The sequence below is a fragment of the Vulpes vulpes genome, chromosome 14, assembly GCF_048418805.1.
Source record: "Vulpes vulpes isolate BD-2025 chromosome 14, VulVul3, whole genome shotgun sequence".
In the NCBI taxonomy this organism is placed as follows: Eukaryota; Metazoa; Chordata; class Mammalia; order Carnivora; family Canidae; genus Vulpes; species Vulpes vulpes.
Window position 1 is genome coordinate 105,830,878 of NC_132793.1, and position 71,482 is coordinate 105,902,359.

At 49.7% G+C, this 71,482-nt stretch overlaps 2 protein-coding genes across 2 annotated transcripts; both read right to left on the reverse strand.

Moving 5' to 3' along the window:
• Positions 1–34,540: 34,540 nt before the first annotated feature.
• On the reverse strand, positions 34,541–44,325 carry TMED3 (transmembrane p24 trafficking protein 3). Its single transcript, XM_072737503.1, has 3 exons — positions 44,039–44,325; positions 42,818–43,066; positions 34,541–38,068 (listed from the first exon to the last, which is right to left on the reverse strand). The coding sequence occupies exons 1-3, from the start codon at positions 44,243–44,245 to the stop codon at positions 37,832–37,834; spliced, it is 693 nt and encodes a 230-aa protein (XP_072593604.1). The 5' UTR covers positions 44,246–44,325; the 3' UTR covers positions 34,541–37,831.
• A 6,562-nt stretch (positions 44,326–50,887) lies between these two features.
• Positions 50,888–66,330, reverse strand: ANKRD34C (ankyrin repeat domain 34C). Its single transcript, XM_026000040.2, has 3 exons — positions 65,499–66,330; positions 56,174–56,428; positions 50,888–55,849 (listed from the first exon to the last, which is right to left on the reverse strand). Exon 3 carries the CDS (start codon positions 55,805–55,807, stop codon positions 54,203–54,205), a length of 1,605 nt encoding a protein of 534 aa, XP_025855825.1. The 5' UTR covers positions 55,808–55,849; positions 56,174–56,428; positions 65,499–66,330; the 3' UTR covers positions 50,888–54,202.
• Positions 66,331–71,482: the final 5,152 nt, after the last annotated feature.

The following is a 71,482-nucleotide window of genomic DNA, read 5'->3' on the forward strand; positions in this document are numbered from 1 at the left end:
ATGGAATGAGGAGGCTCTTCAAGCTTGTGCTGGAAAAGATGACATTCCCCAAAGGAAGGTGGGCCCCTTGCCCCTGGTTCCTGGGAGTGGGCCCTGGGGCCACACCGGGCAGTCTACAATAACCATGCCACCCAGCATCTGCTTGATCTCGGGAGAGGATAGAGACAAAGGCCAGCCATGTGGGGGGGCAGCTGTGAGGACGCCACTGACCCCCCTCCCCCTGGGAAAACTCTGGACATCACGATACGGGCACATGTGCTTGCTAGCAGTACTCCAGCATCTCGGCACCCATTACTGCTGGCGGAAGTTCATGCCATCTGCGGGACTTCTCACACTGGAGTTCTGACACCCTTCTGGGAGCCTCTTCCCATTGCTGGGGTTAATTCCCATCTTCTGCTATAATAATCTGTAACGACGGTTGAAAGAGATTCGTCCTCCTGCTCGTGAGTCACTGAACCCAAGGCTGGCCTGCAGACCTCCTCACTGTGCAGATCTCCACCCAATATTCCTTTTTCTCCACCTAAGGGCACCATGGATCATAGAACTGTCATCTTTGAGAGCCTGAAAATACCTTCCAAAGCCAGGAACCAGGCACCCCGCCAGCCCCTGGACAAGTGTCCACACTGATAACTAGCCAACGATGACCCTGTGTGGGTGGGCAGGGAAGTCAGGAAAGGACACCATGGCATAACACTGTCACTGCCTGAAGATCTGAGTCCTAGAGGCCCTGCCTGGGGAAGCACATCCAAGAGGTCAACAGGCAGTCAGAACAGGGAAACCCCCAGTGGTGATTGCACCAGGGCCCCCGTGGTGGTCTCGGCACTGGTGAGGCCTGAGGGCCCTTGGAGGGGAAATGGAGCATCTGGATCCCTCCGTGACTGACTCCCATCCATAGGAAGAAAGGACATCCTCTCTGGTAGGAATGAGAGTAGGAGGCACCTGTGAAAGACCATCTAGAGGAAGTTCCCTGCTGCTGTGTCTGAAAACACTACTCCGTAAGCTGATGATTCGACCACATTCCAGGAGCAGGGGTGGCAGGCAGGGTGGGAGGCAGCAAAGCCATTATCCATGCTGGTGGAAGCTCAGAGTGAAGTGCAGGACATCAAGAAGGGAGGATAAGGACTTCCAGCTAGGAGGGGAGGGGAGTGGTGTGGAGAGCCATCTCCTCAGCCAAAGTAGCTGAGCACCAAGAAGAGCTGTGCAAAGCACATGACAGGTACAGTAGCCTCTGGAAGCTTGGGGATGGCCCAAAAACCCCCATGGGGATGGCCCGCAGACCCCCATAGTGGAGATGGCCCACAGACTCCCGTGGGGACGACCCACAGACTCCTGTTGGAGGGAGGGCCTGCAGACCACCATGCGGATGGCCCGAAGACTCCCATGGGGTTAGCCCGTAGACCCCCACGGGGATGGCCTTCAGCCCCTTGTGGTGGGGATGGCCCGCAGACCCCCATGGTGGGGCGGGACACAGACCCCCGTGGTGGGGGGGCCACCAGCGCAGACCACAGGTCCACTGGCCAGCTGATGCCCTTGCAACAGCAGTGGAGCTGTGTAATGAGGCACGGTGCTCTCCTGGGGGGATCAGAGATAACAGCTCCATGCACGTCTGTCAGCACGGGAAGCTGGGACTACTCACAGCTATTATATTTTTCCAGTAAGACCCATCATGGAGGCTAGAAGGCCTGCCTTCCTAGAAAGAAGTTCCCTCCAGGAGCTGTGCCCACAGAGCTGCTCATTGCATCCTGGCTTTTGGGTAGAGTAAGAACCCAGCAGTGCCACAACCCCCTAGCTGCAGGCCAGCCTCTCCCTGGAAATGTCCTCGTATCACTGAGGACAGTCAAACATCACCAGCTGTAGGACACAAAACCGGGGAAGGAGGAAACGCCTTCTGGTAAAGTCCAGAGAAATCCAAGTCCTAGTCCTAGGGGATGTGCTGAGGATAAGCTCTTCTTGGATACAGTACAGATAATTTTCCATTGGGGAAACTGAGGCAGGGCGTGTGCTCTGTGCATACAGTGTTCTATCTCCAGTGCCGCCGTTCCTGGTGAGGTGAGCCAGGCGAGTTCCGGGAGCAAGGGCACCATAGGTCAGAGCATCTGGGGTGACTTTGCACAGAGAGCAGTTTCAAGCAGCCAAAGAATCCGGCAACAAAAGTGTTTGTCACCCCAAGGGATAGCAAGCAGCCACAACAAGGCGGGGACCCAGCCGGAGTGGCTGGCTGTTTTCCTCTCCCAACGCTCTGATGACAAAAGACTGACTCTGGCCTCCCAGCCTGGGCATCCGGGGCTGCAGAACAGACCTCGGTGACACACAGCAGTCGTCCTGAGCCAAGTGGGTCGGTGAGTTGCTAGCGGTGCAGAGCTTGCCCACAGGGAGGAATGAAGACTGTCGGATGCCAGGAAAGGCCGCTTTCCTGGGGAGGAGCAGATCGCCTGCTACCTCCCCATTGTTCCGGAGAACCTTAACTTGACCTTCATCCCATTCTGCTACGTGTGCACCTCCCAAGCCGTCTGTGCTGAGCTGAGCGGAAAGTGAGACCCAGACGCGTTCACCTCGGCTCCTGTCTGTGCTGGGGCTCTCGTCCCGGTTCGTGGGGCCTGAGTGCACTTTGCCTTGGCTCCGGCCCATGCATTCCAGGCTGCGGCCCTTACAGACCAGTTTCTCTTCCTGCTTAAAACTCACCAACAACCAGAGAATGCCACCCCCGGTGGTAGGAGCTGCCTCAGGCGGGAATCAGCCCATGAGTATCAAATTGTGATAAAAGAAGACTTTGAAAAAATATATATATAAAACTTTCAGAGCAAGAGTGAACAAAACAGCGAGTCAGCAAAGTCGGGCAGATGCGGCCAAAGCACATTCGTGTGATGCTTGTTTGGCCAAGAAAACCAAAAGCTTAGCACACGTTCCAGATTCATCCTCTTCCTTTGGTTGGGTCGTTAGCTCCTTGCCCTGTTTAAAAAAGGAATTGTAAGGTCATATTCTTGAAGATCTGAAAATTCAAATATCCTTTGTCAAGCGAAATAGATCTTCTTTTAATTGATGCATCTATCTCTGTGATACTGGAATTTAGAAGTGCTGTTTTATAGAAAGTGTTTTTAAAAGTTTCAACTTGCTTGTTAAGCTTAATGAATTCAACTTGATACATGTGCAAACGATGTTCAAATCACTCAGAACAGGTTTCTGAGACTTGCCTCCAGGAGGGGCAGGGGGTCCCCCTTGCACAGAGTTTAAGGTGTGGTCGCTGTTGTGTGAACTGGCCCAAGGACGGGTCAGAAGGCTCACACAGCTCCTTCTCCCTGTCCCCGAACACAGTGGCCTTTCCTGGCATACGACAAAGGCACTCGCACGCCTCCTGAGTCCTACAGTGGCAGGTGGCTCCGAGCAGGTGTGGAGCAAAGAGACAACTATAGTCCTGCCTGTGGAGGCAGCTCCTCTGCAGATGGACGGAGGCGCCAGGGGGCTGCTCAGGCCTGGGGCTGCCGGCGTGCACAGGGCCTGGAGGCACCGGTGGAGGGTGAAGTGCCGTGCTGGCACCTGCTTGTCACTGGGCGGGGGGTGCAGCACCTGGGGGTATTGCAGGGCCAGGCAGCAAGAAGGCTTTCATCCTTTCATTCCCAAATGTCGTCCAATCAAACATGAGGGACAGTCTCCCAGAACAGAGCATACTTCCCCTCTCCATGTTTCCAGGTGAGCCAATCTTTTCTGAGACGTTTGTGACCCAAGGGCCTCCATGGCCTGGTGGCTCTGGCTCCTCTCAGCGTGGCCATGACGCCCTCCCAGTGCCCAGGGTCTTCAACAGACACAGGTAAAAGCCTTCTGTGATCTTCCAGTTCGGCACGCCTCATTCAGCAAGGGAGTTAGAGCCTGTTTTAATACATCGTCTCATGAAACATTTATTCCCATTAGAGTCTGACATCCTCTTATTTCATTATAGAAAATGTTTAATTCTCTTCTGTCTCCTTTTAACAACAACAAAAAATACCCACAACTATGAACTCATCAGACTGATTCATTTTCACACTTTAAGTACATAGGAAAGTTTGATTGTGGTATCTAATGTGACTGATCACTTCTGATCCTTATACGTGATTCGTACTTAATTATGTCAAGAAGCTAGATGCCAATGTTGGATATACAAGTACGTATGTGTTTCCCAAAGACCATGCTTCCTATGCTAGCTTCATAAATCTCTGTCTGCAAACTACACTTCACACTGTACGTTACTAGACAAAATATTAGATATTATGTCCCTTTGCTATTGACGGCTTTTAGTAATATATCCTACAAGATGTGCTCTGAGGTATTTCTCACTGGTTCTTTTCAAAATAATATTCTTTAAACACACGGAAAATGAAGCTGGTTCTTTCTAATTTTATTAAAGCAAGCCAGCCTGACGTGATGTGCTGGTTCACAGCGAGGATGGCTCTGCAGAGTGTGTCACGTGGCATATTTCTCCATGAGCTTGATAAGCTCTCTGTGCAGTTCCAAGGTTTCACCCAAAATAAAATAGTTATTAAGCGGGCAAAGCAGTGAAAACATTTTATAAAATAATATTGCATTGAAAATTTATATTGAAACAGAAATTGAAATCCTGCCTCCCATTCCTGACTCGACAAGGTGCCCGTGAGTGAAGACATGGCACAGATCATGCACTGTCACTTCCTACATATTGTAAAGGTTTTTTTGGTTATACTTTCAGAGGCTTGAATAAGGAAGAACATTAATGAATGGGTGACATCCTCTTGGAGAAAAAGGTGGTTCAACAGCAGTGCAGGTGGGCCTAGGGAGGTCACCAGCCGGCCGTGAACTGAACAGGAAATGTTGGTAGATAAGGACACCATTTTTTATTGTGACTCAGAGGGAGTTCCAAGGATCGAGTGGCAGCTCAATGACACGATTTCCATCCCCACCCGCATATTTCTGAGAACAAGATTTCTCAGCATTTGCATCTGTAGAAATGGAAACCAGGAACAGAACAGGTGCTGAATCACGTCACATTCCAGCAACAAGTGAAACTCATCGGTGGAATATGATACAATCTTTAAAAAGCCATCCATCACATCAAGAGATGTATTTTCAACAAACTTTGCTTTGCGTTTTGTAGTTTGTATGTGCGTTTGTCCGCCTGCCAAAATGTGTGCCCCGCGTGCCCCGTCCTACAGCAACGAGCTGTCCCTGAGAAACATAGTGCACCAGGGACCTGTGCACAGGGTGGTCACCGATGGACCGAAAGCGAGCTGTCATGAGGCCAGTCACTTCCAGGCCAAGGCTTCAGAGATGGGGGTGTGTGTTCCCTTCTTGTTCCTGTCCCTTCCCCCAGCTGGCTCTGCTCAGATGATATAGCCACTCGAGGACAGAGGAGCCACAGAATGGAGTGAAGGCAGATTCTCCGAATCATTGAATGGAATGCTGCACAAAGACCAGAACATCCACTTGAGCCTGGCAAGTGAGCACAAGACAAACTTCTGTTGTGCTGGGCCCTTGGAATCCGGGGATTTGGTTAAGCAGCCATCATCACCTTAAATAATACAATATTTAATCATTATTTATCATATTCATAATACATCTGTGTTGCTTTTTTTAAAATGTGTGTTAATAATGAATTATATTGATAACTCAGCCCAGAAGAGACTTTTAGCACTTAGAGCCTTATAGTCATGGGAAATCATTTAAAAATTCAATTTCCATTTATATTCATAATCTTAATATAGAGAATTTGGCTGGAGTGACCAATAAATAAAAAATGTATTCTATTAGGCTAAAATTGTGCAATGAAAGGGAACTGGCAAAATGAATTCGAGGAGACAAAAGGATAATATAAAATATCCAAATGTTAAAAAAGAGTTTGTTCATCCACAATTTTTAAAGGATGGCGGCTTGCCTTGAGTTACTACCAGACTCTTCTACAGCTTCCTTAAAACTGTTCAATACTTTAAAAATCTATGTACTGTAGTAAGGACACAAAATTTTGTGAAAGTGTGAATTATTAAGTGATGTGTCTACATCTGGAGCTGCGATATCTTTACAATGATTGGCTACATGTGCATTTATTGATGACTCTCTACATGCATGAATCTGTGTGAGATGTTCGTAAAGGCACAAAGGTAATGCACAACACTGACGCTCAGAAATACTCCGCCCGTTCTCTCTCCTCCTCTCTCACACACAAGTTTAGAGTTTGCTATTTTGTTTTATCTTCTTACATTGTTCCCCAGATTTATCAAGATATGATTGACACCTACAAATTGTAACATGATTTTTGACATGTAGGACATGATGATTTGATGTATGTTTGTATTGTGAAATAATCACAACCATCAAGCTAATTAATACATTCATCACCTCATGTAGTTACCATCTGTGTGTGCAGTGAGAATATTCAAGATCTACTCTCTCAGCAAATTTCACGTATACAAAACAGTATCATTAACTGTAACCACCACGCTGTACCTCACATCCCTACAACTTACTCATCTTCTACCTGAAAATTTGTGCCCTTTGGCTAACAGCTCCCCACATTCCCCACCCGCAGGCCCTGGCAACCACCATGTTACTCCCTGGTTCTATGAGTTTGACTTTTTTAGATTCCACATAAATAAGATCATACAGTATTTGTCTTTTCCTGTCTGGCTTATTTACATTAACATAATGTCCTTCATAATGTTGTTGCAAATGTTCCTTCTCCTTTATGGTTGAATCATGTTCTTATATCGCACACATCTTTATCCATCCATCCACCCATCAGTGAACACTTAGGCTGTTTCCATGTCTTGGCTGTTGTGAATAACACTGCAATGGACACAGGGATGCAGATATCTCTTTCAGATCATGATTTCACATCCCTCAGAAAAGTACCCAAAAGTGGGATTGCTGGATCATAGGGTAATTCTTTTTTTATATTTTTGAGGAACCTCCACACTGTTTTCCAGATTGGCTGCACCAGTTTGCATTCCCACCAACAGTGCAAGAGATGGTATCACATTGTGGTTTTGATTTGCATTGCCCTGACACCGAGTAATGTGGAGCATCTTTTCATGTAACTATTGCCCATTTGTATATCTTCCTTGGAAGATCTTTGCCCATTTTTAAGGTTATTTATTTATTTGCTATTGAGCTATAAGAGTTCCTTATATTTTGGAGATATTAACTCCTTATTGTATATGTGATTTGAAACTATATCATCTCACTCAGTAGGTTGCCTTTTCATTGTCTTAAAGGTTCCATTGCCATGAGGAGCTATTTAACGTGATATGATCCCACTAGTTTACTTTTGCTTGGATTACCTATGCATTTGGTGTCATATCAAAAAAAAAAATTATCACCAAGACCAAAGTCAGAGAGCTTTTTCCCTGTTTTGTTCATGATTTTAGGTCTTTCATTCATTTGGAGTTCACCATTTTGAATAAGCAAGATGGTATGTCCACTCCTTCCTAGAAAACAGTCCTGGGGAAACAAGCAATGGCCCAATTCAAAATTGTTAAGAAAGGATCTGCCTTGTTCATCTGGGGGAAATTCTGTACTTTGTCCTAATGTCTGTGACCCTGAGTTCCCCATATCTCTCCAGTTCTCCCCCAAGTAGCTCCTCAGCCTCATAAAGGCCTGTAGTGGCTGTAGTCACAGCTTCCTCCTCAACTCCCACTACTCAGAGGAACCACTGAAAATGATTTACACGTGGCCCTTGGCCAGGTGGCCTGAGGCTCTTCTGGACAGGGGGCTTGGGGTTCTGCAGAACTATACAACAGATCTGATCTTGGCCAGCTCAGTGAGGCCAGAAAGGGGGAAAGAAGTCTGAGCCCCCACTAAAAAATAGGAAAACAAACAAACAATAACAGAAAGTGCCTAACAGAAGGTATTTTGAAATTGTGGCTGGTGTTTAACTCAGCATGCCAGTACTCGGTGAGCCAGTGGAAAGACCAATGCTATTTTGGAGACCATAAGGAAAGTCTTGATTCCAAAACAGAGGAGGGGCCACTGTGGATCGGTCTGTGCTGGTCAGATTACCTCTGTTCTGGGCATCATGCTCTGACTGCAGTCCTGACAGTTTCCCTTATGACCCCACTCCAACGTGTGGATAGTTACAGGGCCTGTGGTTTCCTTGGGGAGCAAAAGAGGTTCAGATATCCCTCTGAAAGAGGGACTGGGCATGTTACTGCCACACTGGAGTGTTACAGAATCTTCTGACATTGTTAACTCCCCTGAAATACAATGTGCAACAAGACCAGACAACCTATCTCTAAAAGGCCTCTGTCTCTGCTATTCTGGTTTGTTACCCAAGTGATCACCAAAAGTGATCTCATAGAGGGTCCCGATCTTCATAGCATGATCTGCAGAAATTATAGGCTGCTGTATTTTCATTTAACACAAGACAACGTATTTTGTTTAAGGATATAATGTTTTATGTTAGTTGAGCCCTAAGTTGGAAGAGATAAGCAGAGGATTTATGACAGGAGGGCACCTGGTTGGGTCAGATATCCCCAACTCTAACCCTTCTTTATCAAGGCCTGACAGATTTCTACTTTTTACCTTGGATGTAGGGTGGGGAGGGGAGTGGGCTTGAAGCCAGGCACCACCTTCCTTCTCAGGATAGCTTCTGACACCACATAAAGTGTGTCCCATAAATTCTAATGGCAGTGGCTTTGGTCCTACCCACTACCCTCCTCACCCAAACAGCTGAAAGAGAGCTGGGATCTTCCAGCTCTCTTCTGGGATCAACCAAGAAGGGAGATATGAAGGCACAAGGAATGTTTGCTGTCATCTACGTGGGAAGAAACAGAATAGAGGGACATGTGCTACTTGGTGGCCCAGGGAAAGTGGGACCAGAGTTGCCTCCCACAGGATAAGGATTCAAAGGCCAGAGGGATGTCAGCCTACCTAGCATCTACTGAGCTCCTCATAGGGGCCCTTTGATGCTTTGGAGACGAGGAAGTTTTGCATGAATTGTGCAAAACTTGGAATTGTGAAGGTCACAATCAGCTCTGGGTGGGTCCTGCATCATGAGGCACCAGGCTGGCCAGTTAGGGCTGGCTCTCTGAGACAGCTCACAGACAGGAGATCTTTGTACGCCTGCCTGGTTGCCCTGCTCAGGACCCAGGGCAGAAAGAAGGGCAGGGCATGGAGAAGATGCTTTCTCCAGGATCAGAAGGTACTGGTCTCTCTGGAGGTTCCCATAGATCCTGTTTCTCTTGGCTCAGGATCAGCAACCTGATACGGAGGCAGGGTCCACAGTAGGGTTGGTCTGATCCACCTATTCACCCGGATTCATTTGCAAATCAGCCTTAACAGGAAGGTCCTCAAAATTTGCTATACATGTTCCAAAAATATCCCTGAGCCCCCAGACCCTTGTTATCAGGCAGGTAATTGGACAGGCACGTGGCAGAGAGATTGGGGTGGCAAAGAATTCATTTGCATCTATCTCCTCAGTCTCCACCTTGCTCCAACTCAAGTGTCCATACAGAGATTTTTAACTGAATTCTCCTAATCTTCAAGCATTTTCCAGCCACCCAACATATTCTTGCTTTAGGCAGGGAAGGCCTCAAACCAACCCACGAACCCAAAGAGAGCCCATTGAACCCAAAGGGAGCATGGCTGAGAGGCTACCTGCCCTGGCCCTGGGAGCCGACTTTGTCCTCATGTTAGCACTTAATCTTGTGTAGTTTGCAGCAGTGAAAGGCACGGATGATTAAGTACCGTGGGGAGGCATGGGAAACCCACTGGAAGATGGGCTTGCCTGCATTAAACTGTATTTATAACCTTTGCAGTTGAGGACAACTGAACAGCCAAAGAAAATAGCCCAAGAGGGAAACCAAAGAGATTTAGGATGCCTCAATGGAAGGTTCTTGACAAAGCTCCAAGACTGGTAATGCAACCCATTCCCCAATTTACTGGAAGAATCTATGGATAAAAGAGGAAACAGCCCAGGATTGGTCTTACCTGTATGATCAGTGGTGTTTACAAACACATGTTTGTTGTGTAGCCAGAGAATGTCTGGTACAAACATGATGTGAGCAACACAAGAGCTCCATTCTCTGTGCTGGTCCATGGCTGCCTTGAGTGGGGTCCCAAAGAATCCCATCTGAAGAAATCAAGAAAGACTGGATGTGTCCTTTAAAATGGATCAAACCAGGAGAAAGCTTCTTGTTCAGACATAGCCTGTAACTTCACTCGAAAAGGCTTGCACACCTCCTGGGCACAGCCAGGGCACTGATGAAAACAGGGGATTCAGAAGGACTCTACTCAACTCTAATCACTCAGCTGGAAGTGCAGATAAAATCCCAGAGCCAGGGTCGGGGAGGGAAGGGACAGGAGCACCAGGAGTGTGGACAGTCGTGGAAGCTCTGGAGGGACGGGAGAGCACTGCATTCAACTCAACGTGTCTGTCCTCCAGCCCCATACTGAATGGCCCCTGGATCAGACCCTCCACATGCCTGCTGTGCCCTTTCCTCAGGGCCAGTAAGGGCATTCACTGTGACCCCTCCCCGCCTGGGGCCCTGATGCCCCACCTCCTCCACATCCCCAGGTCACCCAGAAAGCCACCTATCCCCGGCCATCACCAACAGAGGACACTTCATGTGGATCTCCAGAACACATGGCAGTCTCTTAAGATTTGGATGCAGAATTCATTTTCATATGTCGATCCATCATCTGACCTACTCAGGAGCTCAGTGGTAAAACGCAGCCTAATGCCTTTAAGAACACACATTTTTGGAGTGTTTGGTTTTCTGAAAGTAAGGCCTACTGGACAAGTTAAAAGATACAGTGTCCACTGTGTTAGTGGATGAAAGGCAGCTTTGAGAGAGTCCTCTGAATATTGCTTCAGTTCGACCACCACCTAACCGTTAACAGTCCATCTACCTCTCCATGGGGATTGGCTGCCAAAGCGCTGCCCTCTGATGCCTCTCCCATCCCGGTGACCCAGCTCTGATCAGAGCGGGGGTATGTGCACATTCTGGGGGTGGATGAGACGCCCAAAGGAGCAGAGCCGCCACGTGTCCATGCCCAGCCGAGTGCACAAGCCGATGCTTATGAGAATGGCTGTCCCATGTGCCAAGCCACATGAGCCATGGGGCTGCACCAACTCCGGAGGGTGCCTATGGGTTCCTCCAGGTCCACAGCCCCAATCCAGAACATACTGCACTGATTATTACATTCTGACACGAAGGAGGTCAGAAAGGCAGAGGCATGCACTTGGCATCGAAGAGCAGGCCTGATTATAAACGAAACTGTCAGCCTGTGTCCAGTTAGGAAACTTACTCCAGGTATTTCGGGGTCTGAGAAGGGTGCGGAGGCAAAGAGAGGTAAGGTTGAATCCACGTGAGTGGGAACCAGGAATGCAGCGGGGCCTCCTCCCCACCACAGCAGGAGCCCCGACTGTCTGCACAGTGTAGGGAGCTAGAGCCCAGGATCCTGCCCAGGAGCCCAGGCGCCCAGGAGCCCAGGCGCCCAGAAGCCGGGTGCCACGCTTCCTGGGGCACAGCCCAGCTGTGTTGTCCACAAGGGGCTGTTGCTGCCTGCTGGACGTGGCTTCAGATGCAGGGGGAGGAAGGGGTGGAGGTGCGGGCATCTCCCTTCCTTTTGAGAAGGAGAAACGTAGTCCCTGATGCTGGAAGCAGGCACGGCACATACAGTGTTCCTGCGAAGGTGAACCACGCACAGAACACCCACAGCAGACACTCGCCTGCACCAGGTGAGAGCAGGCCAAAAGCAAGGCCACTCCCCCATCAGGTGTGAACGCGGACCAACCATAAGAACTGTTCAAGCCACGGAGTGACCGACCGTCCCCCGTGCTGGCTGACACTCGTGGCTCACGGCACTCTCCTCCCAGATCAGACTCGGAAGCAAACCCAATCATGGAAATGCTCCTGCTTCCTGGCAGCATCGACCCCTCCTCCTCGGACTCTCCCCAGAACCACCTACCACAAGCCCAAACTCTGTAATGGGTTCTTTCCAACACCGTCTCGCTGGGACACCTGTGTGGCCATGGTGCACAATCCCCACCACGGGACACATACTAACTGAGCTGGCCAACTCCAGGAGAGCGCCTTGTGGTCTCCAGCTGGAGGGATTGGCACTCGCAGCCTGCTGCCAGCAAGGGGCACAGTCACCACCTACGGACCAGTCCAGGCAACCCAGCAAGTCCCAGATGGGAACCAGGGTGACTAACTTGTCTGCATTCTTACCACGTGGCTGTAACTCGCCAGGATGGTCCTCCGCCTCACCCAGCTTCCCTGTGTCACCTCTGTCCTCATCATCTGAGTGCTGAAATAATTTCCACTTCACTAATGCAGTTGTCTGTCCCTCCCGGACAATGGGCGCCTAGCCCCATAGTGGTTACCTGTGTCGTACTGGACCCAGCCAGGTGGAGACCCACCTGATGAAAGAGATCTCCACCCATGTCCTCCCCCCGGGGGGGAAGGATGGCAAGCTCTGGGACACAGACACCTGCCACCAGCTCTACTGGACCCGTGTGTGTCCTCTTGAGCCCTCTTCATGGCAGCCCGTTGTTGGCCGGCCAACCCTGGTGCCCAGCTGGGTGTTCCCACAATCATGCCACTGCCACCATTCATGCTCAGGCAGACCCTCTCATGCCACGTTTCTGCTTGTCATTGTTACCAATACCAGGGCTGACCCAGGTCTGTCACAGTCACTGGCAGATTCCAAAAGCTGCAGATAACACCCCTGCCCCAAGACTGCAAAACAGATGAAAGTCAGGTCTGGCTCTCTATATATTTGTATATTTTATTTTTGAATGTTTGGTTTTTGGACATGTAATTCAGAACAAGGCAAAGAACTCTAGAACCCCAGCATAACCCCAGAAAGTTGAGGACCAATGAGGGATCTTTTCCCCTAGACATACTGCAGTATTAAAATCCCCTCTCAGCTGCCTGGACCAAATTATTTGTCTAGGAACTTGACAATGGGAAGGTTTTATTTTCGTCCTCTTTGTGACAAACACATAAATGAAAGCAATAATGTTATGTGATCATTACTATCATTAATATTCACGAAGTCATTCCCTATTTCCTTCTCTGGGACCAGGAACTGCTCAGGGCTTTGCACAAGCACCACCCTTGCGAACCAGAAGATGGTAACCACTCAAGCCCTGAGTCCACTCTGCACGTCCAGGGTGACATAGCTACTCTGGAATGAGTGCAATCCGCAGGAAGAGGGCCCACTCACAGGAGAAGCTGTCCCCGGGAACGAGCGTAGGGACGGGTTTTACTGGGGAAACACACAACCCGGTGTGATGTGGCACACAGTCCCCTGCGCTGTCCTCATCCGGGGAGGAACACAGGGGCTGGGGCGCGTGTGGACGGGGAAGCCATCCCTCTGTCACCCCTCCTATCCAGGCCAGTATGAGAGCACGCAGAGTGAGAACAGCTGGTGCTCAGGTGCCACAGGTCTGAGTTTAGACACCAGGTGCTAGAAAGTGGTGACGTTCGAGGAAGCGGCATTCTGGCTGAGGGCACAGGAGCCTCTGGTTCATGGGAACCATGTGCCCAGCCTCTCTCCCTGAGTGGCAGGTGATGCTTGCCCCAGGTGGATGTGCAGGCACCCTGGGAAGGGCCCCTTGGGTCACCCCCAAACAATTCTGGGGGTCTCTCCACAACGTGCAATGAGCACATTCATCTCCAACCTTTCCTTAGCAGAATATTAAAGAATAGGTTCCTCTGAGGGAGCATCTGACTCTGAATCGAGACTGCAAATCCGAGCTTTCTGCAAACAGTAATCCAGGCATCATTTTCTGCAGCCAGTGATGGAAGTTACCATCCTATGAGTGCAAACACACTTACTTGGAGTGAAAGGAAAAAATGCACCAAAACACAAATGCAGCCCATTCAACACAGAAAGGAATGCTGGACGGCCACGTGCCAGGGGTCCTGCAGCTCCTTCCTCACAGTCACGCAGCTGACATGATAGTGACCGTCACCTGGGAGCCTAGGTGTTGGAAGCCAGCTGCAGGCACTGCTGGCAGTCTCGGGGCTGCCACTGGGTGCTCAGCCCTGGGATCTCAGTGACCCGGCTTCTCAAAGACATGGAGGCTGGAGGGGAACTTGGTGGACAAAATGGCCAAATGTGCCTTTTTTTTACACCAAAACCAGAGAAAGGGGAGAAATGTGCTTCCTGAAGCATCATTTCTGCTGCCTGGCTGCAAACCATCTCACTCACTGTTTTAGTACGACACTATATATTGTTAGAGAGGGGGAATCATTGTCGGGTATTCTTGGCCAGCTGTATTCTGTGAATGATTTATTTCTGCCTTTTGTTGTCATTTTTCACTTGGAGTTTTAAGAAGCTAATCGTAAACATCTCTTACATGTTAAAGTTACTGGCCATTTCCCTGTGATGCGGTTGGCAGGCAGTTTTTCCCGGCTTGCTGCTTGTCATTCTTACTATTTGACTTACAAACATCGTAAAAGTAATCAGTTGGATCTATCGATCTTTTGCTCTTATAATTTCTGCCTTTTGTGATTAGAAAGTCTTTTCTAAGATAAAAGTTATGTAGGTAATATCTGTGCTTCCTTCTAGTGATTTTAAGGGTTTGTTGGGGCTTTCTTTTTTTAACATTTAAACCTGCCCAGACTTTATACTGCTATTTGGTAGGTATAAGCTACATATTCCAGGTATTTTTTCAGTGATCTGATTAAATCGTTTCTCCCAGACATAATGTGTTGCTTTTCCTATGGAATGAGCCCTCGGATGCACCTGCACCTGAATCTGAGCTATTCCACCCTGGTCACACAATTTTCATCTTGTAACTTTGAAACATTACATTGTTTGGCAGGACACATTCTCCCTCTTTTTTAAATGTCCACAACCATCCATATGCATAAATAAATCTTCTGTATTAACTTTAAACAGTTTGGTAAAGTTCTCCCCCCAAAACCTACCATGGGAATTATATGTGTTAACTGATTCTGGCAAGTTGACTGCTTTGCCATATCCCCTTTGCTATCTGGGAACTATAAATCATGTAAATAATATAAATATATAGAAAACATAAATATACGTAGAAATAATGTAAACTAAGCCAGAGTTCATGACTTCAGCAAACTTTTGTTTTCCTTCTCATTGACCCCAAACATTTTTGTTAATTCCTATGGCATCTTATCTTTGGATAATGGATCTCTTATTCATTACATTATCCAAGTGGTTAATGTTCGTGATTAAGTTTGCCATATTTATTTTATAATCAGACACATTCTGAGATCTCATGTTTGTTCTAAGGCTTTCACTTAAGATAACGTGGGACAATCAGCTTAACATGGGGCAAAGTACGTGTCAATCATAATACTGAATATTTAACTAATTTTAGAATTTAAAACTAAATGCTTTCACCTGAATGACCTCATTTAATTCTCATGAAATTATACGAGATAAAATTCAGTATCCTCTGTTACAGATGAAGCAGCTCAGGCTGTGCAAACGTGAGTCTCCCCCAGTCCCCACCCCCACCCCACCCCCAGCCAGTGGCAGAACTGGAGCTTGAATGAGGGGATTGGATAAAAATATCAACTACATGGACGATGTGTAACACGACACACCTATTTCATGTGGCTCTACAGCACTGTCTTGGCGCTTTTTTGCAGCTTATACCTGACAGCAAGAAGAGATGACAAAGAGGAAGAGCTGACACCATGTGGCACATGGGTCAGGCACACAAGCAGCCGGAGGCACCTGTCACCACCCAATACCTGTAACCCACCTGTAACCCCATTGCCGGGACATTCCAACTTAATGATGTGGAAAGAGCCCCCTGGTGCAGTGTTGGCGGCGGCACACAGTCGTGAGGAGTACATGTGCAAGGGCCCAGAAGCCGTTGTTATAGTACCTGGAGTATCATTGACCCTCAGAAGTGGGTTATCTTTCCCCTTTTCTTCTTCCCTTAGGTCAACACAGAGCTGGTCTCCTTCTTGTGCTTCAGGAACCCGTTGTGATGGTGAAAGACAATAGCTATGTGGCCCCAGGGGTTCCATTCACCCACCTAACAGCCTGCATCCTCTAACGATTGAGGGCCCCCCACATAAACCTGAGGCTTGGCCCTAACATCCAGATACGATGGCTCAAGTCCATCCCAGGCTCTGTGTGGAGCCCCCCCACCTCCGCCCCAGCCCCAGCCCAACAGTCCCGTGAGCTTCCGAGTGGATTGGATGCTCCAAATACCCCGGGGAGGGGGTCGGTTCTGCAGCTGCTGTACCTGTGTCAGCTGCACCTGACTGCCCTCCCTCTACCTGCCTCCACCCTGCACTGGGACCTACCTGGCCCCAGGTCCTAATCCATCTGCATAGTCTCACTTCTAAGTATGCAAGTGCACATGGAGCCTACTGTTGTTCTGAATTACATTGTTCACTGCTTCCTTCTGGCTACACAGGCTTCCTCACCTACCTTGTCTCTCCTCCCGGGGAAGATTGGTCCAAGTGCCTGTCTCACAAAGTGTCCAGAGCAGCACCCCTCACATGCAAGGCACTGGGGCATCCTCTGTCTTGTCCCCGCCGGACGCTCCTAGTAAATGTAGGTACGGCAGGCTGTCCACACGACGTAGGAAGAAAAGCCGCTCCTGAGTGCAAATCAGAGCAGCCACTGTGGAAAACAGTACGGAGGTTCCTCAAAGATCAGAAATAGAGCTGCCCTACAATCTCGTAATTCCACTTCTGGGTATTTACATGAAGAACATGAAAATATTAATTCAAAAAGATGCATGTACCCCTACATCTACTGCAGCATTATTTACAATAGACAAGATAAGCAACCAACCCACCTGTCCATCCACAGATGAATGCATAAAGCTGTGATACACACACACACACACACACACACACACACACACAGTGGAGTATCACTCAGCCATCAAAAAGAATGAGATCCTGCCATTTATGAGCACTTATGTTAAGTGAAATAAGTCAGAGACAAATACTATACTATTTCACTCATATGGAATCTAAAAAACAAAACAAACAGAACAGGAACAGACTCCTAGACACAGAACAAAGTGGTGGTTGCCAGAGGAGGGTGAGGTGGGGAGACAGAGGACAGGGGTGAAGAGGATGAAGAGGTACAAACTTCCAGTTATAAAGTAAAAAGTCACAGGGATGAAACATATAGCACAGGGATATGGTCAATAATATTGTAATCACTTTGTATGGTGACAGGAGGGGACTGCACTTACCTTGGTGAGCCCTTGAGAATGCACACAGTGTTGAAACACTATGTTGTCCATCTGAAACTAGTATGTCAACTATGCTCCAATAAAAAATAAAAATTAAAAAGTCAAATTAAATTAACAAGTGCCCCTTCCCATGGCCCCTTCTCTCTGCTCCCCTGATCCATGCAGATGAACATTCAGGAACCGAGTTCAGATCACAGCTGTCCTGCCCCGACGACCGGCTTCTCATTTGTCTGAAAAGTTCCCAACGTTTCCAGCCTGGGCTGCAGAATGGCTCCCACAAAGAAGGCTGGTAAGCAGAAAGGCTGTCGTGCCATGGACACTCAGAACCGCGTCCGTGGAGTGGCTTTCCAGAAGCGTGCCCCTGGGCACTCAAAGAATCCAGACATTTGCCACGAAGGACACGGGCACTCCAGAGGTGAACACAAACACAGGCTCCGCAAAGCTGTCTGGGCTGAAGGAGTAGCGGGTGTCGCCTGCCGTATCTGTGTGCAGTGGTCCAGAATGCAACGCAGATGAGGACTCACCAAACAAGCTCTGTATGTTGGGTACCTCTGGGCCTGTCACCATGTTCAAAAACCTACACAGTTAATATGGATGAGAACTAACCACTGATTTGTCAAGTAAAGATATAAACCCACAAAAGCAATATTAATAAAATAAAAAACATAAAGCTCCCAGCACAGTGCTCCTTGGGGTAGCGAACAGACCGAGCACCTTGACCTGGGGAGCTGCATGGGGCAACCTTCTTCCTGCGGTTTCACTACTAGCATGGGAGAAGGCAACGTTGGCATCTTTGAAAGTAACATAGATCCTGCTGATGGAAATATCAGGGAGGCAGTGATCAGAGCCCTGGGGTAGGCCCATCATCTCCTTCTAGGCACAGCTGGGTCCTTTCCTTGACCTGCTGACCTGGAGGCTGGATCCTGCCGGTGGGGGTCATGAAAGATGGAGTCTACCTCCCCACCTTCCACCCCAGCTGGAGCCCATCACTCTCAGCCTGTCCAGGAAGAAGTCACGGCCAATAAAACTGACCTTCAACTGGTCCAGCTGTGGGCCATCTGCCTGCATCTCCCTGCAGGTCTGGTCCCGGTTACCCCAGAAACACAGGGAAGCACCTAAAGGTTCATGCTTGGAAGGGGCGAAATGAGTGTCCCCCCCCCCGCCAACTGGTCCTGGCTTCCAGTCCTGCCCCCTGTCCATCGGGCCATGCTGCCTCCTCCCCGTGTCACAGGGGAGCCCAGATGGACAGTCCAGCAGAAACCCCCTTGGAAGAGCCTCCTCCCAGCCTGCCTCTCCTCACACCCGCCTGCACCCGGGGCCTCTGGCGGAGGACAGAGGGCAGGTCCGTTCCCTCAGGGCGCCCCCCATGCCCAGGCCTTCCTCTCGTGTCTGATCCCTTGGGGATCTGCTGTATGGTTAATAAACCTGGGAAAAGCTATTTCACACATTCCTTCATTCATTTGCCAAATACACACCGAGCACCTGTTTTGTGCCTGTGCCATTCTCTGCACAGGGAGCATGGCTCTAATGAAAACAGATGGAAAGCCCACCCCATTGAGCGAATGAGACTCATCCCAGTGGGGACACTGAGACAGGGGCTGTGTTTCCTCTCTGATCTAACAAAACTCTGCTGAGCTGCCCCATCCCTGGAGGATAGCATCATACAGACCCATACCGACCCCCGGCCATCAGGTGGTCTCTCCACACACACCTCGCCACACAGGACATGTGCTGGGGATGAGCACACAGGTCACCTGTTCCATCAGGGCCACCTCTCCCAACAACAGGGAAGAGCTGGCTGAAAAGACTGTACATTGCTGACATCTCTGACATTTAATTCATGATAATGATGTTTACTTGAGCCAGAACAGCTAAAACTAAACCTCACACTTAAAATATAAAAAGTAAATAGCATTTTCTCAAACATCTAGTTAATCAGTAAAAAATCCTGCTGTGATGTGGGCAGTAGCTGCCATCCTGAAAACCACAGTTAGAAAAGGTAAAGGATGGACTCAGGGAAGGGGCGAACAAGCCAGGCGGCTGAGGGTCAGGCAGCACCCTGGGGACACTCTCTCGATGGCACACATCTGCCGGTTCCCCCACCCAGACCCTGGGCGAGCCCCGCACCGAGGGACAATGACCGGCCTCTCCTCTCCCCTCCTCAAACCTGGCTGTCTGTTGGACAAAGACCAAAGTGTGGTTCCAAACCAGTGTCTGGTTGTGGCAGATGTCTGGCTTGAACTTCCAGCACCCCCAGGACCAGAGTCCTGCTTTTGATGGCAAACTGGTTTTCTGGGACTCTGAAAACCTTCTTTCTGGCTGGCGTCACTCAGGTTAGCTGGCGTGGCATTCTTCTGGGCAGAAGCCCGTGTCCCCAACCAGGCCAGCCACCTAACCTACCACCTGGATCCTGGGCTGCAGGTGACCATCTACCTGGACACCCTGGTGCTGGCCACCCCCACCACCTCTGGATTTGGTAGTAAGTCCAGAGGTCCCTGGAAGCAGCTGTCATCATACCAGTGAGCTGTGCCATCACAGAGTAGCCAAATTATCCCATCAGGTGGGTTTCTGGAGGCCACATCTGACTTCCTGGTCTCATGTATAATGTCGACCTAACTGATAGAATATTCTGGCTCATTCCTGAAGACCCCGGGGTGCTCAGCGATGGGATAGTGGCACAGGCTCACTTCCTATGTCACTGATACGAGGAAGGGATGCAGGCCCAGGGGCAGAGATCACACAGGAAGCCACACCGTCCTGGTCCCCCTCCTGATCCATCAGAGCCTTTGCTGTTTATGTAAGAAAAATAACTCATGGGGGACACTTATGAAATGTCTGTTTGCCTCTCCACCCCAATGGAGGTAATGCCCAAAGATAGATCAGAACAAGCCAAAAATGAAGCTAGGGAGCAGAGCTCAAGGGGGCCGGCTGACACATACAACACTCTGGCCTCCACAGGGTGACGCTGTCAGCAGTTTCTCTGCCTCAGTCCTGCTCCCTGTGGTGGGCAGGGGGCCGTAGGATGGGCCTGGGGCTCCCTGTAGCTGCTCAGAGAGGCTCCTTCCCTTCGTGCACTTTCCCTGAGTACTTTTTGCTTCCTACCACTGGCGTGGTTTTACAGGAATGTGAAGCCAGGTGTAGGAGGCTGAGAGTTCAGCTGGCTTGCTCTTAGCAAAGGCCGAGGGCCTGCCGTGGGCTGCGGGAGCTCCCGTGGGGAGGGTCCCATGGTCCTTGGGTAGGGGGGAAGGGTACATCCAGGACTTGCCCTCAGTGCAGACACCTTCCCTGGCTCTGTCTAGCTGGAGTCACTGTACTCGAGGAGCCTGTTGGTCAGGAGGACAAGGTCTTCTGGTCATTTCTCTCTCCCCCTCTCTCCCTGTCCCCTTCCCCTCTTCCATCCTGCTCCAACCAAGAACCACCAAACCATTACTTTCATCTTCTGGACAGAGATGAATGGCAACACCGGGGCCTTTATATCAGGCCAAAGAAGAGTTTGACACATTCCTACTGTCCCAGGAATTACGAGCCTCAATCCTCAAAATGTCAGAAGACACAGCCCAGCTGCGCACAGGGGCTCTTTTTCCTACACTTGGGCTCTTCACTGTCACTTCAGGCTTATGCAAGGGAAATGTAGGGGCCACCCACCATCTCTGATCCCAAACACAAGCCTCTAAGCCTTACTCATGATCATCTAGGCAAGGATCCATGGGAAAGCTGGGGTCACTGGCTTCTCCCTGAGAGGTCAACAGCTATTCCATGAGCCGAAGAAGCAGGTGACAACATGTGGACTGGGGGGCAGGCAAAGTGAGGCAGTGGCGTCATTGGGTTGTGCTGAAGGCACTGATCTTATTTCTTCCTTTTTTAAGATTTCATTATATTGCACAATAACATGTTCACTTTATAAAAAGTAGAAAATGTAGATGACCAGAACACAACAAAATCTGCAAATCACATGTGATCTGTCGTTGAGAATCAAGATTTGGTGCTGTCCTGAGAATATTCTGTGGGGACTTTAGTCTATGCAAAAATGTGTGTGGGGGCACTTTGAACTCCAAATGGGACCACACTCTGGACCATGTTTTATAGCCTTCTTTTTGGCTCTCAAGAAAATTATTTTCTTCAAAAGTTTCCTGCACATTTTAAAAACCTTTTTCCTCTAATAGTAAAATATAAATTTTGTCATTACAGTAACAGGGTTTTTTTTAACATTAAATTTTCTAACCAGCTATCCTTGGTATGTAAAAAAAAATATTGATTTTGTATATATTTTTAAACAGCCTCTTTACTCTTGTTAGTTCTAATAGATTTTTAGCTCATTGTCGTGGGTTTTCCACATTGAGAATCATCTCAGCTACAAATAAAGATGATTTTGTTCCTCTTAAAATCATGACTTTTATTTTCTTTCCTTTAGAAGGCTTAAGTGCAGAAAGCAAAATCAGTTCTTGAAAGGAATGTGACCCACTAGTAAAGGTGTTAAGCATTCCCCAGCTTATCTGAGTACTGTATTGATTCGGGACAGACTACAGGACACCCTACATTCTGGCACTGGGCAGAGTCTGTCTCTTAAAAAAAAATGGATGTAGACTCGTGGCAGGTGAGCACCAAGGCTGGACTGTTCACTGGGGACTAGAGCATGAGGGGAGTGCCACCCTTTGGGTGGGGAGTCCTCTGGAGAGGAAATGGGAGTGAAACCAAGTCAAGGGAAGGTCTGCTGATCATAGACAGTGGAACCAATAGTCTGTGCCACATAACTGTGTCAAAGAGGTTGGTTTTATTTTTTAAATCAATTTCCCCAATTCGCTTTATGAAGTATTTTTTCAGGGGAACAGAGGAGAAGTAATGGATTCTGAAGCCCTAGTTATTACAGGCTTTTAAAACTGCACTTGTCATGGATTTCTGTGTGAACTAAAAAGGCACTTCTCTGGGGTGTCCGCCCTCCAGCTGATCCTGTAAGTCAAAGGGCTGTAGGATACAGACCTGCTTTTCTATCCACACTCACCCGTGATGACTGTACTGGCACACGGTCATCTACACATCTATGAGTCCTGAATCCAGCTGTCAAGTTGACATCTCATGGGATAGCTCCTGGGTTCCCCAGACTTCACATGGCCAGTAAAGAGCCCTGGGTCTGCCCCCACCACCCCCACATGAAAATTCTCCTTCCCACAGGCAGACCCACCTCAGCAAATGGGGCCATCTTGCACCCGGCACAAGTCGTCAAGTTGTCCTTGACTCTTCTTTCTTTTGTACTTCCAGCCCAAGAGCCCACCCCTCACCCCCATCCTCACCACTCTACCTGCTGAAGCCACAGTCATCTCTGCTGGGACTGTTATGGTGGCTTCACGCCCGCATCCACCCACACAGCAGCCCGTGGGATCCTGTGAAATATAATCCAACCCATGGGAATGTTTGTAGCAGTTCTATCGGGAAAAGCCCAACATGTCCCTCAGTGTATGAGTTGTTGAGTTGTGGCACACACACACACACCACAGGATACTTACTACACAGAATCAGATGGAATGTGCTAAAAGACACATAGCAACCTCGATGGTCTCAAGGGCACACAATTTCATTTGTACAACATCTTCAAAATGACACGACTACAGAGATGGAGAGCAGATAAGTGGTTGCCAGGGCTCAGGGATGGTGGGCAGAGGGCAGTGGGTAGAACCATGGGCCAGATGTTTGTGGTGAGGGCACGGTTCTGGATCTGGTGGTGGTGGCTCCACGGACCTGCATGCAAGACAGATGAGTCGGGGCTGCACACGTGGCACCAAAGTCAATGTCTGGTTTTGAAACCCTCCCCTAGTTACACGAGACATGACCACTGATAGAATCCGAGTGAAGGGGATGTCATATCTCTCCTAAAACTCTATCTTAGGACTTTATTTTTAGAGCAATTTTAGGCTCACAACAAAATCGAGAGGGTAACCCAGAGATTTCCCCCATCCCTCCCACCTCTACATATATGCAGCCTCCATATCATGTCACTCACCAGAATGATTACATTTTTACCAAGGATGAACCTATGTTGACACTCTGTAATCACCCCAAATCCATATTTTACCTTAGGGTTCACTCTTGGTGTTGTTCTATGAGTTTATCTAAATGGTTAATGGCCTATATCCATCATTATAAGATCACATCTCACTGCCCTAAAAAAATCATATTTCCCCTGCCTATTCATCCCCTCCTAGCCCGGCAACTACTTGTCTTTTTATTGATTCCAGTTTTGGCTTTCCCAGAATGCCATATGGTTGAAGTCATATAACATGTAACCTTTTCAGATTGGCTTCTCTCACCTAGCGATATGATTTTAGGGTCTCATAGCTCATTTCCTTTGGTGCTGAAGGATAGTCCACTCTCTGGATATACTATGTTTGTCTCTACATGACCATGAAGGGCATCTTGGCTGCTCCCAAATTTTGGCAATTATGAATAAAGTGGTTGTAGGTGTTCATGTGCAGGTTTTTGTGTGGACCTAAGTTTTCAATTCCCTTGAGTAAATGCCAAGGAGTGAAGATGCTGTGTGTAGTTCTGTAGGAAAGCGCCGCCCTGGAGGACAGGGTGCATCTGTTGCCACGAATGAGAATGAGCATTTCTGGTGCTCCACATCTTCACCAGTGTGTGTCGTCAGAGTTCTAGATTGAGCCATTCTAATGGGTGTTCTGTACTACTTTTGAAACTTCCTGTGAACTTATGATTATTTCAAAATAAAAATATTTTAAAAAGCAAAGCTTTAGAAGAACAATTTGCCCATCGTATCTTTTTGGTGGCTTCCCATCTCAACTTTCATAAAATTAAGCATATAGTCTTACCGTGGCCCAGAAACTCTACATGAGCTGGCCCATAGCTACCTCTCAAAATTCATTTCTTACCAGTAGCCCCATTGCTCACTGCCACACCTATTTCTATATTCCTGAAGTTCCCCAAATATGCCCTGAATTTCCTGCCTCGGGGCCTTGCACTTGCTCTTCCTTCCAGTTGGACCATTCCTGCTCAGACACCATCTCAGTGATCCCATCCTTCCCCCCAATCTCACTAATACCTTTCTGACTCTGTCTCCATCTCTACCCCAGGCCCAGCATTGTCTGTCTTCACCGCACTATCGTGACCTAACATCACACATTTACTGGGTTATTTATTGTGACTGTTCTGTATAATGTAAGTCTTGCCAGGGCAGGAACTTTATTTATTCATTATTCTCTTTCTGGTGCTTAACAGTGCCCAGAACATAGCAGACATCTAATAAGTGGTCATTGAACCAACTACTTAATCAGGACTACTGGCCTTTTTTGTCGTGAGTTACAACAGGAGTATTTCTCAGTCTTTGGTTTTGCTTATAGCGTGTGCACATGCAGGTTCTAGTATAGACAATCTAAAATTCTGAGTGGCTGGACTCATTTCTCTCTCCTTCGGGATACTGTGTCATGTTTAAAGTATCTCCCCCAGGCCAAGCTTATTTTAATTTTTTTCTTTTTAATGTTTAAATTTTTCATCTCTCTAGAAATTGTTTGGCATAAAGTAGGAAATAGAGATTTAATTTTTCTGACCTTGAACTTGTGACCATCACTTTGTTTTCCTGTTTGTTTTTATTTGCCTGGTACACCTCTGGTAACCCTTCTATTCTCAATTTTGCAGGATAACTTTGTTCCAGCTGTGTTTCTAGCACACAATGTCTTGTACATGTTGTCTACAATATAGATTTGTAGGAGTTCTGCTTTGTGAGCCAAACCTTTTCTTCAAATAGGTGTTAGGCCATTTACCTTGGTCTGTATGTCAGATATATGTGATGTTAGTTCTTTTATGCTATTCTTATAGCTTGTATCTCTGCTTCAAACTCTTATTTTATAAAGGCAATTGCTTCATTGTTTTTTAATTGATAATGACATATTTGGCCATAATTTTTATCTGCCCCATGCCAACATTTCTGTTTTCCATTTTCAATGCGTTTCCCCAGGTCTTTCTTCCTTTTATCTTGTTATATCTTTGGATAGACCAGGGCTTCTCAACCTAGGCACCCTGGCATTTTGGGTCATCCACGGATTTGCTGTGCAGATGTTCAGAGGCATCCCAGGACCCCACCCCCTAGATGCCTCTTCTCCAGTTGTGACAACCAAAAATATCTCCAGACATTGCCAAATGTCCCCTGGGGGCAAAGTCACTCCCTGTTGAGAACTCCTGCATAGATCAGGAGCTCCTGCCTTTGGTTGCTTATTTCTGAGAAAGGATTTTCCCCATGCATGATGATGACCCCTGCTCAGGTCAGGCATGAATCTCCCCTGAGACACAGGGTGAGGGGGTGAACAAGTGCCCATGCCCTCTGCTTCTCCGACCTACCGGGTCTGGCAGCTGTTGCTCTCCTCATGGTGTGTCTCTCCCCTCTACCGGCCTTGCCAAGGGTAGTCCAAAGCCCACCCCTAAAATCTCTCCGAGGATGAAGCCTAACTCCTCTTATGGTAATTCAGACTATTCACTGGTCTCCCCATCTCCACACTGCTCACACACCCATCCCCCTCTCCTCCCATGGCCCAGCCAGCCAGAGTCCTGGCTTCCCAAAGCACTCAAGCTGCAGAACACCCCTGTGCCTTTGCTCCACCCCCCCCCATTCTCCTTCTTCCCCACTGGCTTTCAAGCCCCATCCCAGGAGCTGCCTCCCCCAACAAGGTTCTCTGGTCCTGCCCTGCCTCAAGCCTGGACCTCGATGAATCCATGGGTGCATGAATTAGTGGGTGGACGCATGAATGAATGATTTGCTTTTCTTACTGATTTCATTCTTGCCAGCAGTTTGGCTTATTGAAAAATAAGTGAAGGATGTCACTTCCAAGTTATGTCAAATCGAGATAGAGAACAATGATACATTTAATGAGGAAAAACCTAGGGAAATGACTGTTTGTATTTAGCAGCGTGAGAACAACAATTACAGCTGACTCACTGTTTACGGCATGCCAGGTGTATCGGTTACCTACTGCTGCATAACAAACTACTCTCCAATTCAGCAGTTCACAACCACAATCACCGTTTACCAGTTTCAAGGGGTCAGGAGTTCAAGGCTGACTCAGCCAGGAGGTTCTGGCTCATGAAGAACCATGAAGTTGCAGCCAAAATGTCGGCTGGAACTGAGAAGCATGAATGTGGCAGTGCTCAACAATCTTAAAGCCCCTGATACTCTGTGAATAATCCCCATCCACCAGATTTCTCTGCAGAGACACATTTCTCTGCTCAGAAGCCGACTGCTTTGTACCAGCCCAACCCTTAAAGCAAAACAGAACTTCATCGGTGTTTCCATGCTGTCCTCTTGTGGTCATTTCACACTGCTGCAGTTCTAAGAAAAAGATGAAATTCATTTTGTTTTCATGGAAAAAACTAACTAAGGTATTAAATACGGTACTTTGGACAGTGTTTACTGGGAGCAGTGGAAGATACGCATTTTTGCAGATAAATAAATTTGGAGAATAAATAAATTTTGGAGAATTTATTCTCACCCCGGAAGACACTCAGCCCAGAGGTGTATGAGGGTCTGTGGCCACACAGGGTGTGGCAGGGCTGGGTCAGGGGTACAACACTTACTGCCCTCACCCCTGCTGTGGTGGAGGAGGATCTGCTCTCTGCTTGCGCTAGGACGACACTCCATTCCCCTGCCCTCAGACATGGTGCTCCTTGTCCTCGGGCTTCTAGACTCACATCAGGATCCATATCATGGACCCCTTGGCCTCAGACTAAGAGCCCTGGCTCTCCTGGTTCTGCAGCCTGCATTTGGCAGACCCAGGGACTTCTCAGCCTCCAGGACCATGTGAGCCAATTCCTACAGGAAATGTCCTGTCATAAATCCTATGGCTTCCATTTCTCTGTATCTCATACACCAGTCTGGAAGAATATTCCGCCTCCATGCACCAGAATCACAAGGACAGAATCAGTAGCTCTCTCTAAAAAAAAAATTTAAAAATTAAAAAAAGGAATGGATTTTATTAATCCATTTATTAATCCAATTTATTTTTCAGAGCCTCTTGAGAGGACCAAAGAGCATCCCTCAGTCTACTCTTACAAGCTAGATGGCCTTGGGGAAAGTTGAATCATTCTCCATGCCTTGGTTTCCTCCTTATAAAACAGGAATGTCAGTGGGCCCCACGTCGTCATAAAGCTGTTTGGAGCGCTAAGTGAAAGGATGCACATAAAGCACTTCAAACGGTGGTCGGCCCACAGTAAGAGTAGAGTGTGATTCTTCTGTGGTTGTCATAATTAGGGTGACTTCTTAAATTCCCAGGAGGAAAAATAAGGAGGTTAGCATCTACACCTTGCCCCCCATCTCCCCTCACTCCCTAATTCTCAAGTTCAGCTTGCTTACTATTAAATCACTGTCCAATGATCAGGACTGATAGAATGTATTCTAAGCGGATTTTTCCTAGTTCCCTGGGGCTCCTCCTTGGCGACTTCTTCCAGAATGGATGCTCCATCCCCTGAGTTCTAGATTCTACCCTTGTCCCCTGTTCCCCTGCATCCGGATGACAGTTCTTCCTGGAACTGTCCTTGTCCCCGTTCCCTCTGTATCTGGAGTTCCCTGTAGACACGGTGCTGCTGTCTCCTCCGGGAAATGTCCTGGAAAATCTGGAAATCACATGATGTCTCCCCCCTGTGGACCATCTGCTCTTTGGTCTCTGTGTTTATAACCACAAGTCAAACGTGGATGGTTTAGTTTCCTTGAAGCCAAGGACCTGGCCAGGATGTCTATGGTTCTGCTGCACGTTTCCTGAAGTGCAAGGCACCCTTTTAAGCTGAGAATTTACATCTTCCTTTATGTTTTAAAGCTTTAGATTTTTTTTAAAAAGCCAGGAACTTGTGGGATGCCTGAGTGGCTCAGTGGTTGAGTGTCTGCCTTTGGCTCAGGGCCTGATTCCGGGGTCCCGGAATCAAGTCCCACATCAAGCTCCCTGCATGGAGCCTGCTTCTCCCTCTGTCTGTGTCTCTGCCCCTCTCTGTGTGTCTCTCATGAATAAATAAATAAAATCTTAAAAAAAAAAAAAAAAGCTGGGAACTTGCTGTTGTGGTTGTATTTCCTCCTCCAGGGACACGGATGACCTGCACAGGGCACGCTCCCATATGCAAATCCCTCAGTCTGTCCCCAGTAACTTTCAGCTTGGTGCTCTGTCTGTTTCGAGCACCTGTCTTGGGCTCTTCTCCAGACTCTCTACCTGTGACCCAGAGGCACCTGTTCTGTTTGGTGTCTTCAAACTGAGGATCCCTTCTGGGATGTTCCTTCCCTCTTGCACGTGTTTCCTGAGATGAGAGAGTACTTTCTCATGTCTTCCATTATAGTATCATCTCTTCTACAATTTCTTGTGACTCTTCTCTGAAGCCGCATTGCTATTTTTCTTTCTTTAAGAATATGGGGGGGAAAGTGTGTTTGCACTGCTCTGCCTCTTGGAGTAACTCTCCCCCAAATCTGTCCTTTGTGTGCCTCTCATCTGTTGCCTCACTCTTATGCCTGGTCTGGGGCTGTCACTCCTGCTTCTGACATCTTGGCCACTGGCCTTCAGGAAAAGTGTGCGGGGAAGTTGGTGTGGGGAGCCTGGCCTCAGATGCCTGCTCGCTGGCTCCTCGGGGCCTCCCAGGACAGGCTTCTGCTGGGCAATCTCTCCATCTTCGGCACCAAGGAGATGGCAGTTTCCAGCGACACCCAACCAACCACAGGTCTGCTGGAGGCAGTTGTGTGAGGGTGGCTACACACCTGCCACTCTCCTGCCCACCCATCTGACAAGCCTGCCTTCCAACCCCCCATGCCTTCCCACTAGAAGGAGAGGACTGGAGCAGGGGCCACCTCTGCCGCTCCCACGCAGCCTCTAAAGACACCATTCCCAACCCTGCTGCTCGGCCATTCAGGACAACACCTCCTTCTCTTAGACAGTCTCAACCCACTAGAATCGCTCTAGGCATCTCCCCCGCCCTTTTAAGCATCGCCGAATTTGACAGCCACTCCTCATAGCTAGAGATTTGGGACTGTGACCTTCTGTGGTTTTAGGGATTTAAATTCTAAATTCTCTGATTAGCTTGGGTTGACCTCACAGAACAGCAGTGGGATGGGGAGGAGGAAGGAGTCGGCTTCCTACATCAGAGTCCAAGACTGTTCTCTTAGCATAGTTACTATTGTGCCATGATCTCCTTTAAGAGCTGACTCCAGAGACTCAGGGGTCGTCTATAAGTCTGCTCCTGATTCTCAGTAACTGCCTGGAAACACCAGTGCTTAGGGCGACATATTTTCTCCAGTTTCTTACCACTCAGGTGAGTGCCTATCAGTTAACCACACTGGTTTCAGGACAAACCATGCTCAAGGGAGAAGCTGCCTGGATACCACCCTGTTTTACTTTGTTTGAGAATGTTCTACTGCCATTGTTTATGGTCACTGTGGTCTCAAACACAAGGGTTTGGGAGCCTCAGGAACCAGAAGTCTGGCTTGAACACACTCAGCTGAGCCAGAACTGGTTCCTGCGCACCACTGAAAGCCGAAAATAGACCCACAAATGATGAAAACAGTCTGATCAGGTTCTTGGAGGGGTTCTCCAGGATGGGACAGGAAATGTGGAGAAGCAAGCCATATGTGAAGCCTGTTGTCTCCTGTGGCCAAATATTGGACTCAGAAACATAAACCAGCAGGAGCAAAATAGCACAAAGCTATGTCAAAATCCAGAACCATAAGAGCTCAGTAGTTCTGAGGGTAAAAAAAGACTTTTGTCAGAGTTACATGGAGCGAAAGATGGTTGCTTTCCATGCAACTAACAAGGTCCAAGCAGGCTGGTGCCAGGTGAGCAGGGAGGACCTGCCTGACCTGTTACTGCCACCAGAGTGGAAAAGCAGGTGCTTCCCAAAGCTGCCCCATAGCCTGTCAGCCAGCTGTGTTAGATCAGGCTTGTGTGTATTTGGCCAAGATGCTCTGTCTGCATTCTTATAATTTTTGCCTGAGGACATGTCACAGGGGAGTGGTCATCCCCGGGGATCTGCTCCAGGTGAAGTACTTGCACCCATGCACCCTGGCCCGTGGCTCTCCAGAGATGAGTCTTCTCCTAGAATATGGGGGATGGAGCTTCACAGGGGTTAAATTGGAGAAGGAGCAGACCAAGGTCCAGTGGAAGCTGGGCGGGCAGCAGCTACTCCTCTCAGTGTGGACCGGGGGTGCTCCTCTCAGCGTGGGCTTTACCTGGGCCACAGTTGTCTCTACAGCCAGAAGATGCACCTGAAACTCTGACAGTGAGGAAATTAAGCTTCTCCCCACTCTGTGTCATACACTGTTAAAGTCTAGAATAAAACACCATAAACAGTAGACCAGATGCTTTTGTTCAGAACCTCGCACAACACAGAGATATAATCTCTGGGAAACTGCACCCAGATCCTGGAGCCTGAAGGAGGCAATTGCTAGCCCCTCGCAGTTCGGTGAGGCTGGGGGCAGGCTGCAGGCTTTGACTTGTCTGAGGAGTTGCCCATCCTGCCTCAGGACAGTGGCCAAGCCTCTCAAAGGCAGTGCGTTCCTGATGATAATCAACTACCGAACTATCGCTGTCTGTATCTGGGCATAAAAAATGAGCATTGTCCTTAAGAGAAACTCACTCCTTTACAAGTGTCTTAAAGGGAGGAAGGTTCTAGTAAAACAGGGGCTTCAGGTTGCCCTAAGTACTCCCCACTCTGCCCACCACACCTAGCTCATCCCTGTTGCTTCAGTGGAAGCCGCTCTGGAGTGTGGGAGGCCTGGTGCTCTCTGGGTGCCCTGGCGGGAAAGGTCTGGATCTTCTGAACCAGGGGAGTCCTCAAGGGTCCACTGCAGGAGGTGCTTGCATGCTATCCACTGCACCCGTGGACGATGGAAATTCTGACTTCCTCTCGAGTCTCCTCACACACACACAAGACACTCACAGTGCTTCTGATAGCAGGTGGTTCCCCACACTGAGCAACTCTGCGGCACCCACGGAGTGTCCTCATGTCACTTGCCTGTCATCTACCAGGAGACAGTGTCACATCCCGCCAGCCAAGGGCCCAGTCCTGCCCAGCTGTCCCTACATCAATCGCCAGTCATGGGGCCAGCCTGTCACCTGTGTTCCTGACCCACCGGCCACAGATCGGAGGTTCTCATGATCCCTTCTCAAGTTCCATTAATTTGCTAGAGTGGCTCTTGGAGCTCAGGAAAGCAGTTCAGTTACTGCTCACAGTTTATTATAAAAGAATATGATAAAGGAGGCAGGTGAACAGCCAGATGGGAGAGGCCTCAGGCGAGGTATGGGGAGGGGTGCGGAGCTTCTGCGCCCTCCAGGGGACCCCTCCTAACACCCCCATGTGTTCACCAGCCCGAAAGCTCTCTGCACCCTCCACTGCTGGGAGTTGTATGGAGGCTTTACTACGTAGGCGTTTTCCTTCATTGCAGTCTCTTCCACTCTCCTCTGGAGAATGGGGCGTGGGGCTGAAAATTCCAAAGTTCTGAGTGTGACCAGGTCTTTCCCACGACTGGCCCCCCACTTGGGAGCCCCCCAGTGTCACCTCATTAGGACAATAGATGCCTCTGGTGCTCCTATCACCTAGGAAACTCTAAGAGTTTGAGGAGCCAAGCCAGTGCCGGGGGATAGATGTGTCCACCCAAGTGTTTCTTCCTAAGTCATGAGCAGCATGCCGCGTTTGGATCTTATGTGTTTCTGTGAGAGTTTTTCTCATTGGTTATACTGTCACCATTCCTCAATTAGAAAAATGCAGATGTGGGCAGCCCTGCTGGCTTAGCAGTTTAGCGCCACCTTCAGCCCGGGGCATGATCCTGGGGACTCAAGATCGAGTCCCACGTTGGGCTCCCTGCATGGAGCCTGCTTCTCCCTCTGCCTGTGTCTCTGCTTCTCTCTGTGTCTCTCATGAATAAATAAATAAAATCTTTTTTAAAAAATGCAGATGTGTGTCTATCTTCATCCCTGTTTTCATTTCCCACGCTGTCTTCTCTGCTTTCCAGCTTCTCATTGGACAGATCCCGCATTCTTTTCCTGACCTCAAAGTTGTCATTTCTGATTTTGTTCCTATGGTGGTTGCTCTTCACTTAAGGCCCAAGCACACACCCATGTAGCCCTGCAGCCTTCTTCAACTCATCAACAGCAGGATTCCTCCCAGATTAGTCAGGAACCCGCCCCGTGGCATCTCAAATGGCAGCTGCAAACACAGCTGCCCTGGATCAGGATGCGGGTGCTTGGCTGCCACGGGTCTCTTCCTTTCCTCCGGCCTCAGACCATTCAGACAACAGTCCCTGGGACTGAGGCAGGTGACAGCCCACCTCATCTCTCCTCCTCTGCCTTGCCAGGGCCCCTGAGCAGCTTTCCTATTGATGATTTGGCTGCAGGTGGATTTCTAAATCCTTAGTTTGGTTTTGCCTTTTCTGTTGGACACTATCACCCCATTTTCTGGCGGGAAATCTGACTCAGTCTGACGGGCAGGGGACTGGCTCCTCGTCTCTGGAGGCGCATAGGGGCCTCCCCTTGGCCTTCTGTATTCCTGCCGGTCATTGTGTGTCCACGCGGATGCTGAGCGTGTCCCTCTGTGGGCTCTGTCCTGGGACCTCCCATCTCCCCTCCACTCGAGGGATTTCACTACCTCAGGCATGTTTTTCTTCCTTGCACTACATGCACCCCCAGCTCCTCCCACCTCCCTTGGCTTCACCTTATTACCCAGCTCCTCAGGGCGGGATGGCAAACTTTTGAGCACCTCAGCCCCTCTGTGGTCACCTTCACTGCCAGGTTAGCGTTCCTCGTGCACAACCTCTGCACCCACTTCTCTTTAGACTTTTGTAACAGCAAACCATCATTAAAATCTCACAGCATCGTTATCACGTGACTTAAAGGTTCTGGCCCATGTGTCCCAACGGTTTTCCTTCTAATGACACATAGTGATCAGTGTGTAGTGTTGCTGTCACGCTGTCCTCTGGGGCCTTGTTGCCTGGCCTGGGAGTTCATGTGCCCCCAGGCCCAGGAATGCATATGGACCAGAACCCAGGCCAGGCCCTAGCTGGCTTCTTTCCAGGGAGTTTAGGACAGGAGGATGGAGCCCAGGATGGAGGGTCGTGGTGTGCAACAATATGTTCAATCCAGTGCCTGTGACTGTCAGGGACAGGAGAACAGGGCTGAGTGGGCACCCTAGGACAGCTGGTCAGCTTGCACCTATTCTTGCCAGCCATGCCTGCTGACCTTGGACAGGGCCTGTGATCTGCACTCATTGTCCCCCATACACAGCAGTGTGAACTGCTGCCCTGACTCTATGAGGAGGGAAAGGCCACAGCAGCCTCAGAACAACAGGGGACTGGTGAGTCAGAGCCCAAGAGGTCCTCTTCCAGCCTCACTTCTCAGCACCTCCCACCTTTCCACATGCCACTCCACGGTCGGGTATGTAGGGGAGTCCTCAGGTGCAGGCTTCCCCTACTTCTGTGGTTTCTCCAGGCTGGGTGTGGAGGATGGGTGCTTGCTGGGCCACCAGCCTGAAGATGACCTGGGGTCTCCATACACATCCCTTCATGAGTGCGCGCGCACACACACACACACACGCATGCCCCTCGCTGCCCATCCACCAAGTCCAGTACAGACTCAGCACATTTTGCAGCGCCGGCTGGACCACATATAAACTAAGGGTCACTTCATATGTGTGGTCCACCTGGGCTTCAGACCTGAGGACCAGTCCTACTGAGCTGCCCTTTCATCAGAAGACATGAACAGACAATTATCTAAAGAAGACATACACATGGCCAACAGATATAGGAAAACATGCTCCACATCACTTGCCATCAGGAAAATACAAATCAAAAAACCATGAGATACCACCTCACACCAATCAGAATGGTTAAAATTATTAAGACAGGAAACAACAAATATTGGAGAGGATGTGGAGAAGGGGGAACCCTTTTGCACTGTGGTGGGAATGCAAACTGGTACAGCCGCTCTGCAACAAGTGTGGAGGTTCCTCAAGAAGTTAAAAATAGAGCTGCCCTACGACCCAGCAATTGCACTACTGGGTATTTACCCCAAAGATACTGATGTAGTGAAACGTTGGGACACCTGTACCCCAATGTTCATAGCTGCAATGTCCACAATAGCCAAACTGTGAGAGGAGCCATGATGTCCTTCGACAGATGACTGGATTAAAACATGGTCTATATGTATGACGGAATATTACTCAGCCATCCGAAAGGATGAGTATCTACCATTTACATCGATGTGGATGGAACTGGAGGGTCATGCTAACAGAAATAAGTCAGAGAAAGACAATTATATGGTTTCATTCATATGTAGAATTTAAGAAACAAAACAGGGTCATAGGGAAAGAGAGGAAAAATAAAACAAGATGAAATCAGAGAGGGAGACAAACCATAAGAGACTCTTTTTTTTTTTTTAATTTTTATTTATTTATGATAGTCACAGAGAGAGAGAGAAAGGCAGAGACACAGGCAGAGGGAGAAGCAGGCTCCATGCACCGGGAGCCCGATGTGGGATTCGATCCCGGGTCTCCAGGATCGCGCCCTGGGCCAAAGGCAGGCGCCAAACCGCTGCGCCACCCAGGGATCCCCCATAAGAGACTCTTAATCAGAGGAAACAAACTGAGGGTTGCTGGAAGGAAGGGGGTGGGGGGCGGGGGTCACTGGGTGATGGGCATTTAGGAGGGCACATGATGTAATGAACACTGGGTGTTGTATACAACTGATGAATCACTGACCTCTACCTCTGAAACTAATACACTACATGTTAACTAAATTGAATTTAAATTAAAAAAAAAATGAGTTGCCCTGCTTGGCGTATGGAAGAATAGATTCCACTTAATACTTTAATTGCCTGAAATACAATTTTATAAATCGAAAATGAGAATGTGGCTTTTAATACTTTTGCAATTAAAAATGCAACTCAAACACTCCCTCCCCTTGAAGGCAAACTATATAAGGAGTCAGATGACTGGTCATCCAAGAGACAGAGCCTTGACTCTGTCTTCCTCCCCGGATCCCACAGCCACCTGACCCACCTGTGCCTCCCCTGCAACAGGCACTCCTAATAAGAAAGGAGACTTTATTTAAGATCTATTTATTTGAGAGAACGAGAGAGCACACGTGAGGGGGAGGGATGTGAGGAGTAAGAAGCCTGATGCAGGGCTGGACCCCAGGACCCCAGGATCATGACCTGAGCTGGAGGCAGATGCTTCACTGACTGAGCCCCTAGGCGTCCCAAAAGGCGATGTTTTAAAGTGAATGTTGAGTCACGTTCCACAAGGAAGTATGGATGTGCCAAGTGGCATCCACGGAGGGCTGAGCAGTAGCAGGGTCATCTCCTAGGGGTGGCATGACAGGCTCCAGCAGCCCAGACCATGGCATTTCCTTCTCCAGCTCCCGGTTCTCCACACAAGCCCCCAAACACATGGCATCTTCTTAAGAAAGTATGGCTGTCGTCTGCCACCCTCATTAACCTCAGGGCAGCAACTGCCTTCTATTGTAATTTGCACGGCTTGTTTTGGGATAAGGCGAAATGAGAGAGCCCCGAAGTGAGCACAGCGCAGGGGAGTGGTTGGACTGCCCATCCCCACAGGGAGCAGCAGAACGTCAGGCTGCAGGTTTCATGTTTACAGGTAGATGTTTGAGCTCTCAGGCACCATCACATCTGGTTTATTTACTCATGTTTTCTTGGACATTGTGAGGAAAGAGCTAGAACTAGCAGGTGTCCCATCAGCAGCACGCGGGGCACATTCACAGACAGACACAGTCCCGTAGCAGGGCCAGAAGGAGCAGAGCGCAAGCACAAGGTACAATCACAGGAGCACCGGCCTTTCTGGGGGCTGTGACTCTCCGCTAACACTCGCTTCCCAGAACCTGCAGCAACTGACCATCCATCCCTCCCTCCCTCCCTCCCTCCTTCCCAGTTTGAGGAGGATGTCAATTTTTTTTTTTAAGTGACTGACTGATTTGAGAGAGGAGGAGAGCTTGCCAAAAGGGGCGGCAGAAGGAAAGCAGCCTTCCCGCTGAGCAGGGAGCCCAATAAGGGGCTCGACCCCAGGACGGAGATCATGACCTGAGCTGAAGGCAGATGCTTCACTGACAGAGCCACCCAGGGACCCCAGGAAGGTATTATTTTTTAAAATAAGAGAGAAGAAATAGTATCAAACAGTTATGAACAGATAAGCAGCATCCCTCACTGAACCAAGCTAGGCAGGCTCCATGGAGCTTCTCTGCCGCACGATGCAAACCGTGCCTCTGTGCCTACAAGGCAGGAAGAGCACCAGCCAGGCGGCTGGCTTTCGGATCGCTTGGAAGATGCCTTGACGGCAGACCTCAGATCTTCCATGGAGACCTACTTCAGAGACGCTCGGTCAGACACACTAACTTCCAACAGGCGAGGCCATCTGCTCAGCAACTGGTACATGTTAAGATCTGAGTCTGCAGGAGGCCTTGCAGCAGCGAGCAAAGCCATCCCCCTGCCCCGCATCCCCATGGTGGACCTTACATCTCACGAGGCATAAGGGACAGTACACGCACAAGTGAACATCTGTGTCAGTGGTGACACATAGCTGAGAAGCGAAGCAGGGTGGGGAGGCAGGAGGCAGGGGCAGGTGGGGCGACCCCATCTTGAATGGAGTGGTGAAGGTCAACCTGTGGGTAACATGACATCTAACCATGATACGATGGAGGTCACACAGGTATCAGGGAGAGGTGTTCTCATGGGACACTGCGTGTGCAAAGGCCCCAGGGCAGAGGCATAGCCTGGTGCGTGGCAGGAAAAGCAAGGAGACCTGGGAGGGGGTGAATGACGACACGGGGTCGAGCAGCCAGTACCCAAGAGGCGAGACTTCACAGTCCCCCATGGCCTGAGGGACACGAGGAGCCATGGAGGGTGTTGACCAGGGAAGACATGGTCTGACCTAAGGTTTACAGAGAGAGACCAGCGTGGCTGCTGTGGAAATGGCACGCAGCACAGCCACTGACTGCTCTGCTCTGTCCCCTCCTGTCCTCAGCCCCTGTGCTGGGACAACGATCAGATGCCTCCACAGTGCCTTCGGAGTCTGACCCTAGAGGATAACCAACTCCCACTTCACCGCTTTCATCCACTGGGAGGAGGGCAAATGACCCCAGACCCTGCTCCCCAGCAAGGAGCACCCCGCACACGCCTCATGGGGAGGCACCTGCTGCCACCCACCCGGCACGCCCACGTTCCCAGGACACTGCACACTCTGTCAGGGCAAAGAAATAGAGGCACTAGGGTCCATGGGGCTCCTGCTTAGTTTTTATTAGGCAGAGTGCTGCCTCTGGGAGGCACGCAACTCACCTCAGGCACCCAGCCACAGGCCCCTGCTGCTTACTCAGAGGTCTCCTCTGCTCCCCAGGGCAGGGGGGTGGGAGCCCCACAGAGCCCAGCCACACGGATGGCCCTTCCCTTCCATGGAGGACAGGACACACGCAAGCCCAGCGATCCACACTCTGTGGAGCACAGTGAGCGCCCTGAGCCGCCCCCAGGAGGACTGGGCACTGGGGGTCCTCATACAGCCAGACCATGGGCCCTGCCCTACCGAATGCCCTCCTTGGGGCCACATGGGCTGCTGGGCTCTGCAGGCTCTGGCTGCTGGGGGTCCACCTGTGTTCCCTGCCCTGGGGGAGCCGCTGCAGCTTGGCGGCAGGGCCCGGGGCAGGACGCAGACCTAGGAGTGCACCGCCCGGGGGCTGGCTCGCTTCTCCGTGAAGAAGCTCTTCAGCAGCAGCACCTGGCTGAAGCTGACCACGAACAGGGCGACTGTCTCGCCAACAGACCAATAAGACACCCGGCTGTTGAGGTCTTCCGCCCGCGCCCGGTCCTGGGCCTCGCGGAGCCGGTAATGCGTCTGGGAGTCAATCACGGTCTTCAGGGCCTCGTGGATGGTCACACAGGCGGACTCCATCTGCGCAGGAAGAAAGAGGCAGTCATATTCCCCCCAAGAGAGGAAGGCGGCCCACACCCCGGCAGCACCTGTCTGTGCAAAGGGCATCTGCGCCCCACTTCCATCTTCGGGTGAGCTAACGGGCTCAGGGAGGGTAAGGACCTGGGCCACCCTCGCAGATTGGCAGGTGGCATTCAGGCCTGCACTCACCACCTGAGTCCCGAGCCAAACGCTTTCAAGAGTGTTCTCTTCACACTCCTGACACCCGATAGGCAGGGCCCATGGCCCCCACCACGCTGGGTGCCGATGAGGGAACAGAGGCTCAGAGACGCCATGTGATGTGCCCAAGGTCACACAGCTAACAAGCAGCAGGGAAGTAAATGACGACCGTGTGGGGCTCCACTGCTGAACACAATCTCTGCATAGTGTCCTGTACACACACATGCAGGAACACGTGCCTCTCATATACATCACACACACGGGTTTACTGCACCTGCCACAAAGAATCCCGAAACCGTCCCAGCAGCACCAGGACGCCCGGCCCTGATGGCAGCGCCTGTGACAGGATGAGCTCTCCTCCTGGACAGCACAGCCTTCCTCGACATGGCAACCACCCAGGGCGCCTGACCTGATCCCGTAAGCCCACCCAAGGAGTAGATCGGGTGTGCCACTGCTGGCCCTGAGGATGGAGAGGCGCATGCAGGGACCAGAGGAAGGCCTGGGGCTGGTGCACGAAGCCAAGGAAATCAGGCCACGGTCCTTCAGCTGCAAGGAACTCAATCCACTGACAGCCTCCCAGAGCCCCGTGATGAGGTCCCACCAGCCACGCCCTGACCCAGCCTGGGAGGACCCCAGCCAGACCCAGCCGAGCGGCCGGACTTCCCACCTTCGGGGTGGAGGTAATAAAGGGGTGTGGTTTGAAGCCATCAGGTGCATGGTGATCAGAACTCATGTACATACGTCTGTGGTCATGAGTTCTCACAGGCAATCTCTAATACATGAGTTCATCCAAGACCTAGAAAGTTCTATCCCAACAACACGTTCTCGGGCTGCAGAAGTTGCAAAGCGTCCAACAGTCACCTGCTTCAGTCCCCAGACTGCAGAGGTGAACCATCCACAGAGTGAGCGTAAGGAGGGGAGACCGAGTCACTGCGCCACCACCTTACTGACCCCCAAGACCCTCCTCTCTCTCACAAACTAAACCGTCCCCAGGAGACAAATGGGAGATTCCAGCCAAAAAGTGCCATTGGCTTATTCCTCTGGCTGGGGACTCCTGACCCTGGGCCACATGAGGAAAGACAAGGGTGTCCCCTCAGCCTTGTATTCAGGAGGCTGTGTCCTGGGTCCGCCTGACAACCAGCCTACCTCCCAGGGCCACGGGTCTCCTCCATGCACATGGCTGGCCCTCTCCTCTGGCCTGTGGGTAAGAGGTGGGAAGAACCACACAGATGGAGTAGTGACAAGGTCACCAAGCATCAGATGGAATTCACAGAACCCTGTGGGCAGACTCCATGATAAAGGACAGCCTGTGTGGCCTCCAGTGGGCTGCCCAAGGGGTACCTCTATACTGCTTTCTGGGTGGCATCCTGCAGGCCCTGCCATCTTGGGTCATAATCTCCAGGCCAAAGTAGTCGGCACTGGGTATTTAGCTCGTACCTACTGTTGCTTGATGTTGACAAACAGCCAGCTGATCCTAGAAGGGATCCTGATGTCAAGAAGCTGGTCCCCAAGGGGACTTTCAATGCCAACTGGCTTCAAATGACAGCCTTCAGCAGGACCGCTCTGGGCACAGACCTCTGTGCTGGAGGTGACGGTAGCCTCTGCAGGCACATTCCCTTCTGCCCCCAGGCCTCTGGCGATGCCTCTAGAGCTCATGAAAGCACAGCCACTGTCACAGAGGGAACAAGGGACCAATCTGGGAAGGACCAGGGAAGGGGCAGCAGCACAGTCAGGCTTATGCTCTGGGAGCCTGCATCCAGGTCAAGTCAAGACATGGCATTTCCAGGAGCCTCCCTAGTGCTCACTTCTGGTCACTCCTTTTATGCGGGAAGATGTGGAAAGTCAACATGGTCTGCGTTCACACTGCCCTGCCCTGCCCATCCCTGCAAGACCCGAATCACTGCCGGGGGGGTGAGGGCTGCAGACGAGCACCTGTAGGAATGAGACAAGAACTTCAATGGTGCTGGCTGTTCTCTCACAGTCTGGACTTCCACTAACACATTCACTCACGTGCACAGCGATTCATGCCTTACCAGCTTCCGGGCACTGTGCTAGGCCCCAGGGATTAAACAAAGAGCAGGCTCAGGCCAGTCCTGGATGCCACAAGTTCACAGGCTAAAGAACAATAGAGAAGACTGGATGCACCCTGAGTGAGGCTGGCCAGGGTGGTGTAGCATGGTGGGACCACCCAGGGCTGGTCCTACAGGGGGAGATGGAGGCACCCTTCCCACAGGAGTGCCCAAGGGGCAGACGGAAGGAGGAAGAGGAAGGACTCAGAAGTCATGGGTGTAGAGGACACATCAGAGATGTGCCATGAGAGGCACCACCTGAGCCCTGGGTCAGAGGCCACGGGCCAAAGACTGGCCAGAGACGTTTCTGGGCAGATAGCCGAGGCAACTGCAAAGTCTCAGATCCAACTGGTGACAGGGAAGGGGGTCAGGTCCCAGAGGGCAAGCCACAGCTGCTAACACAGCTTTCCTGGCATCTAGTTAGGACCTGGCACAGCCCCACAGGAGACCCAATGGCACATACCCGGAAGCGTCAACCTCCCACAAGAGTACACTCCATCCCATCCACAGGGACCTTCCACCGGTGCTGGTTTAAGAGGCACCTCCTCGGCCTGGTACCACAAAATTTCAGTTGGGCAATCCGTCCATCTGCCAGCGGAATCCATTCTGCCTTCCCAAAGCCATGCGGCCTGCAGGGTGGAGTGCTGCCTTCTGCTCTGCCAAGACCACCAGCCCCAGCTGCTTTCCAGGGTCTGAGAACCCCCCGACGAGGATCCTGGTCGCTGCTCCATCGTGACAGTTGGTCCCTGGAGACACCCTGACCTGTCCCCTACCCAGGACCATCCCCTTCCTCCACTGCCCACTGTCTCATCCTGTCTCGACCACCTGGTGGTGCTCAGGCCTTCAGCCTGTGACCACCAGCACATTCCCCCAGGCCTTGCCTCCAGAAGACCTCCACTGGCAGGACTACTTGGTTCTTTACAGACTTCAAGAACTCAAAGATGGGGAAGCACGAGCTGACCTCAGAGCAGGCACAGGAAAACATTTAATCCTCCCAGACCGCCGGTGAGGCAGCCCCAAGCCTCTGACCAAGTCCCCGTGGCCTCCAGCCCTGGCCTGGACCTCGGTCACTCTGGATCCTGCTCTTTCATCCTAGTATGGATTCCTTTGCTAACATAGCTGACAGGTTGTGCAGGCTCCCACACAGAACCTGCCCAGGCTGCATCTTCTACCAGAGTCACACAGTCAGGCTCAAAGCCAGTGCTGCCAGCGCACCTCTCCATGTGTGGCCACTAGCCACCTGTGATGCTGAGCACCAGAAATGCTGCTAGAGAGCCAACAAGGAAGGGGTTTTTTAATTTAATTTTAACACATTTAAATTGTTACAGCCATGTGTAGCCTGGCCACTATGCTGGACAGCGCACCACTAGCCTTCCACCACTCGGAGAGGGCAGAGGAGCCCATGGGCAGAGCCATGGAGGAGCAGGTGCCACCTAGAGGCAGCCCAGAACATGACCTGGCCCTGGTGGAGACTCAGATGCTCTGGCTCTGGTCCAAGAACAGTGGCCACAATGATCCATTCCTGTCTTGCAGGGTTCCGTGGGCCCTGTCACTCAGTGACTGGACAAAGACTCCTTGCCAAGCTCCAGGCACTGGGACACAGGGGATAGCAAGGTAAATGACATGGAGTGCTGGCCTCGGGAAGCCGGGGGCCTCCACGTGAGAGGCAGGAGCTTTACCAGCAGGGGTGGGGGGAAACAGATGAAGGAGCCTGGGATCAGATTATCACTGATCCCGAGTGCCATGCACAACGGAGAGGACTATCTGCCCCGATTCCAGAGTGTAGGGCCCCTGCTAGGAGGGCACCGCCCAGTGAGACATATCTACCAGCCTGCCCTGCACACAGATGCACCACGTGACTGTGAGCGGCAGGAACGCACGTGCTGTATGTCACTTCTAGGCAGGGGCTTTTAAGAAACAGGTGGGGCTTTCTCATGCCTGCTTCTGTGGTCAGGGATAGAGGGGCCTGGAGGTCCTGAGGGGCAGCAGAGAGATGACAGGAAAGAGAAACCCCAGGTTCTTGAGTCAGTCCCTGGAGGAAAGCTCTCCACTAACCTAGATTATCACTTGAATGGGGAAAAATCTTCCACAGTGTTAGGCCATCGACACCTGGGGCACCCCTGCTACAGTGGCTCCTGTTACTGTAACTAACACACCACACAAGCAGGCCCCCGGCCTCTGATGCAGACACACAGTGTAAGGAGAGGGGAGCATAGCACTTCTAAAGCAGTGCTGCTTGCAAGCCTGGGTGGGAACCGAGGAATTCCAGAGGAGAGTACCCTAGGGATCCCGCTAAACAATGCAGGGGGGCCAGAGGGGAACAGTGTCCTCGAGGACTGAATGTGGGGAGGAATGAAGCCCACCCTGAGCCTTCCAGCCCTGCAGCTGGATGGGGTGGTGACGCAGAGCAACAGCCATGACAGGAGCGGAAGAGGGACAGGCTGAAGGCTGAGCCGGCCTACGCCCTCCAACGTCCACTCACCTGCGTGAGAGCTGTGACCCTGTTCCCCATGTCTGGGAGGATGGGGGGCTCGTCACCAACTTGAAAGTCAAAGTAGACGGTCTTATGAGAGAAAGTGGAAAACTCGTTACTGAAGCAAAACTGATAAACGCCCTTGACTTCAGCCCGGTGCGTGAAGCTGTCATACTGCTTCTTGGTCTCTCGGTAGATTGTGTTCCCCAGCGGGTCCTCCACGTAGCAGTCCACGTCGTAGTGGCCTCCAGTGATGACCTGACAACCACAAAGACACCCATAGTGCGCTGCGACCAGCGGGGCAACCACCCAGTACTAAATGCCGACCAGGCACCACCATCAGACTTTAGGAATGTTTTTGTTTTCGGGTAATCTTCACAACGTTCTAAAGTAGGTGCCAGGACACTCTGTTTTACTGGGGACTACACTCAAGCTGAGAGAGAAATGGGTCATGGTCACACTGACTACGATCTGAACCCCTGTCTGCAGGTGTGCAATGAGCTCGATCCTTTCCATTTTACAGAGAGGACACTATGGCACCAGGCTCAAGCGGATTGCAGAGCGGGCCTAGTAAACATTAGCATCCTTACTGATTGAGTGCAAGAAGGCAAGTGCAGGTTAAAGTGGCCATCAGAGGTAGGAGGGTCCCGGGAAATTCGGAGGTTCAAATTCTCTCTATAAACCTAGGAAGATGGGCACCCGGCAAAGTCACACAGGCGGTCAACAGCTACAACCCAGGTCCACCACGGGACCCATCAACTGCCTCCAAACGTCCAACGTTCCTGGGCACAGGTGGGAGAATTTACTTTGCGAAGTGGTGAGCGCCCTGCGGCTGGAGGGGCTTGGACTAAGCTGACCGGCCCTTGCAGGGGATTCCTGACCTTGCAGTGACCTCCGAGGCCCCGCCAGCCTCCTATGATCGCGCTGCAGCGACAGCGCCTGGAGGGACCCCCGTAACGCAGCCACAGCTTCACGCTGCGCACAGAGAGCTCAAGTGGCCGCATCAGCGACCCCCCCCCCCCCCCCCCCCCGCCGTCCGCGGCACAAGCCTCTCGCAGCGGCTGCGGCCGGCGAGGACCCGGGAGGGGCCGGCCACGCCGGGATGGGGCCGCCGGGAGGCCGTGCGGGGCGGGCAGCCGCGGGGGATCCGCCCCACAGCCCGGCCCAGCGCACCTGCCGCGCTGCCCCCGCCCCATCCCCGCAGCGGGCGGGCGCCCCGGGCCGCCCCACCTGGTAGTCCAGGGAGAACCGGACGCCCCGGTCCACGTCCTCGTGGAAACACTGGCGGGCGCTGTCCGGCAGCTCGAAGGTCAGCTCGGCGCCCCGCGGCCGCCCGGCCCGGAGCAGCAGCAGCAGCAGCAGCAGCGCGGCCGAGGCGGAGGTGGGGGCGGAGGCGGAGGCGGAGGCGGAGGCGGACGGCGCGGCCCCGCGGCCCATGGCGCTGGGGGGCTCGGCCGGGTCCCGGGCCCGCGGCGGCTGCGCTGTGCGGCGAGCGGGGCGCGGACGTGGCGCGGCGGCGGCGCTTCCGGGGGGCGGGCGGCCGGGTGCGCAGGCGCAGACCCGAGCGCTCCGGCGGGGGCCGAGCCTTCCCCGCTGCGCGTGCGCGCCGGCTCCGCGGGCGGGCCACGCCCCTGCCACGCCCCTGCCACGCCCCTGCCACGCCCCTGCCCTGGGCGGCGGGGCGCGCCCCCGGGGCGGCCCAGGTCCGCACCCCGCCACCGAGGCTGCACGAGGCACGGTGCGGGGCCGGGCGGGGGCCCTGGGCGCGGGCCCCGCAGGTGCTGTCTGCACCTCCAGACGCCGCGGGGTGCACCGTTCCCCCGGGTCCGTCCGGGTCCGCACCCCACCACCACCAGCAGCCACAGCGGCTGCACGAAGCACTGGGAGGGTCGCCGCGGGGTAGGGGGAACACGGGGTCACCCTGGGCGCGGGCCCCGCAGGTGCTGTCTGCACCTCCAGACTGTGCGGGGTGCACGGTCCCTCCGGGTCGGCCCAGGTCCGCACGCCTCCCCCCACCCCACCACCCGTCGCAGCGGCTGCACGAAGCACGGTGGCCCACACCGCCCTTCCCTGGAGGACCAGCCTCCGGGTGCAGCAGTAGGCGCCCCCGCCCGCACCGCAGTTGGGGGGCTGCAGAAACAAGGCCTGGGAACACACTGAGGATGCCACCTCCGCCTCCCGGTGGGGAGGCTGCAGCGATGCGGGGAGGTGACCTGCGCTTGCACACCTGCGCTCACACGGATGCGGACTCGGGTCTCCCTGGCTGGGCAACGCAGAAGTCCCGGCCATCACAAGGTGAAGGTTGTCCTGGCATCACACCCTCCCTCTTTCCCTTTGACTTCTCAAATGCCCCGAAGCTGATCAGTTGATTTACTGCCTTATCCACTACCATTGGCTCCAAAAGATATTTTGTATAATCATTACTACAGGTTTTATAGTCTATGATCAGATAAAACAAAGAGAAAAAGACACTGATTGTGGTCTGGCTACTCAGTAAAGGGTTTTTTTCAGGCCAGCATTATCAGATGTGCATCTTGATTTCAGCAAAGATTTTAGCTGCCCATATAGATGTCTACTCAGATGACGGAAGAACTGCCACCAGGCTCGCTGGGTGGTGCACTAACACGCAGACAGATGTGAAAGCAATCACACATAATGCTGTTGTTAATATTTACTGACTCTGTACCAGACTCAGAGAAGTTATGGAGGGCTGTGCCTTGGGACTCTTGCCCTGGCTCTGTACTGATGAACATTATTTTTTTGTTACCCATTTAAAAAAAATGTAAGAAATAATCATTTCATATGGACGCAGCCAGGGAAGAAACAAATGACAGATGTAAGAGCAAGATGAGCTTGGCCAGCTGGCGGGCTAAGACTAACAAAATGGAATTTCACCGGGTTTAATGTGAAGTCCAGGTGTAAATTCCAAGAAAACACCTGCATAGGATCAGAGACGGGATGCCTGACTTGGCAGCCGCTCAAGTCAGAGCACTGGGAGACTGATCATCAACAGGTAGCAGAACGTCAGTCAGCAGAAATGGATGAACTGGAAAAGGAGCCTTGACTTGCGCCTGTGAATCAAGAGCAGAGCTGTTTCAGCACCTGCAGCATACAAGCAGCTATTCCTGGAGGCCACTGTTGCCTGGTCCCAGGCAATGATCAGAGTACATGTGTCATACTACTTTAGGAGGGGGCTAGTATATATAGTAAATTGCCAGGAACGCTTCTCAAACCAGATGAAGTCCAGGGAAACAGGATTTAACCTCAGAGAATAAAATCTAAGAATGAGGAAAGTGATAACTTTGAAAGTTTGCATAATAGGGGTAGCCCGGGTGGCTCAGCAGTTTAGCACCGCCTTCAGCCCAGGGCCTGATCCTGGAGACCCAGGATCAAGTCCCATGTCAGGCTCTCTGCATGGAGCTTGCTTCTCCCTCAGCCTGTGTCTCTGCCTCTCTCTCTCTCTCTCTCTCTCTCTCTATCTCATGAATAAATAAATAGTCTTTTAAAAAAATAAGTTTGCATAACAGCTACCACTTACTTAGCAAATACAGTCCACTTCCTGCAGTACTAGCTACGTATGCACTTTGCATATTTTGCATTAATTCTCACTAGCAAACATGCAAAAAATATTATCTTCCCCCTTTGATGATTAAGACACAGCAGCTCAGGATGTGTAAAGAAATCACATTTCCGCTTCTGTCGGCCTTTCCTGTGTAACAAACTACCCATGGCTGAAGTCAACAATGATTTACAATTTCTCCGAGACAGCATCAGTGGGCTGGATGGTTCTTCTGCTGGCTGGCTCGGACTTATTCATGCACCTGCCTTCAGCTGGAGGACCTCTGAGCTGGAAGTCCAAGATGGCCCCACTCACGTGTGCACCAGCTGATGTGGGTTGTTGGCTACAGCAGCTCAGCCCTCATGCATCCTGTCACCTCTTGCAATTACATGACTTCCTTATATAGCAGGCTCAGGGTAGCATCCCAGAGGCCAGGGCAGAAACAGCAAGCCCCCCCCCCCCCAAAAAAACTACTCCCCAGTGTCTCTTTTGCCAAAGCAAGTCCCAAGTCCAGCCCAGATTCAAGGTGAAGAATTAGACCATCTCTGGATGGGAGCAGCTCTAAGTCCCATTCAGAAGAGGAGCATACTAGGACGGTAGGAATATGTGGCCATTGAACAAGTGGCCATAGCGCCCAAACTCACTCAGCTTATTCATGGCTAAGCCAGCAATTGAATTCGGATGCGCCTGATTCTAAAGGCAACATGCCTCCCAAACACAGTGTCCACCTGTACCTCAGGGCATTTCTGTCCTGCGTGTTCCATCTTGTGTAACCTGGAACAAAGCATGAGTCTGATAGTGAGGTGCACTTTAACTTAATAAAAGAAAGGACTTCTGGCAATTAGGGCTTTCCAAAGCTTAATGAACAGGGATACTGATTTTTTTCATCATTAAAATATTCAAGCAGAGACTAGATAAGCAAGCAATTCACATAGTGTCCAAAGGAAATGAAAAACCAACATGTGATTAAAGGATACAAGGATATCTTCTTTCATGTAGCAGAAAGTTCAGAGGTGAGTAGCTGCAGACATAGCACGATCAAAGTGGATCAAGGCTCCACTTTCCTCCCAGTGCTACCCTCCTCTGCATGTTGGCTTCATCTTTAGACTCTATGCTCAAGAGAGAGTCATCAAACTGAACAAATAAGCTTTGAAACAACATGTTTATTTGGTCATGTCTAATGGAAGGAACAGCAAATCTTTCAACCATGGGACATATGTCCTTACCTTCAGCCCAACTGGTCCAATTAGGCAACCTATCTGTCTCTGGACCTAAGGCACTGACACGAGGGAAGCCCCATGGAGATTGGTTTAGATTGGATCCTTTAGCCAAGGGCTGATAAGGAGAATGGACTTGTTCTGATTAACTGTGACCAATCAGGACTTCCCTAGGGGTGACTAGGGGTGGAGCAAATTTGCTTCAGTCAAAAGAGAGGCAGAGATATACAGCAACTACACGAACACAATCAGGTTTGTTAAAACAAGAAGGGAGAAATCAAACCAGACAGGCAACCAACAGTGCATACAGTTGCAAAAGGTGGAGGCTGGGGGCGGGGGGTGTTAAATACTTATTAAATTCTAATGGGATAATTACAAAATCAGTTCAGCTCCCTTAGCTCTCCCCATATGAGAAACCCTTTTTGCTGTAGATCAAGGGTATCTGTGCTTCCTGGGTCCATCACCCCAAGGGAGGCTGAGGACTCCCGGATGGAGATCCAGGAGATGTTTCTCCATGTGGGCTCCCACCCACCTGCAGGACCTCGACCTCTCTGCCCTTTCCTTCTCATCCCCTCTGTTCCTCTTCCTTCCCTGTCCTTCCTCACAATGCTGACCCTTTCTTTTCTCCAGCGGGTGGCGCTACATTTTTACTGTATGATTTCAAACCCCACATCCACCGTTAGCGACTAGCGTCAGATCAGGGAAGCACTGTCAGCGGAGGATTCCCACGGAGAACTTTCTGGCACCCTCCTCCCTGTGGACCCTATCTGGCATCCTTACAGCTGGACAGTAACCACCTCCCTTGTCTTGCCTGAGGTTTTCCTCGCCTTTGACCACCTCCCCCAGGCCAAGTTCCAAGTGTGATGTAGGTCTCTTCCTTCTGACACTGTGCTATAGAGCAAGGATTGCTACAAATTTCATGACCTTTGGATATAAGAAACATCACACTTCTTCACTTTCCTAAATCAAATTAAAATGGATCTGGTCTCCCTCCCCCGACCTTAACAAAGACGATAAGAATGTTCATCTCAATCATGGAAGAGCTCTCCTGGCCTCATTCCTTTTTTTTTTTTTTTTTTTTTTTTAAGAATTTATTTATTTATTTTGAAGGGAGGGAGAGAAAGCACATGCGGGGCAGAAGGAGAGGGAGAAGCAGACTCCCCACTGAGCAGGGAGCCTGACACAGCTCCATCCCAGGACCCCGGGATCATGACCTGAGCCGAAGGCAGATGCTTCACAGGCTGAGCCCACCAGATACTCCCAGGTGCCCCCTGGCCCCATTCTGTGGCAGTCTTCAACAGTGCACAGCATTCAGGCTCTGGGTGCCCTTCCTCCTCCTGCTCACCAGCCATGCTGAGGTATACACTGTCCAAGCTGCAATGTTCCATCAGGGCAAGTGGCTTAGAGTCCTTCCTGCCCAGCCTGACCCCCACCTGTCTCCCAGGATGCACCACGTAGCCTCTCCCCTCTACGGTTTTGCTCTGGAAGGGAACAAGTTCTACTCAAGGGACCCCAAAATTCTAAGCCTTCTATCAATCTTGGGAATGCATCCTCTCCCTCTGGTGGGCCACTGTGGCCTTGTCCCTCATCACCTCTCCCCCATCACTCCCATCAGTTTCTCTCCCCACCCCTGTAGGGTCCCTCAGGGATTTGGAGATGACCTGGGCCTGCCTTTCCCGAAGATAGAACTGGGGAACAGATATACTGAACCTATTCCTTTCTTTCCCTTTTTTTTTATAATAAATTTATTTTTTATTGGTGTTCAATTTGCCAAATACAGAATAACACCCAGTGCTCATCCCGTCAAGTGCCCCCTCAGTGCCCGTCACCCATTCACCCCCACCCCACCCCGCCCTCCTCCTCTTCCACCACCCCTAGTTCGTTTCCCAGAGTTAGGAGTCTTTATGTTCTGTCTCCCTTCCTGATATTTCCCACACATTTCTTCTCCCTTCCCTTATATTCCCTTTCACTATTATTTATATTCCCCAAATGAATGAGAACATATAATGTTTGTCCTTCTCCGATTGACTTACTTCACTCAGCATAATACCTTCCAGTTCCATCCACGTTGAAGCAAATGGTGGGTATTTGTCGTTTCTAATTGCTGAGTAATATTCCATTGTATACATAAACCACATCTTCTTTATCCATTCATCTTCCGATGGACACCAAGGCTCCTTCCACAGTTTGGCTATTGTGGCCATTGCTGATAGAAACATCGGGGTGTAGGTGTCCCGGCGTTTCATTGCATCCGTATCTTTGGGGTAAATCTCCAACAGTGCAATTGCTGGGTCATAGGGCAGGTCTATTTTTAACTCTTTGAGGAACCTCCACACAGTTTTCCAGAGTGGCTGCACCAGTTCACATTCCCACCAACAGTGTAAGAGGGTTCCCCTTTCTCCACATCCTGTCCAACATTTGTGGTTTCCTGCCTTGTTAATTTTCCCCATTCTCACTGGTGTGAGGTGGCATCTCATTGTGGTTTTGATTTGTATTTCCCTGATGGCAAGTGATGCAGAGCGTTTTCTCACGTGCATGTTGGCCATGTCTATGTCTTCCTCTGTGAGATTTCTGTTCATGTCTTTTGCCCCCTTTCTTTCCCTTTGTGTTGACATAATTCATTTCAGTAGTCTAGGGGAGAACCTAAGGAAAGGTTTGAACTGTTCAGAGAATCAGGGATTGTGGGTGCAACGTGAATCACAGAACCCTGTACTTTAAGAGACGAGGGCTTGTCCTCTTGATGCTCTGCCCTCAAGTGGGAGTTTATGTTAACACTTGTTGACATAGACACAGGCCTCAAGGAGGGAGAGCCAGTGGCTGCATTGGGTGACAGGTGCAGCCCCAGGAAACCCAAGCAGTGGGGGCAGAGCAGACACCAGCTCTCACCATGAAGTGCACCTTCTTGTCCTTTGCCTTTTGTTTAACCAAGAGAGAAACTATAATACTTGGGTAAGTAAAAGAATTAATTTTTAAAATTATGCGTGCAGGGCACCTGGGTGGCTCAGTGGTTGAGTGCCTTCGGCTCAGGCTGTGAAACCAGGGTCTGGAATCCAGTCCCACACTGGGCTCCCCACCAGGAGCCTGCTTCTCCCTCTGTCTATGTCTCTGCTTCTCTCTCTTTGTCTCTCATGAATAAATAAATAAATAAAATCTTTAAAATAAAAAATAAAATAAAGTTATGCATGCATAAAATACTGGGTGTCTGCTGAGGTTAATGTTCCTAAGCAGTCATGTCAACCCCATTGTAAGGAAAAGTTAATATCTGTCCTTGAGATTTCACTACAAAAAATGGGGCAGGCTATGGAAGGATTGCAATATATCTTTTATTGACATGTTAGAGGTACCTAAAAAGCTCCATTACTTGCAATTGAAATATCTTTGAGCACATTGTCAGCTTGAGACTAGAGTATAATGCCACAGAGAACCGATTCAAGCAACACACGATATGTCCAAAGCACCAACACACACAAAGGAGGAAGGTCAGACACAGCCTGCATTTTGCAAGATACTGTTTACCTGATGAAATTCTAGAATAATTGACAATAGGTTTGAACAAACAAACAAAAACTGGCTTTGGAGTGTCTAGAAACTAAACTGAAGTTCCAGACTTTGAAACTTTAGGCTCCTGTTCTATAATATATTTTGATAAATATTCCAGAAAGTTAAGTGGATGGGTAATTACAACTACAGTTTGCAGCTAACTTCTTTAGTGATAGTAGTTTTCCAAAAGAAAAGCTAATCTCTGGTCTAGAAAACATAGTTGAATCTAAAGTACACTTTTAAGAAGCATCCTTGTGAGGTCTGTCAACGTGGACAAAATCACCTACTTATGCACTAACCGTGATAAAGTGTTGTGGTCATACTGGTTTGGAACAGTCTAATCCAGCTAATGCATCATTAAACAGGGATGAAAGAAGGTTCTCTCCTGGAGACTGTCCAGAGAAAGGCCAATGGACAGGTCATAACTGATGGAGGCAGGCTGTGAGTGCCCTGAGAGCACCTGCTGTAGGCATTCGTGGGACAGACAGGTTATTCTGGATAAATAGCTATCACGTTTCATGTCTCACATAAGCTAATTGTTATGAATGTGCCTCACTCACTATTTAGGATAAATTAGGCTTTCAAGTCTTAGCTAAAGGTTTGGGGAAATGGACATGTGCAGTGGTAGATCTACTAGCAGAGATCTAGTAGGTCTACGAGATCCCCACGACTAGATCTACTAGCAGACGTTAGTTTTCCCTGGCACTAACGACAATTGGAGTGTATTTGTGTAGCATGTGTGTGCACATGAGTGTGTATGGGTATTTAATGAGCTGCTGAGAACAATGGTTGTCTGTGTGATTCTCTCTAATGCATTGGAGAGTTGTTTCTTTGCCTGTAATCATGTCCATTTGGTAAGGACTTTTCGTGACTCAGTGGTCCCGAGAAGCATATGGATTGTCCACGCTAAACCAGGTTCCTGAGCTCTGTTTTCACTAGTTTACATGCTTTTCTTCCCCCCTGCAAAGTACAAGAGGCCACTAGCAACCCATTTGTATTTTGCCAAGAATCCTAAGGGCCCAAGTTATGGATCGATTAATCATCCTACAAAAGCACAATTCGATTGGCTTCAAGTCCATGGGAGGGCTGACCCAGCCAGACCCACACCTCCATGCAGCTTTGTTGGTCGTGACATATTTCTGCCAGATGCACTGTCAGCCTCCCAGAGCAGTGGTGATCAGCCGAGGTGATGCTGCCCCCAGGACGTATTTGGTTGTCACATGTAGGAGGAAGATGCTACCCATGTCTGGTGGGTGTCAGGCCAGGGCTGCTGCAGAACCTCCTACAGTGCACAGGACAGTCTCCCATAACAAAGGATTATCCAGCCTAAAATTTCAGTAGTGCCAAGGTTGAGTATGGGTCTGCCCCAACGGAATGATTAAAAAATAAATATGCGGTTTATTTGTAAACATCATCAGCATTTTTGTTCGGGATAAATGTCTGGCTGATGTGGCCAAATATATTCTACTTTGCCAACGTACTGAGGGCTCAGTATTATGGAATCACTGGGAGTCTCAAGGAGACACTTGAATTTTTCAGCTGGACTTTAGTCCATTTTGTGTAGGATATCATGCATCATGTGAGATGGGGAAGCCTCAGAGGTCTGAAGATGTGAGTCAGAATTAGCTACCTCCCATCCACTTACTTATCCGTGCCAGGCACGGCAGCAGGCTCTCTCGGGCACACTGCACTTCACTCTCCCTTGCCCTTTCGAGGTGAAACACTGTCAACCCCCTTTTGTGATGAGGAAGTGGAGGCTTAGGAAAATCACAAAGCTGGTGAATGATGAAACATGGATACAAACCCAAATCTCAGAGCCTTTACTCATTCCTCCTGGGATGAGATGCCCAGGGATCACCATATTCTTCAAACCCTAGAGCAAATGTGTCTGGGCAGCAGGAAAAGAAAAGTAGATGGGAGATAACCAGGAACACCTTCATCTGAAACACGGCTACAATCCTCCAAATGTACCGAGTCTCTGCTTCCCTCCTGGGGTGAGTGCAACGTGGCTGGAGAGGGTCATTCAGGGAGGTTATTTTTACAAATCCCCCATCACGTGGAAAATTCAGGCAAAGCAGAAACTGGATTTTTCTTGAATTACCTCTACGAGAGTAGCTGAAATGACAGTCTGCACCCCTTAGCATTTTCAGGCTATATAACTCAGTCCAGTCCCCACTGCTTCTGGCCTGAGAACCACCCACTTGTGCTTTTCATCTGTATACACCCCATCATTAGTTACCGCTCTGGCTTTGGGGATCTCTCATCAAGTTTTCTTAAGAACAAGCATGAAACAGGTCTATTCTGGAAATTGTATCACATTCAACACATTCCAAATTAATGAACAGACCCTGATTGTTTTTTCACAAGCTTTCAACGCAGAGCTTGCTTCGGGGCGGGAGGGAGGCAGGGCTGTCTTTTGGAGGCATCAACGAGTGGGGCACATCAGAATTTGGGGGACATGTTATGATAGTTGGGGAAGCACATCCAGATATGCGTGCGAACACGGTGTGTAACTGGGGTTTGGAAAGATCTCGAGTGTGCCGTGCTGGATGGTGCCCTACCTGCTAGAGCCCCCTGATGGGGGAGCTCACTTCTCCTTCCAACAGAGCACAGCTACCAGATTTCCTGGCTTCAAGGTTGGTTTGGAGCTTTCGCACATCCCGACAAATGTGAAAGCCTCATCTTCTTTGTAGGCACTTTATAGATTTATTACAAAGGGCATACTTTGAATATTGTCGTAGGCTCTAAGTTCTTGTCTGTCTGGCAGAGGAGAACTGAGCCTAGATCATTGTGCTTGCTGTGCTCCTTCCAAACCCCGGAGGCTTTCTTCCTTTGGAGAATTTTTTTGTGTGTGTGTGTGATGATTTCCTGTCTAGAACCCAATTATTCCAAGCTCTCTTCAAGTAAGCCTGTAAAAACCCAGAGACCATTTCAGAAGGGAAACAGCACCCTGTTCCACATCTTCCACCAGCCCTAAGGGATGAACGGGATGCACAGGGTCTGCATGGCTCTGTTGGCCAAGATTACAGAGCCTTTCATTAACTACAGAGTCTTTTTTCAAAACCCCTCTGAAAGCTTCTAGGTCATGATTTCTTCAAAGTCAGATAGCTGCTTCATCTGCTCCACTTGCATAGAGTGCCGCCTGAGGAGCTTCTTTTTACTTCTCAAGTCAACTCTCTTTGGTGAACTTGGCGCAACGGGAACCATGGATTTTAAGCCGCCAGCAAGTGGAGAAGGAGGTTTGCCGCTAGATCTGATATCTGGGATGGGTGGGTTCAGATTTACATTTAAAGGCGGGAGGAAGCCGGGCCTGGTGTGCGAAATTCGATCCAGCAGCAGAGTTCCAGAACCTCGCCTCTCCAGAAGATGCGGTGGCCTGCGGCGTGCTGAGCTGGGGGACGTGCTGGGTGCAGCGTCCAGGGACTCCCTTGAGCCATGGAAGAGGGCCAGGTGGGAGCCGTTGAGCCTCTTCTTGTCCAAGGGCCCTTTGCTTGGCTCTAGGGACACAGAGCTGAGCTGCTCCGCTGCTGCCTGTAAATCTAAGTCATGCAGGTCATTCTCTAGCCATTTGAGGGACACTGAATCTTTGAGAGCGGGGGACCCTGTGGCACTGACACCAGCCTTCTCCTGGTCGATGGGGAGAGTTCCTCTTCGGGCCAGGCGAGGGTGGGAAGCCTGGCCCTTCTCATAGGCTGCCTTCCAGGATGCTGGTGCCGGGGAGGCTGGGATCTTGAGAACCTGCTCTGTGACTGTGGGAAAGAGGGTGGGGTCTTTGCCATCGATACTGTTGGTTCTGGAGAGCGGCCCCCTTTTGGGGAAGGACATATCACTAATGCTCTTGATGACCTCACCATCTGCGCTAGCACCGTAGGTCTCATCCTGACGTGTGTTGGCAGCCAGCACAGACGGCGCAATCAGACCCCAGGGTTCAGACTGGAGCCTCTTCAGTTGGGGCAGGCGGGCCCTCTTGGGGTTCCCTGCTTTCCTGGTGGGTGACCCAGGCTCATTCAGAGCTTTGGCAGTGTTGCAACTACTCAGATGCCCTGTTTGGAGGCTGAAGAAATCATCTTCCCTCTCACTGGGTGGAGAGCCCAGGCCTGGGGCTTTCAGTTCAATATCCGAGGGCGACATGCACAGTGGAGGTGGCTGTCGGTCTTCCACTTTGGGTGAAGGAGGGACATTGAGATACTGTTTGGTGGTTTTCGTGCCTGATGATGATTTATCTGTCGTTATAATAATCACCTCCTTCCCTTTGGCTTTGCAGGCGTCGAGCAGGTGTTTCAGGGCGTCTTTGTCATCTGCATTTATGGCGTAGACCAGCGCTGAAGCCCCAGTGCGGTCCTCAAGGCTGGGATCAGCTCCGTTCTCCAGGAGCAGGGAGACCACTTCTCCGCCAGCCCCCCTGATGCAGGCATGGATAAGAGCTGTCTTGCCAGACTTATCCTGGATGTTGGGGTCAGCCCTCTGGTCCAGCAGGTACTTCACCATCTTGGACTTGCTGATGCTCTGCTGGTCCACGTGTTTGGTGATGCAGGCCACCATGAGAGCCGTCTCCCCTTTGTCATTGCTTTCGTTGATATAAGCGCCCCCCTCCAGGAGGAGCCTAGTCAGCCTGAGCCTCCCCAGCCACACAGCCTTTAGAAGCGAGTTTCCATCAGTCCTCAGCTCTGTGTCGTCATCCATCCTACTGGCGCCAGCGCCTTGGGGCCACCGTGGTGATCAGACCTAGCGAGGGAAGAAGAGAGAAAGAGTGTCGTGTGTTCTGGAGGTGATCTGAGTGGTGCGGCTATTACAGGGCTGGATGCGGTCAAACCCCAGAGTGATGATCCTGAGTGATGCCACCTTGGCCAGGTGACCTGGCTTGTCTGCATCCTTTTCTTCATCTGTACTGCGTGGGGGCTGGAAAGGTGGCAGCTGCTATAGAGCCAGCATGGAGATCAAATGAGAGCACACACAGAAAACCCTTAAGCACAGTAAAGCAGCTGACACAATGCTACACCTAGTAACCAGGACAAGCTGCCGTCACTGGGCTGTCTGCTCCATACTTACCTCAGTTGTCGTGTAGGAAACTTTGCTTCGTGCCCGTAGGCACCACTGGCATCAAGTCCCACAAGGAAAGGTGTGTGTCTCCCTTGCTTGCTCTGCAGCCCCAACATCTAGCAGCAATTTGCACATCATGTCACCTCGTAAATGATTGTCTATTGCATTGTTCTTCCAGCAGGAAACACACCAGAATGGTAATAGAATTATGGGCAGCCTTCATCTTCTTTTTGCTGTACTTCCTAAAATAAGTGTGCATTACCACTGTAACAGGGGAGAAATCAGGAAAAAAATCATTATAAGGCAAAATCAGAAAAAAAAATCATTATAGAGCTACCCCTATCTGGGTAGTAGTCTCTGCTCTTCCAGCAGATGTCAGAATCCTCCTCATCCTCCTTCCAGTCTTCCAGAATGATGCCACACCACATCCTTCCCATAAACAGGTATAGAGCAGAGGACCAACGGATTGCACGCCTGCCTGCACAGGAACTTCCTCAGCTGAGGCCTGTCAAAGCTAGGTTTTCTGGTCTGGCTGTCCCCATGTCCATCACCCACTTCCTGCACCTCGAGCCTCCAAACTGGGTGTTACTGGAGAGGACTCCCACAGATAAGTAGAGGTGGGGGCCCGGGCACTGGCACCTCTGCCAGCCCATGGGTCCCTCCCTGGCCCCTACCTGTGCCATCACAGCCCCTCCCCATGGACCCTGTGCCCCCTGGGTCCTGCTGAGCAAACAGCCACAGCTCTGCCCCCCACCTTACCACCCCAAGCATTACTGATCAGTTTATGATCCTCTATTAAATTGGAAGTCAAGAGCCTTTCCTGGCTGAAGCTGAGAGATGGATACATAGCCTTTATAAATTTGTAATGCATTAATAGATACTTGCTATTTTTTAAAAGCCCAAACCACATTTAATTATGTGAAGAATGGAGATCCCTGGGTGGTTCAGTGGTTTAACGCCTGCCTTTGGTCCAGGGCGTGATCCTGGAGACCCCGGATCGAGTCCCACGTCAGGCTCCCTGCATGGAGCCCGCTTCTCCCTCTGCTTGTGTCTCTGCCTCTCTTTCTCTCCTCATCTCTCATGAATAAATAAATAAAACATTTAAAAAATAATAATTATGTGAAGAAGAGCTCTCCTTATGCATGCATGTGAACACACACACATGCCACACACACACACACACACACACACACACACACACATACATACATACCTCCTTGAAGCCACTGTCTTCAGAAGCAACTATGGTTAAAGGTTTAAGGAAGCATTGTTCTAAGAGCTACATCTCAGCGGGATCTTGTTGCAGTTCTGTTTGTGTTCCCAGGAGATCTTTTCTGGAAATGTTTCCACCCAGGGACCACATGCTGTTAATTATGTGTGCAAGTCTATGTCTTCCTATCTCTCTGCTTCCTCCTTCTAAAGGTTCCTGCTGACCTGTGGATGTGTGTGCAGTGTGAGTGTGCACACATATGTGCGTATGTGAGTGTGTGTGCACATGTGTGCGTGTGTATACATGTATGTGTGTGTGTGCATGTGGGGTGTGTGCACATGTGAGTGTGGGTGTCTGTGCACACATGTGGGGTGTGCATGTGTGTACATGCATGTGTGCTCTCGTGTGGATTACATGGGTGTGTACACGCATTTGGGTATGTGCACATGGGTGTGCACATATGTGGGTGGTTGTGCATGTGCTCCCATGTGCGTGTGTGTGCACAAATGTGGGGTCTGTGTGGATATGCAGTGTGCGTTCATGTGGGTATGTGTGCATGCATGTGGGGGTGTGGATGTGTATACACATATGTGTACATGTATGTGCACACATGTGGGGTGCATGTGTGTGGGAGTGTGTGTGCACATGTGGATGTGGGTATGTGCACACGTGTGTGAGTGTAAATGGATGTGGGGGTATGCACACATGTGGATATGTGCTCATGTGTGGATTCTGTGGGTGTGTGCACATGAGTGTGCACACATGTGGGTATGGGTGTGTGTGCTCATGTGTGCATGTGTGCTCACATGTGGATGTGTGTGCACATGTGGGTGTGGGAGTGTGTTCATGTGGGTGTGTACACACGTGTGGATGTGGAGGGTATGAGCGTGGGTGTGTGTGCCCATGAGGCATGGCCTCTCTTCTGTTTCCACCATCACCATTCCTCTCTGGTCCCACACAAACAGATCACTTTCCTGAGGTCTTCCGTGTTAGGGGTGCCCTCCCTGCACTCTGGACACCTGAAGCAGGGTTTCCACACGTAGGCGAAGGAGCGGAAGCAGCCAGGAGCAGGTCACCTCTGCTCTGTCTCCTGCCCCCTGTCTGTGGCCCAACCTCCCTGGCACCACCCACTGCAGCTCCTGCCCCCCCAACACACACACTGTGGACCTCAAATCTGGCTGCTTCTCACATGCCCGACTTTGTCCCTTGTAGCCCTCTTCATGTTTCTAACTGTAAGGCCTCCCTGACCTTTAATTATTCATCAGCCTGCAAACCTCAGCTCAAATGTTACTTCCTTTTTAATCAGGAGGAGACTAGGTGGAGATGGAAGCGGGAGGGCGGCATGAGATTATCACTGACTCACACCCAGGCTATGGAAACAACTCCCACAAATCACTTCCTCCAAAAGAGGATGCACAAATGGCCAGTAAGCACATAAAAAGGTGCTCAGCCTCATTAGTAGTCAAAGAAAATCAAATTAAAGCACAATGAGATAGCACCACACCTGGTGTCTAACTCAGCGGGGCCGAAACCAGACCAGGGATAGACGAGGGTAGAAGGCAACAGGAGCCCGCGGCCGGGGCACAGACCAGCCCTCCAACCCCGGTAATTCCCTGCCTGCACTTCCACTTCTGGTAGATTGGAAAGCTTGGCCACAGAGTCCCCCCACCCCCGCCTGTACCCCGTGTGCAAGGAGATACTGGTCCTCCTCCTGTCAAGAGGAGGAGTCGGCGTGTGACCTGCTTCGACCAATAAAATGCAGCCAGAGTGACTTTCAGGCAAGGCCTCTGTGGATCTGACAGCTTCCAGTGTGCTGTCTGGAGCCAAGCTGCCTCAGACAGATGTGTCAGCTGTCCTGCAGAAAGGACACAGGGAGCCCCAGCTGACTACCCCGGCTGACCACCACCATGTGACCCACCAGCCAGCCCCCAGCTAGTTACAGCTGCGGGAGGGAACCCAAGTGAGGGCAGTAGAAGTTTCCAGAGCCTAGTTCAAACTGCAGAAATATGCACGAATAAATGGTTATTGTTTTAAGCCATTCATTTTGGGAAGGTTTGTTCATATCAGCAAATTACCAATAAATCTGTATAGCCACACATATATGAAAATGTTCCCGGCAGCGCTATTCATAAAAAATAAAACCTAGAAACAGCCCCCCAAGAAGAAAATGAAGAAACGGTAGTATATTCACACGCTGGAGTGCTTTACTACATCTTTGCATTCTCGCTCTCTTTCTTACACTCACACACAGCACGCAGACTCTTACCCACACACACAACAGAGACACACAGCCCACACTCACAACACAACACAAGAAAAGCTGGATGCTGCATGGGCTCCTAGATACTTTGCAAGCTTCTCTGCTGAGCATTGGCTTGTTAATCTCCTGGGCAATGTCCTTCCCAGAGCACTGAGCCCCCTTGCCCCCTCCGAGCCCCCAAGGGAGAAATGAGGTCTTCTCTCCCTCATCAGCTGTGCCACAGTTGAAAGAAGAATAAAGGAAGAGTCAAAGGGAAGGAGGAAGAGACAGGAAACGGAGGGTGGGGAGGACATGAGGATGGACTGTCGAGTGATCCCTCTGTGGCACACGCTCGGGGCAATCCCAACCTTCCAGAGTACTCCAAAGTCCAGGGTAGGGAAGGAAGGAGGAAGGGCGAGAGGGAACAGGACGGGATATCTAGCTCTTCTTCACTTGGAATGAGGGGTCACCTGCTGTCCTGAGCTAGGGCCTTGTCCCAAATCCTAGCTCCTAAGTAGATAACAGAATGCAGACAAGGCATTGGGTTGTTTCCCAGCCCATCCATGGGCACAACACCCTCTGTGTGCAGGGAGGAATTTTCGCTTTGTCCACAACCATTTTTCCACTGTGAGCCCTGCAACTGGCATTCCTAAATGACAAAAATGCAAGAGTTTTGAGTGAGGACAGAGTTGGACCCTGAGCTGACCCTTGCAGCCCTGATCCGAGGTCGGCTGACTGGAGTCCTGCCATTCACTTTTCTGCCTCCCCCAGACCGACAAGGTCACGTTGACCTATCCATCTCAGAGCGGTGGCCACTCACCTGGCTTCCCCATCGTCATGGCCTCAGATCAGTGCTACAGGGGGCAGGTGGCCCGAGCCCCTGGTTTCAACTGATCAGGAGCCACGGTTTCCCCAGTGAGGCCACTGGGCACAGAAGTGGGGGCAAGTTAACCTTTTCTAGAGCAGACATTGACTAGTAGGGGGCAGGGTAGGAAGGAGATGTCAGGCAGTCTCCTCTCCCTTTCTTCCCCCCAGAGCCTGTGGGCGGTGGGCTTCAAGGATTTGGGCGGGATGTGGTAGAGGATTTCCACAAGACTGAGCTCTCGGTGAGCGGTGAGCTTGTTGTTGGGCCGAGGCTGGCTCCATGTCCCCCTTCTATTGGCTCCTCCCTCTTCACTCTACTTTTCATTCTCCTCACTGCTACTCCCCAGGGTTTGATATCCCCATAAAGAGCTGATAAACTGGCATGTTTTTATTTAGGAAACTTGAATTAATTTCTATCACTTATAATAAAGCAAACCATGACTGACACCCTGGCATTACTTGCTCATCCATCCATCCATCCATTCATCCATTCACCATCAAATATATACTGAGTGTCAGTATACACGCTCAACATTAAGGACAAAGAAATGTGTAGAAGTCAGATTTGGAAGAGTCTGGCCGGAGGCTGGAGGTCACTAGGAGCCTCTGAGGGATGAAGAAGGTCAGAGGCACCAGTGCAAGGAGGTCAAGGAAGCATTGCGCGGGAGAGGAATTCTAAAGGTAGATTTGAATAGTGAGCCGCTGGATGGTGGGTCAACCAAGATCTAATGTATGTTGATTTGGGAATTTATCTCCCATTGTGCACAGTAGAGAAGGAATGTGAGGAGCACCGGACACAGGAAAGATCAGATGGCTTCATGGTTCCTCAGATCACTGGCGGAAGGAAGCAATTCTGACTGGACAGAGCTGACATGTGCCCAGAATTTTGAAACCCCAAGCGTTTCAACTGCTAGGCATCAAGTTTTAAAATTAGCAACCCCAAAGTGGGTTTTTTTTCACATGTTTCAGAAACAGAGTTAAGTGAGAAGTAAGCAAAATTTGGGGCACCTGGGTGGCTCAGTGATTGAGCGTCTGCCTTTGGCTCAGGGCATGATCCTGGGGTCCTGAGATCAAGTCCCGCATGGGGCTCCCCACAGGGGATGCCTGTGTCTCTGCCTCTCTTGTGTGTCTCCCATGAATAAATAAGTACAATCTTTAAAAAGTGAGCAAAACTTTCCGGGTTCCTTCCCTGCTCCCTGCTCCCCCCACCCCTCCGCTCAGGGTAGTTTCCTCCCTTCCTCAGCCACAGCACAATGGACCGAACACACCTCCCAGAAGCCCAGGGACTGTAAGAGAAACACTGAAAACTAAAACATCACCAACACCAAAAAAACAAATCAATGCTTTCCCTGATGAAGTGGGTGGGTGGAAGCAGTTGCCTGTTTTGTCCAGAAGCCCTTGCATTATTTTACTGTCCACAAAATTGTGAAAGTCTAAGACTTTTGAAGCTGCGAGGAGCCATCTTGTTCAACTGTTCCCAGTTTAGAAATAGGGAATTTAAAGACAGAGTCTTTTATCTTGCTGAATGCAAGCTCTTGCGCCTCTGCACATCTTTAGCCTGAGCAGCATAGATCAAGGCTGTACAATAAAGGGGCCAAGTGTGGCCAAGTGTGGCCCCCAGGGACATCTTGCTTGACTGGCACCATGTTTTAATTTTTCTAATTTGAAGGTTTTAAGATGCATCATTCATTGTTCAGTTTGGCAAAGGCCCTGCCATTCTCTGTAGTCTTACCACTGGCCTGATTCACACATTCAGGCCATTTACCTCTGCAGAGATGTGGTTTTATGACATTAGACATAAAGTCAAATACTTGGGGGTGCCTGGGGGGCTCCGTCTGTGAAGCGTCTGCCTTTGGCTCAGGTCATGATTCCAAGGTCCTGGGATAGAGTCCTGCATCGGGCTCTGCTCTGCGGGGAGTCTGCAGCTCCCCCTGCTTGTGCTCTCTCCACCCACCCCCTCTCTCAAATAAATAAATAAAATCGTTTTTTTTTTAAGTAAAATACTTGGAATACAAGTCATGATGCTTCATTTTTCCCATCACTTCCTAGATTCTTCTGTCTAGAGGTTTGTTAGGAGGATCCAGTGACCTAATAGATGCAAAAGCCCTTTTCATAAACTTTAAAGTATGGTTTGCTTCTGTGAGCCATTATAAACTAGGTAATCAACAATTACTTCAGTGTGGAGATCCCTGGGTGGCTCAGCGGTTTAGCGCCTGCCTTCGGCCCAGGGCATGATTCTGGAGACCTGAGATCGAGTCCCACATCAGGCTCCCTGCATGGAACCTGCTTCTCCCTCTGCCTGTGTCTCTGCCTCTCGCTCTCTGTGTCTCTCATGAATAAATAAATAAAATCCTTTAAAAAAAAAAACAATTACTTCAGTGCAAATAAAATACCATCTGCTTAATCTCTTCTTCCTTGAGTCATGGGGCATCGGATTTCCAGTTAAACTCCCTGTTTGGCACCAAGATAAATCAGAGGCTTGAGGCATTGCATTCATTTGTGTTTGACCCTAGTGGAAAAATGATGCAAAAGGAGGAAGGCCAACTGAGTCCTGCAAATGTCTACATAGTGCCTCATGTTCCCGAGAAAGGGACTGGAAATACACAGGACTGTACTCAGTGCCCCAGAGCAAGTCTCTAGGACTTTCTAATGCACGTGCTTTGTATTTATCTTACTTCTGGTTATGGCCTTAATCTTGTTGCTTGCCTACTTTCTCAACTTCCTCCTCCTCCTTTCTTCCTCTTCCTCTCCCTCCCCCTCCTCCTCTCCCATTTATCCTTCTCCCCCTCTTCTTCCTCTTCTATTGTTGCCGAAGGACATGTTCAAAGCAGTGGTAGTCTCAGGGAGATAAGCATATGGCTGTTCTTATGTTTGCACACATAAGTTTGCACACAATTAAATCTTAATGAATCTCAACTACTTCTGATATGTGTCAACCTGACACCTTGTGGATCTTTATAAATTGCTTTAAAGTCTTTGTAGAGGGGCATTTGGGTAGCTCAGTCAGTTAAGCATCTGCCTTCGGCTGGGGTCATGGTCCCAGGGTCCTGGGATGGAGCCCCTTCCCTGCTCGGCGGGGAGTCTGTTTCTCCCTCTGCCTCTGCCTGCTGTTCCCCCTGCTTGTGGTCACTGGCTCTCTCTCTCTCGAATAAATAAATAAATAAAATCTTTAAAACAAGTCTTTGTGGAACAAAATAAAATAGACTCAATGAGCATGCATTCGGTTAATCTATATGAATTTGTTGTTTCTATAGGTCAAACAGTGGTTTAAAAATCACTTTTCTTTCACGTGGTTTGTCCTGATATTTATGTGTTTCTCTAAATGGACCCTAGTTCTGTAATTGTTCCACAGTCCGAGCTCCCAAGGATGGACAACTGTGGCAGAAAGATTCCAGAGTAGACAGGCAGGTGACCTGGATTCTAATCTCAGCCCCCAGCTACTAGGTAGCTGTGGAGCTGCTGGCAAGCATCATTTTGCCAAATAAATAGAAGAACTTCAGTTTTGCCTTATAAGATTGTTATGAGAGTCAAATGTAAGCAATATGTGAACACTCCCTACAAAGTCCTGTAAATAAGGAATTATTATGTTGAATTAAACTCATCCAGTATCCTCCCTCTGAACCCTCCCACTGGAGTGCCCATCACCCACCCCAGTGCCACTGCCATTCATCACCCACCCTCTTCCTCTTCCAATCACCTGCTCCTCCTTTTCTGGCCTCCACTTCCCAACCACAGTCTGCAGTTTGCAGAGTTTTCCCTCATCCATGATCTCTTCGATCATCTTCCTCAGCACTCTTGCAAAGGAAGCATTATTATCCTAATTTTACAGGCACTGAGCCTGAAGTTCAGACAGGTTGGGTGATTTTGCCCAAGAGCACACGTTCGTAAGTGGTACAGCTTTGGTTCAAACTCTGCTCCTCTGAACCCAAGCCCGGAGCTTTCAGGAGGGAATTTCACCCACTCAGGCACACCTCCCCAGGACCGCAGCCCCGGGTGGGGTTTACAGGTGCAGGACAGCACTAGCCGGTTGTATAGAATGGGAAGGGCTACTGAGCCTCTCGCTGCGGGCTGCGATTTTCCATCGATCAATCGATCGAAGATAATAGCACCCAAGCTCGCCGCGGGCCGTGCGTAACAAGAGCAGAACGCATGGAGAGCGCTTAGCACAGGGCCCTGGCGCAGAGGAGCGCTCAAAAAATATTAGATTTTGGAGGAGTTTGGGTACGCCTTTCAAAATGCAGGAGGCCACACCGTTCCGGAGTAGCATTCGCGGAAGCGTGGGGATGTTTTATACTCCGCCTCTTCCTTCCGCAGCCACGGGAAGCAGTCAGAGGCGGATCAGAAGCTGAGCTCCACGTTAGCGTTAGCGATTCAGGAGGAGTCCCTTCTCCGGGGCCTTCGGGCGGCGATGCGCAGCGGGTCCCGGCGGCGGGGCGCGGGGCGCGGGGAGCCGGGCGCGGGGAGCCGGGAGCGCGCAGGGCCCAGGCTCAGCGCGATGCTGGCGCTGTCCGAGGTGCTGGACGCCGGCGGTGAGCGCTCCGGGGCCGCCGCTGTCCGCGGGCATCTCCGCGAAGGCCAAGCGTGGCGTCAGGTGCAAGCAGCGCGGTAAGTGCTTCTCCATCACTGCTTTGAAACGCTCATATTCAAACTCTTTACAATTTCTCAAACGTGTTCCGGATCATAACCTCTCATAACCCGATTCTCACAGGTTTCTGCAAAAATGTAGGCTTTGCTCCCCCTTCAGTCCTTGCAGGAATTCAGACGCCTATCACCCAGCACCACTCCGCAACCATTTCCTACAAAAACCCAGGCCCCTACGCATCTCACCCCCACGCGTCAGTGCAAAAATGAGAAAAAATGTAAATCTATCTTCCACACCCTTCACCCACAATTTCCTGTGATAAAAGCAGCCTCTCCCAGCCTCCCACTCCTGCCTGGGCTAAACATCGTGGACTTACTTCTCGGGAGCTCAAGATCCCTCCCACCCGCTGCAGCAGGGGAGACCCCTGGGGTGCTCTTACCTGGCGGAGACGCTCACCGAACCAGGCCACCTGAGCGCAGACCACCAGTAGGGTCATTACTCCAAAAGCAAAGTCCGGGGTCACCTGGCATTCCCGCCCTCGGCTTCAAGCTGGTTCCCCAAGGGCACTGCCAGGCTGAAAGCGCCGGGAGCTGGGATGACTCCGGCCTCGTGGGTCCTGTGACTTGCCCAGAACTTGGTCAAATAAAACCTCTGCGTCAGTGCCTTTCTGATCCCTCCCTTGCTCCGCCAAGTTCGAGTGAGAACAAGAGAGTTCTCTCTCTCTTTTTTTTAAGGGAAACAAGGAGGCGTGGAAGAGGAGAGCTGCGCGCAGTTCAGTCTTGCAGGTCTCCTGCGCCCTGCGCCCCGCGCTCCGCGCTCTGCTCGGTCCCGGGCCGGGTCGAGGGCTGACTGGCGGCTCCAGGTCTCCAGCCGCGGCACTGGCTGGCAGGCTGCGTGGGGTGTGTGCCTGGGAGGAGCGAGCACCGCGGGGGCAGCGGGGGCGGGGAGAGGCGTCCGCGCCCCGCCCGCACCCGCACCCGCACCCCAGAGCAGGGTCAGCCTGGCCACACAACCCAGCCTGAGCTGGCGGTGGGGGGGGGGGGCGAGGGTGGGCGCGGCGCCCCGGGGCAGGAGCAGGGCCGGCGCACCCCCCTCCCCCAGTCTACGCCACGCGTGCAGACCCAACTCAGGATTCGAACTTGCGTCTCCTCTGCTGTCCACGTGGCCCTGCCTTGCTTGGGTTTCCTCCTCCGCCAAACTCCCCCAATCCAGAATGTTCGTCCACAGCGTGGAAGGGAGAGGAAGGGTGGGGGAGGGCAGGGCAGGAGACCTTCCAGCCTCCCCCCACCGGGGGCCCTGCATGTACAAACCACTGTCCTACTGTACAGACCCTCCAGGTGGGGGGAACCTTCCAGCCCCCCACCCCAGGGAGCCCAGCATATACCCAGCATATACATCCCTGCTGTATAGCCCGTCCAGGTAAACATGCACACGGGGTCCTTTTTCCTAAGGAAGAATTGACTCCTACTTCTAGGATCAATTTTAATTATTTAGGTTTTCTTACAAAATTGTCCATCTCATTTAGAATTTCAAATTCACAGGCACAAAATTACAATAAGCGTTAGCTTTTAATTTTTCATCTCCTCTAGTCTGTTCTTACATTCCCTTTTCATCCCTGATATTGCTGCATTTCCCTCCTCTTATTTTTGGTGTTTATGTGTAACGTTATTTTGCCATCATCAAATTATATGATCTATGTAATTTCTATTTTGTTGCCTATTAAATGACCACTTTAAACTCAAAAACCATTTTTCCTCTTACTCAATGAAAGAAAAAAATGAACATTCTGTGCTTTGGGGTATAAACATACAAATACACCTGTAAAGTTAATTGCATGTTGTTACCATCTATATCTTCACTAGTGTATTGGTTAAGAGCAGAGTCTGCATGCATTTAAATTCTAATCAGCCACTTACCAGCCACGGATTTCTGGTGAGTCACTAAACTGGCCGGTACCTCAGTTTCCACCTCCATAGGATGGAATGAATAATAACATCTGTTGCAGATGGTAGCTACATTTACGGTGAGCATAGCATAAGGTAACTATAAACTTGTTGAATCGTGTCATACACTTGAAGCTAATGTAACATTGCGTGTCAGGTAGGATCTGTTTCCTGGGACCTGAGAGAAGGGAACTGGCTTAACACATGTGCAGTGTTAGTGCCACTGCCTGGTCAGGGCAAGCACTGTATAAGTCTTAGCTATGTGCATCTATCTGATCCATTAATATCAAAAGTAAGCTGTTGAAGTGTTTCAGGATGCTCGGATTCATTTATTCAAGAAAAATTCATTGAGTTTGGGCTGTGTGACCAGATCTGCATTTTGGGGGGATGTGCTGGAGATTCAGCTGTGAACAAGAAAGACAAGTTCTCTGCTTTCATGGTGGGACCTTCTGAACATCTAGATTTGTCAGCATCTCTTTGGGTGTGTTAGCGTACGTGTGAATCAGTGTTCTGCTGTTGCATCCTACCTGTTTCATGCAAGAGAACATGGGTAAATATTTTACAGCCTCTTCCAAATCTGCCTTCTAGTAGAATCTCAGTCCCTTCCCCAGAGATGGACCCATATGCTAGACCCACTTGATTAATAACAACAATATTTTTCTAAAATAATCATGACTAATAGTAGCAATAAGGAGTTTTAAATCCTTACTGTTGTCAATACCTTGTAGCCATAGACCTCTAGGAACACACCAATTATTATATTATCATTATTATTATTATTACTTGTTGCAGCAAGGGAGAATGCACACCATGGGAAATAGTAGGCACCTCAGTAAGAAGGTGTTAGAATGTGTTACAGAGTTAAGGCTCTGGTTGGGAGATTTGGGGAAGGGTTCGCTCCACTCGTAACAGAGGAGAATCACATCAGATGGTATTCTAACACCACGAAGAAAATTATGAAGTGACCCTTGGTGCCCTGCTTCTCGTGCACTCTGTTTTTGTTTTTCTATTTTTTTTAGAGGCAGTTGGCATATAACCTATTAGTTTCAGATGTACAACATAATGATTCAGTATTTGTATGTATATATTGTAAAATGATCACCATGGTAAGTCTGGTTAACATCCATCACCGTCATGGTTAGAATTTTGTTCTCGTGATGACAACCTTTAAGATCTACTCTCTTTGCAACTTTCAAATATACAATATAGTACCTATTCTTAACCATAGTCATCATGCTATAACTTACATTCCCATGACTTATTTACTTACCCTTCTCCCGTCTTGCCTGCCTCTCCATCCGCCTCCGGTAACCACCCATCTCTTCTCAGTGCCCACCCCATACACACCCTTCTCTAAGCCAGGGGAGGGATAGTGCTTGTCTCTTGTTCCTGAGCAGTTTCCCTGCACAGAGTATATTTCCAGCCAGTCATTGTCCGTAGGGAAGACAGACTCAGAGGTCACTACTGAGTGGCTTAGCTAGTGCTCTTAGCAAGGAGCCGAAAGTCATTGGAGTCACAGTCTTTCCACATTCTGGGAAGCTATGTTCAAGAGCCATGAGGTGCTTTCCTGAGATCACACAGCACATTAGTTCTAGGCTACCTGGCCTCTTGGGATCAGCTTCGTGGGACTGGATGTGTTCCAGACTGTTATAAATGTTTAAATAACTTTTACTAGATTGTTATTACAAGTATGTTATAGGTATCACCTAGAAAATATAGATAAGATATGGACATTCTGGCTTTTAATGTTAAGTAATGGTTTCTTTCAAATGCTTTTATAAACTCCACAATTAAATCAGAGAAGTTTTTGCTGCAAGTATCATAAAATCCATCTTAAATGGACAAAGAAGGACTTCTCTTCTTACATAACAGAATGATGATGGATCAGAGGCTCCAGACTTCCAGGGCCAGCAGGGGTGCTTGTGGCATCTCCCTGGAGTTTACCAGAAGGCTGCCATCAGCTCAAGCCATAACATCACATCCCAGACAAATGTTGAGGAAGGAGTACAGCCAATCACATGGGTCCCTCTTATCGGGGGAGTAAACCTGCCCCAGCAGTAAATATACCACACAGCCAGGTTCTCCTTGAATCTTGTTATTCAAAATGGGGCACATGTGAGGGATACTAGGAAAATGGAAAGCCAGAGTGCTGTGATTGGTTCAGACCACAACCAATCCTTTCCTTGGTCTGGTCTAATGGCACCAGACCATAAAATAGAATAGAATTCTTTTAGCAAGAAAACACATAGGAAGTGAATGATGTGAGTGTCACAGTGCTTATTATTAAGCCCTTGGGAAATGCAGAGGAGCAAGAAAAAGAGGCAATCAATAATATTTATAATATATAGGTATAATTTATAAAACTAGAATTAAACAATAAAGTACATTGTATTAATCTTGTATCCCTTCTTTTTTCCTTAAGAAATCTGCTATAAAGCTATCAAGTCAGATAATTTTTTGCTCTGTGACTTATTTCCACATGGTTGCATGCAACTCTTCTGCTTCGTTGTTAATGGCTACAGTATATTGAAGTACATGCATGAGCCAATTCTCTGTTGAAGATGTAAAGGTTTCACATGGTTTCTCTCTATTATAAATTACACTGTGGTGAAGAGCCTCTAGTTCATCTTCAAATTTCAGAATTATTTCCTTAGAGCAAAATACCTGAGGTTTTTGACTAAAAGGCATGCAAAATTTTACCATTTTTATACATATTTCAAATGCATCCTCCATGAAGATTGCACCATTTTTCATCACCCCTTGGTCATATTTAAGTGCATCCTCAACCACGTGAGATCTTATCATTAAGGAAATTTGCTGATGTGATAATTAAAAATGTATCCAGTCATTGTTTTCAGTTGTATTTCTTTTATTACCAGTCAGGTTGAATTTTTTAAAAATGTTTGTTGCTGATTTTTCTGTAAATTGCTCATTTATATCTTCTAAATTTTGTCTTGGTGTTCGTGATTCACTCTTGAATAGAAAATGGAATAAAGCAAAGAAGATTGTTCATTATTTCCCAGAGATGATCGCTATTACTCATTGTTCATGCAGGTTCATGTGGGTTATATATTCTTCTCTCTCTCTTTCTGTTTCTCTTTTTCGGTTTCTGTCTCTATCTCTCTGTCTCTTTGTCTGTCTCTCTCTGTCTCTGTATCTCTGTTTCTATCTCTGTCTCTGTCTCTCTCACGTCTCACATCTATCTACTTAAATATCTTATGATTATTTCCTTTGAATAAATGGCCAAAAGTCAGATTTCTGAGTCCATAGATAGCAAAAATGTTTAGGCTTTGAATAATTGTCAAATTGTTCTCTGAAATGTGGTAATATCAAATTCATGATACACCCTCATGGGCCCTACCTACAGTAATGTTATTTTTAAAAAATACATGCCACCGGAGAGGCAAGATTGTAAGTCTTTTCCGTGATCGTAGCTTTCTTTGGTATTCCCAGGGTTGGCTATTTGGGGCCTCTTTTCTCTTCTTCCTTCCTAAGACCCAATCAGACCTGATCTACTTCTTCATTTGTCTTCCACACACAAATCTTTGACATTTGTTAATTGTAGTATTTTTCTAGTTTTAATTTACTACTGTTTTCCTTTAATTCCTATTAATTCCTCACTCTTGTTTTCCTGATTTTGTTTTTTTGAGTTGAATTCATGGTTAATTCTTACTCTCCTTTGCACTCAGTTGAATTCCTTTAAGGATATAAATTATCCTCAGGGCACAATTTTGCCAATCCCCTTCTCTTTTGTTGTCTTCAAACTGAAAATAACTTTTTGAAAAAAAAAAAAGACACTTTAATAATATCAGAAATTTTAAAGAAAACAGAAAAGCACACACTCACACAAAAACCAGAAAATCATTTCAAAGTCCACAACTTTGAGTTAACTATTGTTAACATTTCAGGGAACATCTTTCCAGAATTTTGTCTTATAAATGTACATACAAATTTTGTGCAAATGGTGTCTTACCATTCTTTTAACAATATACTGTATAATGAAAATGTTTTTCTCTTAGTGAATGCAACACACACAATAACTTTCAATGAGTCCATTGTATAAACATATTATTGGGGTACCTGCTTGGTTCAGCAGTTGAGCATCTGACTCTTGATTTCGACTCAGTTCATGATCTCAGTGTTGTGAGACTGAGCCCCTGTTCTTACTCTGTGCTCAGCAGGGAGTCTGCTTGGGATTCTCTTTCCCTCTGCCTCTGCCCCCACCGCAAATAAATACAAATAAATCTTAAAAAAAAATACATTATCATTTATCTAACCAACCTATAGGAGATGCACATCATAAGTCTTTCTAATTTTTCACTGTGATAATAACTATCATACCTTAGTATATTTGCCCAACCATCCTCTTAAATACCTACAAAATAAATCGCTGAGATGTATATATATATATATATATATATATATATATATATATGATATGGAGAAAATATTAAAAGTTTTAATAAATATTTCTAGACAA

Coding starts and splice junctions, on each gene's coding strand:
- ANKRD34C (XM_026000040.2), bottom strand. CDS start 55,807: ATGGATGACGACACAGAGCTGAGGACTGATGGAAACTCGCTTCTAAAG.
- TMED3 (XM_072737503.1), bottom strand. CDS start 44,245: ATGGGCCGCGGGGCCGCGCCGTCCGCCTCCGCCTCCGCCTCCGCCTCC. Junction 43,067..44,038: donor GGTTCTCCCTGGACTACCAG/GTGGGGCGGCCC, acceptor TGTGGTTGTCAG/GTCATCACTGGAGGCCACTA. Junction 38,069..42,817: donor GGGTCACAGCTCTCACGCAG/GTGAGTGGACGT, acceptor CTTCCTGCGCAG/ATGGAGTCCGCCTGTGTGAC.